Source organism: Cervus canadensis, chromosome X (genome assembly GCF_019320065.1).
Source record: "Cervus canadensis isolate Bull #8, Minnesota chromosome X, ASM1932006v1, whole genome shotgun sequence".
NCBI lineage: Eukaryota > Metazoa > Chordata > Mammalia > Artiodactyla > Cervidae > Cervus > Cervus canadensis.
Genome location: NC_057419.1, coordinates 101,148,227 through 101,220,315, shown reverse-complemented (window position 1 = coordinate 101,220,315; position 72,089 = coordinate 101,148,227). Strand labels below are relative to the sequence as shown.

Genomic DNA, 72,089 nt, shown 5'->3' with positions numbered 1-72,089 from the left:
GGGCTCCAAAGTGAAGGATCTCCGAGAGCAAAGCTAAAGTTGAAATATCGGTGCAGAGTCCTGAAGAAGAGTGAAAATCCCCCTTTGCATTAAGTAATACTCTCTCAGGCATTGAAAGTGGGGTTAAGCATGGGAAATTCAGAAAGCTCAGAAAGACACCGGCCATGTATATGCCTCTTAAGGCAACTTTTAAAAATGGGGGTGAAGGGGTAAAAAAAAAAATAAGTGCGGGCTGGCTATTGGAACTTTTATGAACCATTGAGAAACACTGCTCATGGTTCCCTTCTCTCGGTACTTTGGATTATACTGTATTGCTATATTTTGCTTTTATTCTTTTCCCATGGTGTTTTTCTCATGGCTTAGCCAGAGCAACAGGTGGTCGATTATTAACCCCTGCACCTTACCTGCCTCCTGAGAAATCTGTATGCAGGTTAAGAATCAACTTCTAAAACCAGACATCAAACAACAGACTGGTTCCATATTGGGGAAGGAGTACGTCAAGGCTGTATATTGCCACCCTGCTTATTTAACTTTTATGCAGAGTACATCATGAGAAATGCTGGGCTGGATGAAGCACAAGCTGGAATCAAGATTGCCAGGAGAAATATCCATAACCTCAGATAAACAGATGGTACCACCTTTAGGAAAGAACTTGAAGAGGAACTGAAGAGCCTCTTGATGAAAGTGAAAAAGGAGAGTGAAAAAGCTGGCTTAAAATTCAACATTCAAAAAACATGGCATCCGGCCCCATCACTTCATGGCAAATAAATGGAGAAACAATGGAAACAGTGACAGATTTTATTTTCCTGGGCTCCAAAATCACTGCAGATTGTGACTGTAGCCATGAAATTAAAAGATGCTTACTCCTTGGAAGAAAAGCTATGACCAACCTAGACAGCATATTAAAAAGAAGAAACATTACTTTGCTGACAAAGGTCTGTCTAGTCAAAGCTTTGGTTTTTCCAGTAGTCATGTATGGATATGAGAGTTGGACCATAAGAAAAGCTGGGAAATCAAGAATTGATGCTTTTGAACTGTGGTGTTGGAGAAGACTCTTGAGAGTCCCTTGGACTGCAAGGAGATCCAACCAGTCCATCCTAAAGGAAATCAGTCATGAATATTCATTGAAAGGACTGAAGCTGAAATTCCAATACTTTGGCCACCTGATGCGAAGAGCTGACTCATTGGAAAAGACTCTGATGCTGGGAGGGATTGGGGGCAGGAGGAGAAGGGGACAACAGAAGATGAGATGGTTGGATGGCATCACCAACTCAATGGACATGAGTTTGAGTCAACTCTGGCAGTTGGTGATGGATAGGGATGCCTGGTGTGCTTCAGTCCATGGGGTCACAAAGAGTTGGACATGACTGAGCAACTGAACTGAGTAATATATATATATATATATATATATATATATATATATATATATGGGATGGAGTGGGCAGGGCACTCCCTAAGTAAGTAAGACTGCCCCCCTCCCCACCGCTTATGGGTTCTGCTATCCAGTCCTTCAAGGACACTTGAAAAGGAAGAAGAAAGTCCAAAATGAGTACCACATCAAGATGTTTCTGAATGCACCAAATTGTGAAGTTGATGCTGTTGGAGCCCCAATTTGGCAGCCAGTAGTATATTTTCCTTAAAGACATTATAGGCTATGGTTGGTGTAACCTTAATTCAGAATGTGCCTTAGTAAAAGTACAATGACTGCCTTTTACTTTATTTTTCTTGGCCTCTGACCTAGGCTTAAAGCTGCTTAGTTCTGGTATCCCTCCAAGCTCAGTTTCCAAAAGGCTGTGTCCTCCTGAACTGCATAGAATAGTGTTTCACAAAATCTTCAAGTCCTAACCCTCAGTACCTTATTGTGAATGTGACCTTATTTCAGAATAGGGTGTTTGTAGATGTAGTCAAGTTAAAATGGCGTCATACTGGATTAGTGTGGGCCTTAATCCAATGACTGATGTGTTTATGAAAATTGAGAAATTTGTACAAAAACACAAAGACACAGGGAAGAAGACCATGGAATGATTGATACAGAGGTTGGAGTAATGTACCTGCAAGCTAAGGAATTCCAAGGATTGCTGAGAGCTACCATGAGCTAGGAGGCAAGGAAATATTCATCCCTGGAGTCTTCATAGAGAGCATGTTCCTACTGATACCTTGATTTCAAACTTCCAGCCACTAGAGCTGTAAGAAGAAATTCTGGTTGTTTAAGCCACTCAGTTTGTGGTGATTTGTCATGGCAGCCCTAATAAAATGTATGCTCCTCCAACTAGAGCTCTGGCCCCAGGTACATCCTGGAAAGTGATCTAATTAGGCTAATTAATATGGAGGTCTGTTTTCATCCTCACAGAGAATGGTGAACCCATACCGCAAAATGATGTTGAAATTAGTGGACTGTCAGTAATTGTGACCAGAGAAATGAAGATATTCAGATCATATAAAGAGGATTTAGGGGCAAGTATCCCCAAAATCTTATTGTAGAATTTGGCTTCATGCTCTGTAGGTATCTCCCCTTCCCTTTATCCAAAATCAAAAGAATTAAATGATCTAGTCCCTTCCATTTCTGACGCTCAGTTTTGTTTTGTTTTTTCCATCTGTTTAATGAGGGAGTTAGATTATATGCCCATAAGAGGCTTTCCAGCTCTAACAATTTATGGATCTAGGAGACAGAGTTAGTTAGGATTAAGGAGAATTATAAAAAGCAACCTTGAGACCATGTCTAAGAATTCATACAGATTTAGTACAGTAACTTGTACCTTTTACTGCTTTATTTTCAGTACTACCCAGTGGCTTTTGTTGTGCCTAAGAATGAACTGACTTTAATAACTTGTCTCAGCCCTTGGAAACTGGGTTACCAATTTGGCAGAGAACCTTACCCATGTTGACCTAAAACAAATAGACTGCCAGATATTTCTCCAGCAAAGATGGTTTCTTGGAAAGCTGCAGAGAAATGCAATTCATGGTCTGCAACTTTGGCAGACCATGTACATGTCCTTGCACAGAAAGGGAAGGAGAAAATTTTTATACAGGAGAAAAGAAAGTTAGGAAGGCTATAGTAAACAAAGAGTCCATGGCTTTTCATTGGCTGAGTCCTTGCCAGGAAAGAATATGAGTCTTTCCTCTTCTTTTTGGGTTTTGCTTTTGTTTCCAAATCAAATATGACCCACTCACCTGATGGGCCACAAAACCAATCTACTGACACTAGGCTGTGGAGAAGGAAAGTACTAGGTCAGTTTTCTCTCCCTTGGTTCTTATCTTGTCATAACAAAGAATTGAAATGACAGACCAGGATAGCTTGGGGAGGCAAGGTTTATCGAGCAAGCAGTAAGCAGTACACTCTCAAGACATGAGAGCAGGCCAAACCCTGCAGGAGTGGTCCCGTTCAAACTTTGCTTTCATTTTTATATCCTTTGTTCCCTCCCCTGGGTGGTACCTGGGGTTTAATTGCTTGTGCCCTATGAAAATGAGGCATGAGCCTGAGACCAAACAGGGAAGCGGATGTGCCAGGCATGTTTTCCCAGCGGAAGTCTTCAATCAGTTCCACAGTTCTCCTTTTTTTTGTTTTTTTCTTTGTTCACCCTCTGTGTGTGTGTGTGTGTGATCTCCTAGTCATCACTTCCTCTGACTGCAATTTTGGACCCTTTTCTTCCTACTCTAACTGCCCTTAAGAAATGGGAGGCCCAATTCTTTGGGAGTAGGGACACCGAGATCTCTCTGACTACTTCCTGTTGAGCTGGAGTGGCAAGGGGTGTTGAGCCTCCCCCTTTTGCTTTTCTTAGGCCTTGGGGCTCTCAGGGTGTGGATGACAGTGTTTATCTAAGGGCAAGTGGTAGATACCATCAGCATTTATCTGTAGTTCTGTGTATCCCCTCTGCATCATTATGGCATTTTGTAATTTGGTTACCTGGGCAGAAATAAAATGGGTTAAGCAATTGATAATGCATGGAGCAACCATGAGTAGAATTAGTATGGTGACAACAGGGATCAGCAGGGGCAGTAGCCAGCTCCAAATCCCTCCTCTCCAATAGAAGATCCCAAAGAGGGACTGGAGCCAATCTGGAGGTGCCCCTGCTCAATCATTAAGATCTTGGATGATTTATATGATCTTTTTGAGAACTGAAAAGCTTTCTTCAACTTTGACTGAAGCATTAACTCCAACACAGCAAGTCTCATTCAGGATGGCACAGGTTTCTCCTTGTTCTGCATTCAAAAGATCTGTAGCTTGCCTAGTTTGGAATACCACCCCTGCCAAGCTGTCAATAGACTTTTGTTGAGCCTCTAAAGCTGATACGGTGGCTTCCCATCCCTGTTGCATCATTATTGAAATATTAATGTGAGGAGGGTGATCCCCACAAACTGAAAGAGCCCTGTAGCTATAGAATGCCCTATCCCCAGTCTTTCCAAGATGGGATTATCACTCACATACGTGCCTCCCCAATTGGATGATATTTGGTAAAAGGGGAGGTCGCATTAGTGTTGGTATGTGACTTCTTCTATCGCCTGTTTCAGGAATTAACTCAAGTCGGAGATAGCCCCAGAGGTTGTCCTGTTTTCCAATGGTGAGAAACCAGACTCTTGGAACCATCAGGACTATTGTGCAGATCCTATACCATTTGGTCAGGAGAATAAAGTATAGAGACCTTTGACATAAGAAATGATATCCCATTTCTACAAGGGAAAGTCCCCCCTAATGGGGGCTGACCCAGGTTGTTAGATTTAGCCCTAATTGAGTGAATCTGTTCCCTGTACATTGGATGGAGGCCTGTGCTTGGTGGTGATACCCCCCATTTTGTATACTGTGTCACTATTGAGGGTGATGTTTGGAATGAAGGATGTGTTCTCATTAGTTGACAAATAGTGTTTCAGAAGGTGACTGAAATAATATTATGAGGGTGTGCATGGACTGGTTAGTGTCAGTTCAGTCACTCAGTCGTGTCCGACTCTTTGCAACCCCATGAATCGCAGCATGCCAGACCTCCCTGTCCATCACCAACTCCCGGAGTTTACTCAAACCCATGTCCATCGAGTCAGTGATGCCATCCAACCTCTCATCCTCTGTCGTCCCCTTCTCCTCCTGCCCCCAATCCCTCCAAGCATCAGGGTATTTTCCAATGAGTCAACTCTTTGCATGAGGTGGCCAAAGTACTGGTGTTTCAGCTTCAGCATCAGTCCTTCTAATGAACACCCAGGACTGATCTCCTTTAGGATGGACTGGTTGGATCTCCTTGCAGTCGGACCTTTGTTGGCAAAGTAATGTCTCTGTTTTTTAATATGCTATCTAGGTTGGTCATAACTTTCCTTCCAAGGAGTAAGCATCTTTTATTTTATTTTTTTTAATTGCTAACTTAATTTTATTAACACAATAGATACAATTTCCAACATATACCATTCAAACACATGCCCTTTTCATGTGCTTCGTCTTTTAATTTCATGGCTGCAGTCACCATCTGCAGTGATTTTGGAGCCCCCCCCAAAAATGAAGTCTGACACTGTTACCACTGTCTCCCCATCTATTTCCCATGAGGTGATGGGACCAGATGCCATGATCTTAGTTTTCTGAATGTTAAGCTTTAAGCCAACTTTTTCACTCTCCTCTTTCACTTTCATCAAGAGCTTTTAGTTCCTCTTCACTTCTCTGCCATAAGGGTGGTGTCATCTGCATATCTGAGGTTATTGATATTTCTCCTGGCAATCTTGATTCCAGCTTGTGCTTCTTCCAGCCCAGCGTTTCTCATGATGTACTCTGCATATAAGTTAAATAAGTAGGGTGACAATTATACAGACTTGACGTACTCCTTTTCCTATTTGGAACCAGTCTGTTGTTCCATGTCCAGTTCTAACTGTTGCTTCCTGACCTGCATACAGGTTTCTCAAGAGACAGTCAGGTGGTCTGGTATTCCCATCTCTTTCAGAATTTTCCACAGTTTATTGTGATCCACACAGTCTAAGGCTTTGGCTGGTTAGTGTAGCGTGGTCTTATTCCTCATCCATTTCCACAGTCTTGGTCAGGGTTTCAGAGATTTGTTCCCCATTCATTCCCCAGATCCTCCCCCAATCTCAACTCAGATAGACGTATATAATTGTATGTGGGCATCTGCAAACCAGGCTCAATTATTATTGTTATGGAAGTTATTGGTATTGTTGTAGGTCTAATAGCCATACACTGTGCCACCTGTTTTCCAATTTGGGGGAAGAAGGTTCCATTTCCAGCCCCAAGGATTGGTGGTTAGACTTTCACATGAGGTAATTCCTTCTGACGTGTGTCCTGGGAAGCTTTTAGCTTTAGCATATTTGAATCTAGCAACCCAGAGTTGAGAGGAGTTCAGTAGCTCCATAGTCTAGCTACTGTGGGAGGATGAGTTACATGCCCCAATGAAGAGATCACAAGGCATCTTTATGAATGGTTTTCCATCTCACCAAGGGGGTAACTCACAAAGCATATGGGCATGATGCCAGACATTGTTTCAACTTCCCTGAACTTTGAGATATTTTTTTTCCTTCCGAGTTAACTCATTTAGGTTTTGCAGAATTGAGAGTGGAACCTAACCAACTCCCATTGACTTGTGTTAGGTTGGCAAAGGATACAATAATGGCCAATAGGGAACACTCAAGCAAGTTACCATTGGCACAATTTTGTTTTTTATGGCCAGATCAAGGAACACCCAACAGTTAGACTTGTTCAGGCACTTGGTGACCTTGGTGATGGCTAGTCTTAAAGGATGTATCTATGAATAGTGTAAGCCAATGAGACAGACAAGAAAGAGGTGCCACATCATGGTATCTAGGGCATGAGGCTTGTGGGATCTGAGTATAACAAATATGGAAAGAGTTTCCCTGGGAAAAGCAAATCAAGAGGGCAATTGTAATAAAGTATAGTCAGAGCAGTAGGCTTAACCTGAGAAATTCAAGTCCCTGAATATTCATCTGAATGGCACTAATCTGTAGTCTTGAATAGATAACAGAGGTTTCCCAGGGGTTCGCAGGTGTACTGAGCATCCCCTTTTTCCTTCCACAGCTTGACTCGAGAGTGGTGAATCTAGGAGTTGTGTCCTGGTACCTTGACTGTTGTAGGAGTAAAAAAGTAGGGTATGGGACCTTCCATGTAGGCCGAAGTTGAGACCCTGGAGATTCATCTTTCTGAACTTTGATTAGCACCTAGGTCCCTACAGCATACAAAGGTGACTATTTGAGCTCCTTTGAGTCCTGAGTATTTGCCCATAAGCACATCTCTCACTGAAATTGCCCAATAGTTACAGCATAGGAACAAAGAGCTTGGGTTTCTAGATCTAGGAGGAGGTCATTTACATAGACAAAGCATCTCCCATATAATGTCTTACAGGGGCTGAGACTGACTTGTTCTTTAGGTGCAATAAGAGTGCTAAGGAGAGCTAAAGATAGGGCCTTTCTCCACCCCAAAGAGGTCTCTTGGATTCTTTCTTATTGCTATTTTTAAAAATTGGTTGGCTCTCTCTACTTTTCCTGAAGACTGAGGTTTCCAGGCACAGAGTAGACAATAGTTTATACCTAGAGCTTATTTTTATTTATTTATTTATTTATTTAATATTTATTTTAATTGGAGGCTAATTACTTTACAAAATTGCAGTGGTTTTTGCCATACATTGACATGAATCAGCCATGGGTGTACATGTGTTTCCCATCTTGAACCCCCCTCCCACCTCCCTCCCCATCCCATCCCTCAGGCTCATCCCAGTTCGCCAGCCCTGGGGACCCTGTCTCATGTATCAAACCTGGACTGGTGATCTATTACACATACAATAATATACATGTTTCAATGCTATTCTCTCAAATCATCCCACCCCTGCCTTCTCCCACAGAGTCCAAAAGTCTGTTCTTTACATCTGTGTCTCTTTTGCTGTCTTGCATATAGGGTCGTCATTATCATCTTTCTAAATTCCATATATATCCGTCAATATACTGTTGCAGTACCGGGCTTCTCATTGTGGTGGCTTCTCCTGCTGCAGAACATGGGCTCTAGGGTGCCTGGGCTTCAGTAGTTGTGGTTCCCAGGCTCTCGAGCATAAGCTCAATAGTTATAGTTCACAGGCTTAGTTGCACCACGGCATGTGGGATCTTCCCAGTCCAGGGATTGAACCTGTGTCTCCTGAATTGGCCGGCAGATTCTTTACCACTGTGCCACCAGGGAAGCCCCAAGGACACATTCTTAGAGATGAAAAGGAAGTTGGGAGGGCTATAGTAGACAAAAAGCCCATGGCTTTTCATTGACTTAGTCCTTGCTAAGAAGGGCTTCCCCAGTAACTCAGATGGTAAATAATCTGCCTGCAGTGCAGGAGATCCCTGGCTGGGATCCTTGGGATTTGATCCCTGGGTGGGGAAGATCCCCTAGAGAAGGGAATGGCAACCCACTCCAATATTCTTGCCTGGAGAATCTCCTGGATAGAGGAGCCTGGTGGGCTATAGTCCATAGGGTTGCAAAGAGTTAAATATGACTGAGCGACTAACAGTTTCACTTTACTTTCTAGGAAAGGACTCTTCTTCTTGTTGGGCTCTGCTATCATTACAGGTCCTAAGAGATCCCCATTCTGATCTCTGAACTTTATTTATTTTTCTTTTTTTTTTTTCTTTTTAACTTTTCATTTTGTATTGGAGTATAGTCAATGTTGCAATAATTTCTGGTGAATAGCAAAGAGACTCAGCCATACATATACATGTAGCCATTCTCCCCTAAACTCCCCTCCCATACAGGATGTCTAATGAGGTGGATGAACCTAGAGCCTATTATACAAAGTGAAGTAAGTCAGAAAGCAAAAGACAAATACTGTATATTAATGCATATATGGACTTTATTTAATTGAAGTTTTTATTAGTTTTTTATACCTGTTCCATCCAAATTGTTAACTTCTCTCCACATCCAATCCTCTTAGGGATGAATAGTACAGGTGGAAGAAACCTGTTCTATGTTTATGTGACTTAGGAATATTGAGGAGGAACTTTAAGAATGTCAGCTCAAGGAACTATTTATCTTTTCTGGTCTGTAGTTAGATAGACCTACAATTTAGTAGTTGTGAGACTGTGGGCAACCCATTTATTTTTTCGAACCTTTGGTTTCCTTATTGTAAAATGGGCTACTAGCTACCTTATGGAGTAGTTATGAAGACTGAATGAGAAAATATGCATAAATATACTCAGTAGGGTATCTAATACATAATACCGTGCTATACAGTTATTTCACAGATGTTAGTTACTTCCCTCTTTTTCCACTTGGAGGTCAGGATTTTGTAAAAGAAAGGATTGGGATCGAAAACAAATGGTTATGTTGATATCAAAGGAGAGGACTTGGTATTAGCTAAAATGTACTTCTGGCAAGAGAAAGTTTGTCTCTCTTTCAATCATTATCTCTCACTCTCTCATTTTCATTTTTGTACTTTATATGTATTATCTCATTTTTGAATCCTAATAATTCTGCAAGTTATGTGTTATCACAATCCCTTTTATGTAGATGAAGAAACTGAGACTTAGAGAGATAAATTAACTTGCCCCAGGTCTCACATTGAGTAAAGGTTAAAGTTTATAGTAGATGCAGAATCCTCACTTCCTCCATCCTAATACTAACCAAACACACACACAAAAAAAATGCCTAAGAAAGAGTAAACAAATATATGCTATTTTCTTTAAATAAGTTAGTTTATTTTCCTTTTCTACACTCCTTGATGTCTTTTAACCTCTTTGTAGTTGGATCTTTGATCACATTTATTGATAGTATATAGTAACCCTGCCTGAATTTGGAGGCTGGATCAGATGATATTTCAGATTGGAAGTTCTTCTGTTTAAGCAAAGTGTTGGCCCACACCCCAACCCCATGTGTAACTGATCCTGAACAGTTTTGTTTGCAGACTTTCTTTCCCCCAGCTGAACCATCACCAAGGACTGTACCACTCAAAATCCTTCTGGGAAAATGCCATTCTCTGTCCATCTCACAGAGCATCCCCATGGAGCTGGATCAAGTGGGTTGGAGGAGATCCAGGAAGCTTTACACAGGTATGACTTTTATGCCCTTTTTTTTCTTGAATTGGGACATGCTTGGCAGGCCTCATGCACAGACAGATTGTGTTGACATTACCCTATTTCTCTGACAATCCTTCCTCCCAGTTCCCTAGTACTCTTCCTCATTGACACTTGAAAATTCACATTAGCAATGACAAGGTATAGATTTTTCCCTCTCCATGCACTTCTTTTCTTATTTGGGACCTTTAATCTCAATACACTCAAATATCCTATCTTGCTAAAGCCTTATTTTCCCCCCCAGGCCCTCTGTACCCAGTACCTTCCAAGTCTCATAAATTCTAGTTTCCCCTCTTCACCATTTTCACAGTACTCCTATATACACCTTCCTCCTGGCCTCAAATGGACCAGTCTCATTGTTCCCACCTCCCATGGTGTCATTCTAGCCATGTCTCTCTTGCATCTTGCCTAGATTTACTCTCTGTGGGTCCCAGGTCCTCCCCTGTTTTGCTGACCACTGACCATGGAAAGCCCCTCAAGGCTCAAGGCAACTTCATTTACCTCACTCAAAACAGAAGTTTCCCCCAACCAAAACCAGTTACCTCCTAGAGCTTCAGGGTATAACCTTTCTAACTCAGGTCACTGACCCGGCCTGCTAGACTCTTGTCACTTGTAAGTAAAGCTCCATCTTTTGGTACAACTGGGAGAATTCATGCTCTCTTACCCATGGGCCTTAGACCACACCCTAACAGTCACCTAACAGACCCCACCACCAGTCATTTTTACAGCAACATAATTTGCATGAATACTAAGGATACACAAGATTTCATAACATTCCTTTCCAAAGTTTTCTATAGTGTCTACAAGCTCTGGGAACCTTGATCCTAATTCTCTATGAGCCAAAGATTCGCTCAATCCCAAGGATCTGTAGCTGTTTTGAACTGGCCACTTCTTTTTTATTATCTTCACTCCATGTGTGGAGAACATGTGGGATGCTTTGACTTGGAGTTTATTTTCAACCCTGCGATTCCTTGCCAGAATTCCGTTAAGGTAGGAGTCAAAGAAATTGCAAGCTTGGGTCTTTTGTAGCTTCATCTCCCTCAGAAATCCCCAGAAGCCCGCAAGTTGGTGAAAGGAAAGAGTGAAGAATTCTGAAGGGAGATAATCCTTCATTGTCAAAACTAGGAGGGTCCTTGGAGGTTGCTCAGTCCTCTTGATTTATGAATGGGGAAATAGGCTGATACAGGGAAAGGGACCTGTTCAAGGTCATAAGTCAGTTCATAACAGAGTTAAGACAGGACTTCAACCTCCTAACTTTCAACCATGTCAGAATGTGACTTTACTACAGTTCTAGAACAAAGCCTTAAACATTGGAATTACAAACTTTGATTACTTTCAAGCTCACCTGTACTGGAATAACCAGTCACCTCCTTCCCCTTAAAGAAGACTGCAAGTGGTGAACACAAATCAAGCCATCAAAGGGGCAGCAGATGCCTACCATAATGTCTAAGTCCTCTGCCTGAGAATAAAGCATGCTTTCATAATCCCCTGGGAGATCAGGCCAGGAGTATAAAGCAGGGGATATGGTCAGAGCTGCTTCCTTCCTCTCTCCCTCTTAGAAAATGAGCCCAACCCCTTAGCAATTCAGAAGCTTTTTAGCAGCTGCTCCACTCCACTGCCAATTGCATCAGAGTGCCCCACCCCCACCATGCTGCTGACTGTTAACAGCAAATAACAATCCCTCAGGGAGAGTCTGGCAAAGTCAGGATTCATAGTTACCTTGAGGACTGCTCTGGGCTTATTTATAAGCCATGGGTGGGAAAATGTACCCCTGAGTTTGGCACTTTCACCTCAGGGATATAAGTGGCTCCCATGTTCTCAAGGTCCCAAACAGACACTTGGGTTAAAAATATCCCTAGGAAGGAGGATGATATCAGGATCCCATTTGGGAAGCCTTTTTCAGCTCCTCTTACAACCCTGACTGTGATAGCAATGAGATCCAAGGATCCCATTCCCACTATGTTTAGTACTTGTTTTACTTCCATATTGCTCAGGGCTCTACCGCTTCCTTTCTCTTGGCATCTAATCAGGAGTTTCTTAAGACAGACTATTATAGTGGAAAGAATCAGCTTTGAAGTTGAACAGACCCAGGTTCAAATGTCTGTTTCACCACCTTGTGCAAGTTACATATCCTCTTTGCACCTCAGTTTCACCATCTGAGGAATGAGATGCTGGATAATATCTGACTCATGGGATCATTGTGAAGATTGAGTGAAACAGAATCTATGAATGTCCCTGCCACAGTTTCTGGCTTGCAGAGTGCTCAGTGATAGCAGTTTTCTTCTCCCCACTGCTCTCTACCAGTTCTGAATACTGAAGGACTTACCCCACATATACACAAACAGACATTACTATGGGGCCCAATTTGAATTTGCTACTTCCTGTGATTGTTCATTCATTTTCTCATTCACTCAACACACACTTATTGAACAAAATTAGAAAGTCAGTGGAGTTTGCTCTCCAATAGCCTGATGTGCTGGAAGGAGCAAAAATTTTGAAATCAGACTTACCTGGATTTAACTCTTGGCTCTGTCACTTATTAGCTATGTGATGTGGAATAAATCACTTTACTACTTTGAGACTTAGTTTTCTTATCTGTAATGTTAGGGTAATAATTTGAACATCACAAGTTCAAAGCAGATAGCAAACATAAAAGTGCTTTATAACCTCTGAGGTGCTATACAACTAGATGGGAATGATAGTAATAGTAATAACAATAAACAAGTTAAGAAATAAGAGCTATGTCATACCTATCCAGGGCCCTTACATATATATAATCAATTATATTATGATAATATTGTATGTGTGTGTGTGTATATATATATAGCAATATTGGAAGTTGAGATTTACTTTCTAAATGAAGTATTGAGAAAGTGGAAGTGTTAGTCGCTTAGACATGTCAGACTCTTCGTAACCCCATCAACTGTAGCCTGCTAGGCTCCTCTATCCATGGAATTCTCCAGGCAAGAATACTGGAGTGGGTTGCCATTCCTTTCTCCAAGGGATCTTCCTGACCCACGGATTGAACTCTGGTCTCCTGCATTGAAGGCAGATTCTTTACCATCTGAGCCACCAGGGAAGCCCAAATGAAGTGTGTGTGTGTGTGTGTGTGTGTGTGCGTGTGTGTGTGTGTGGCGGGGCAGGGGGTTGGGGGGAGAATGGCACTTCCTACTTGAAAGGGCCAGAATTCTAGAAGCAGACCCTAGGCAAGAATTATCCTTATGCATATCACCCCACATATTTGCTGAGCTGTGCTCAAACCCCTTGAAGCTTGGCTGACTCAGAAGCTCTTTTGGCAATGACATTCAAATAATTTCCCACTGAAGATCTATCCCTCCCAGTGGGGATGACTTTAGGTTCATATTGATCTAGAGTGTTGGAAGGTATAGCAAGAAGAACCTAATGCCACTCAGTTAAATGGCTCTGTGGCAGTTGTAAGCAATGCTAAGCAAGACACTGGCTGCATGAAGGTAACAACAAACTGATGTATCTTTATCTATTATTTTAGTATATCTGTGGTGATGGTATCCTTTAGCCATGCTTGATGACTGAGCCAGGTGTTAGAAGACCTGAGTTCTCTTACTGGTTTTCTTTTCTTTTCTTTCTTTCTTTCTTTTTTTTTAAAGTGTAGTCGATTTAGAGTATTGTTTTAGTTTCAGGGGCATGTCATAGCGATTCAGTATTTTTGCAGATTATATTCCTTTACAGGTTATGGGTAAGATAATAGGTATAACTACCTATACTATATAGTATATCCTTGTTGCTTATCTATTTTATATATAATAGTTTATGCAAATTCCAAAACAGTAGCAATATAGACTATTTCACAACATTTTAACATCTACTTAGTAGTCCATTTTTGCATTTTGTCTCCTCTAAGCAAATACACTAGATTAAAACAACAGTGCCCTTAACCCGGAGTTCAGTGCCTGAGTATTTCCAATATTTATTTTGAGCACATAATAAAGCAGAGGCAATTACTTTTCTTGAACATCTTATTTCCATTTAGAGCTTAGCAAGTACTTTAGCTTCACATTATTCTTTCATAAATGATAATCAAATGACCTAGATAAGTGGTTAAAATCATAAAACTATTGTAAGCCAAGTCAATGGTATATATATAAAGTTAAAATGAAATGACAACTATACTGGTACATATTTGTTTTGAACCCTACTAAAATATGCCAAAATAACAAGCTTTAGTAAAGAATGAGGTCCTTGGGTAGACAGGGGAATGAAGAGTTATATCATCAAAAATTATTAGGAAACTGTGGGCAAAAAAAAAAAATATTCTACAATTTTAACCAAATAAAGGAGTAAAGAAGAGTACAACAGCGGGACGATGACAATTCAGGAAAACACATTCACCATCCATCACAGACTTCCTCACCAGATCAAGAGCACAGCACCAGGCTCTTCAGGCATTGCTACTCTCCCACTAAGTTTCTTTATGTGGAACATAAACCTACATTTATGGTAACAACCGGATTTTGTACTGCTCTTTAATCTCACAGCAAAAAAACAGGAAAAATTTGTTACTCCTAATTTATCCCTCTCCCCTTAACTCTCTTCTTTGGCAATCACAAGCTTATTTTCTGTATCTGTGAGTCTGTTTCTATTTTGCATATTGACTTACTTTTTTTTTTTTTAAGATTTTACCTGTAAGTAGTAGCATATAGTACCATTCTTTCTCTGACTTATTCGACTAAGCATATTATTCTCTAGGTCCATCCACATTGTTGCAAATGGCAATATTTCATTATTTTTTTGGCTTCAGGATCTTTTGTGGTTCCATATACATTTTGGGAGGGCTTCCCTCAGATCAGTTAGTAAAGAATCTGCCTGCAATGCAGGAGACTCCGGTTCAATTCCTGGGTCGGGAAGATCCACTGGAGAAGGGATACACTACCCATTCCAGTATTCTTGGGCTTCCCTTGTGACTCAGCTGGTAAAGAATCAGCCTGCAATGTGGGAGACCTGGTTTCAATCCTTGGTTGGGAAGATCCCCGGGAGAAGGGAAAGGCTACCCACTCCAATATTCTGGCATGGAGAATTCCGTGGACTGTATAGTCCCTGGAGTCACAAAGATTAGGACATGACTGAGCAGCTTTCACTTCACATGTGTTTTGGGATAATTTGTTATAGTTCTGTGAAAAATGTCATGAGTATTTTGGTAGGGATTACTTTAAATCTGTAGATTGCTTTGGGGAGTATGGCCATTTAAACAATATTGCTTCTTCCAATTCAAGAGCACTGGGTATCTTTCCATCCCTTTTATCATCTCCAATTTCATTCATTAATACTTTATAGTTTTCAGAGTGTAGGTCTTTCAACTCCTTGGTTAAGTTTACTTCTGCGTAGCTTTATGTGATTTTTAAATGATACTTTTAAAAAAATTTATCTTTCTGATATTTCTCCCCATTACTCGAATCACTTGAGCATAACTTTACCTCCCATGCCTCATTCACCTCAGTTCTGGTGGTTCTGAGTGGTATACAAGGTTGACCAGCAGCCAGAACCTCTCTAAAAGAAGCTGCAGTCGGTATTCAATCTAAAGGGTATTCTTTTACCACAGATAACTTGGACCAGGGTTCCAAGACACTAGAAACCTGCAAGAACATCGATGGATACTTGAAACCTCAGGGAACAGGAACTGAGCATATTAATGAGGTAAGATCTCTTTTCTTAGTTCCTTTGGAACTTACTGGGCATCCAAGGCTATTTATTTTCTCTAAGCTTTCTTTTTATTAGACAGAGCATATTAATAAGGTAAGATCTCTTTCTTAGTTCCTTTGGAACTTACTGAGCATCCAAGACCATTTATTTTCTCTAAGCTTTCTTTTTATTAGACAAATTGCAAGTATTAGAGCTTCCAGTATGTGGAATGGAGACAATTTTTAAATGGTTTTAAAATGGGTTTATTTTATGAGTTCAAAAAAAAAAAAAAAAATTGGGAGCATTAACCTTTTCTCCCTGAGGTTAATTTTCCTATGAGATAAATTGAGGACTTTTTATGACTTCCACACACCCTGCTGTTGCCAATGTATTTGGCTGCCTTTCCTGTAGCAGACTGGATGGTGGACTGTGAGATTTTTAAGGCATATGTAGTTTGATTTACTTTTATTATATCCTTTGGGTTCATGATCATCTTCAGTGCTAACTGGTGGCATGTTTATATGCGTTTCCTTGGAGAAGATGTTTTATAAATGCAGAAATAATACCTGATGTTTAGGAGTTCAGAGGCTTCTCTACCTTCATGTCTTCATATCCATGTCTGTTGAGTACTTATGTGAGTGTAGTAAGTGTAGTTTTTCTTGTTATGTCTCTGTGCATGTGCATGCTTGTTCACATATACCTATTAATATATATGCATCTTTGACCATCTACATATCTGAATCAGAGTACTTCTTTTATGCATGTATGGATGTCCTTGAGCATGACTACAATGTGTTTTTTTAAGTGAAGTCTTTGTTTGTGTGTGCACCCCTTTCTGTCTTTTTCTATATATCTATATCTCTCTATGTCAATATATTTTTATCTGAGTTTATCTTTGGGTATTTTGACATTTGATACTTTTTTGTATGCATTTGTATCTATGGGCCTGTCAATTTGCATCTTTTTGCTTGAGGTGTGTGCAGATAACTTTTTCTAATATGTCTCTATGTCTACATGAGTCAGTCTATGTGAGCACAAGTATCTACAGCTCTGTGGTTAAACCCTGGTGAAAAATTACAGCTAAGAATGCAATACCCAGAGATATCTGACCTAGTGACTTAGCTTTCATTAATCATTACCCTCCAACTTGAATATTCTTGCTCAGAAATAGACATCTAGTCACAGCAGTTCAAGCCTGTTTCATGACAAAAAACTCTTGGTCAGGTAGAGGTGTCAAGAAGTTGAGAGTTTTGTTTTGTTTTGTTTTGTTGGTTTGGTAGTTGCAAAGTGTGGCCCAAAGGAAAAGTTCTATGGCACTTGGCTTGCCTTCTGTTTGCTGCCTTTGATCACTTGCTTTCTTGCCAGTCTTCCTCACTTGAGTTCCTTGGTACAGATTCAAACTGGTTCATTAATCCTAATACAAAGGGCATCAACAGACAAAGCTGAACACTTGTTTTCATTTCAGACAGATCTCCATGCTGGTCCTCTTTTCACTCAGAGAACAAATGATCAACATACTTCTAATCAATAGTTTTTGTATGCTCAAAGGTAACAACTAGTCATGTGTGATAAAGCCCTTGCTTTGGGGAAGCCAGACTTTGTAAGGCTTCAGGAAGTGAAATCCAGGGAGGTGGTTCCAGCAGGATAAAGTGTCCACACTCAATGATTAAACGGAATGATGGAAGTCGCCAAGAAAGCCTTGATGAACTCTATGGCATTCACAGTACTTGAAATACTTAAGCAATTGTTTTTGTATTCCTGGTCCATCCTTGGTCTTTTTATGAGAGTAATAATAGTAATAAAAATGGCTTACATCAAATGGTCTGGATCAGGAAGAAAGGAGCTTTAAAATCCAAGGCTAGAAATAAAATTATAAATGGTTTTGATTAAAGTAAAAAAAAAAAAAAAAAAAATCCAAGGCTAGAAAGATAAAACAGTTAGGTGTAGTATAACTAACACAGACTTGATAATCAAGACACCCAAGTCCAATACTGGTTTTGCTAATGTTAGCTAATCTTAAGGTTGTTTAAGATCAACTTGAGACTTATTCTCTGACTCTGTTAAATAGGGGCAATAATACGATGCCTTGCCCTCCCAGGATATGAGGCTCCAAAGAGATAATGGATATGGCTGCATTTTAAAAACTTTAACACATATTGTTGTGATCAGAATCTCTACTCTGTATAGAAAAATTTAACCAGATCGAGAGACTGCCTATAACCTAGAGTCAGGGGAAACACATTGGATCCTGAAACTCAAAGCTCATCCTCCCCAACTCTTCTAAACTACTTTCTCCTCATCAACTGATTAATAAGAGAGAATCTAGAGCATTTTGGTTCAGTTTTATTAATATATAATTTACTCAAATTAAAACTCACCAAGTTTAAGTGTGAAATTCAATGCAGTTTGAAAAATATGTATAGTCATATAACCACCAACACAATCATGATATAGAACATTTTTATCACCCCCAAAAGTTCCCTCATGTCCCTTTCTATTCTATGCTGTCCTTCCACTCTTCTGGAAGTTACTGATATACTTTTGATCTCTATAATTTTGCCAGTATTTTTGAACCTGTGATAATTTGTCTTCAAAAAGTTGTGAGGACAGTAATGATTCCTATTCTGAATCTTGCAGGGAACTGAAATGATTTTTTCTAAGTCACGCATTATGTTTGTTTATTTATTAATTTCTTCATTCGGAAGACAGACTATGTACCAGGAACTGAGCTGGGTGCTTGGATACAGAATTTAAAAAGACAAATATGTCCTCAAGGAATCCATGGTCTGATCAGGAGAGAACAATATACCAGTGAGGAATCAGATCAGTGGGATACATCCTAAGGAAAAAAAAAGATTGAGCCCAAGTTTGTAAAAGAAGTACTTCACTGTTTGAAAAAGTCAGGGAAACAGATTGGATCCTGAATCCCAGAAGATGTGTTCTTTGAAAAATGATCAGGAGTTCTGAAAATGGTGTGTGTGTCTGGAGTGGGTGGTGAGAGGTATGGGATTGTTGTGAAGATAGCAATCAGCACACCAGGCTTGGGAAACTGCAAGATGGATGGATGAGGAGGTGGGCATCCTGGAAAATTTCAAGAGTCTTAAAAGGCAGGAGTATTAGTGGGCTTGATAATAATCATGGTATCAAGTTGGCAACTTTTAGAGAGTGCCAGAGTGACAATTATCTTATGAAATCCTGGGGTACTGGGGCTTTCAAGACTGGAGTTGGACAAAAGTTCAGTGTTGAGGACAGAATTCCTTGCTCAGAATGCAAAGATATATTATCTCAGGACCTGGAGGATCTTGCAAATTTCCATTTGCATTTTACCAAGAGCACAAGATCAGTAGAGGCTATATTCTTCTCAGCCCACACTTGGCTACATACTCAATATTATGGGAGCTTCAGATTGTGGGAAACTCAGAGCTGGGAGTGATGTGTATGTCATGAAATTGTTATGCTGCCAGCATTGCTGTATCTCACTATGAACTTTAGAACAAGGTGAACCTCACTCTCCCAGAAGCCAAAACATTCCTTGAATGGAAAGCTTTCCTCAGAAACTGGGCCCTGGAGTCAGACAGGTAGGGATTTCCATCCCCATCCTGGCTGGGGTAAGGACCTGAGAGGGTTTTTTCCCCTCCTGATACAAACCAATTCTTTGATTCTGTGATTCTGTAACACCAAATGGTGTCTTACAATTCAATTAAATTCTGACACTAACTACACAGAATTAGCATCAGACTACACAGGTTTAAGAGCACAGTCCTACAAGATTGCCCTCACTTTAGACAACAGTCTTAAGTATCAGGTCCCTTGGTTACTCACACTTTTGTCCTACTTAGCTACAAATTTGAGAGTTCCTACTACCCCCACCCCCAATTTACTAGGACACCTCACAGGACTCAGGAAAGTACTTTACTTCCTTTTACTGGTTTATTATAAAGGATGCTGCTGAGGAATAGCCAAATGGAAGAGGTACAAAGGGCAAGGTGTGGGAGGAGGGGTGTAGAGTCTCCATGCCTTCTCTAGGCACACTGCCCTCCCAGAACCTTCACTAACCTGGAAGGCAGCTCTCCAAGCCCTGCTGTTTAGGAGGGTTTATGGAAATTTCATTTTGTTGGCACAGTTGAATAAATCATTGGCTTTTGGTGGCTGCACTCAATCTTGGGCCCCTCTCTCCTCCTGGGAGGGTGAAGTTCTAACTCTAATCACATGCTTTGGTTTCTTTGATGACAAGCCCCCATCCTGAAGCTACCTAAGGGCCCCTATTGATTAGTTATACCTTTAGCTTATAAAAGATACTCTTGTCACTCTGGAGTTTCCAAGGGTTTTGGAAGCTCATGTGCCAGGAGCTGGGGACAAGGACCAAATATTTAACTTTTATTATACCACAGTACCCAAAGATCCCTTCTGATGGCAAGCCATTGAAATAGTACTAAATGAAGAGACAGAAGTCCTGGGCTCTAGCACTGGTCTTGGGTAACTTGGGGGCCTTTCTCTTCCTTCACATCCCTAGGCCTATGTTCCTTCCTCTTGAAATTAAAAAAAAAAATCAATGCCCTCAAAGGTCCCTTTCATCTAACCAAAGGTGTATTGTGGTATCCAAAGAGGTCTCCATAGCTATACTCATAAAGCCAGGCCCCACTATTGTCTGGATTGCCCAGGAAATAGGTGCTTCAGGTACATAGAGAAAGCAGCACTGGATAGAGCGAAATGATTAAAGATGTTCTTTTTTTCCTTCTGCTCCACTTAATTCCAGGGCTGAAACTAAGATGAGGTGAGTAAGGCACAAAATTTAAGGAGGGTGCCAAAAAAAATCAACAATAAGTATAAACAATACTTTCATAAAATATTTTAAAAGACTGAAAATTGGTGTAAAAATTCACATTTGACAAAATATCAGAATTTAAAATAAATACAGGATCAGTATTACTGATTTTTCTTTTTTTCCTTGGTTTACAATATGGCTTGGCACAGCATTGCTCAACTTCCTTTCATTTCTCTCCAGCTGACAAATTATATACCTCAATAAGGGATCCAAGATAAAGCTGAATTTCTGCATTATGACAATTGGGTTTGTGACCTACTTTTTAAGAAAAGTGACTAGTATATAATAAAAGCATAATGGTTGTCTCTGGAGCTAGACAGTCTGTTATCCTGTTAGGTCTGCTATATTACCTTGTGACCTCAGACAAATTGCTCAACTATTCTGTGTCATAGTTTCTTTTATAAGCTAGGGCTAAGACTAATACCTACTTCTTAGGGCCATTCTGAGAACTAAAGTAATTAATATATGTGAATATCTAAGCAAGAAATCTGGCACGTGGTATGTGCCTGGTGAACATTTGCTCTTGTTATATTTAGAAAGATTTTAGTTTACAACAACTTAAAAACTAGTGGTAATGATGCATTAGAGGGCTAAGGCTGTCTGTTGTGTCATCCTTCCTGTTGCTCTGTAAAAACTTCTGAAAGGACTTGAGTACAGTGTTGCTTGAGGCAGAGAGATGAAGTACATTAGTTCTGAAAGTTGTTTCTGTCATTTATTGTGATGCTTGTGACAGAATAGTTTTAAATTTTGAGAGCCACTCATTGTTTTGATCTATTTAAACTATCCAGAAAGTGTTGAACTATTTTTTGATGAACTTGTTTCCTACACTGTGGCTTCATGGCCACTCTAGGCAGCCTAGCTAGTAGAACTTTCTTGAGGTGCTTAGCCATGCTCCACTGACTAAGCCTAGTGCTGACTGATGAGTTAATTTAACTCTCATCAGCTTAATAGGGATTACATGAGTGTCTACTTTGTCCTAGGTCCTGTGCTGAGCCCTCAGGATATAGGGAAGAGTCAAACCAAGTTCCTTTCCTCAAGAGACCCCCACTCCAGTGGTGAAGAAAGACACAGTCTCTTCTAACTTAAAATCAGTCTCATTTTTCTCTGTCTGTATTAGTTAAGGCTCTCCAAAGAACAGAACCAATACACATTTGTATTTAATCACATACATAGAGAGATTTATTATGAAGAATTGGTTCATATAATTGTGGAGGCTGGAAAATCCAATCTACAGACTGCCCCAATTGGGCTGAAAACTCAAGGGGAGTCAACATTCCATTTAGAAGGAGGAAGAACTGAAGTTCAAGTTAAAATCTAAAGGCAGTGCACTGGAAAATACTCTATTTCTTGGGGCCTTCTATCTAGGCCTTTAACTGATTAGAAGAGGCCCACCCATATTAGAGAGGGAAATCTACTTTACTGATTAAAAAGTTAATCTAGTGAAAACATCTGGGAAGAAACACTCACACAAACCTATGTAAAACAAAATGAGAAGTAAATAGTCATGATAATTATAGTCCTCATTTCTGTTACTTCACCTGTGTGCCTCTGCTTCTTCCTCTGTAAGCAGGTTGCACCCCTTCACAATTTCCTCCACCACTCTATAAATCACCCAGTGTAACCCATAATGGTGAAAACCTGAGGCCCGATCATTTAAATTCCTCATCTTCTCAATGTGCCTACCATGTTGAAGACTTGCAGAAGACAGCCTTGAAGGCAGTATCCTTTTTCTAACCTTTTTGGGCTTCCACTTCCAGCTGTTCCATATCATTAGATGCATGTCAATCAAGTGATCAAACTTTTTTGCCACAAATGGATCATAAGCAAAAATAAAAACTGTAACTCCAAAGGAAAAAATGAAACAAAAGTCAACAACCCTGTAATCTGCTTTGTTTTGCCTCACTGTGCTGACAACATAATATATAGACTATGATCAGTCTGTGCTCATTTTCATGTCAGCTCCACAAGGACAGAGCTTGAAGTTCGTCTACTGCTGCAGCATTTGTGTCTAGAATGGCACCTTTGTAGAATGCTGAATGGTTCTTCTTGTCTAGACTCCAGGAGGGTTAACCACATGAGAAACATTTCTGTATCTTTTGCAAAACTGCCTTGGACTGTCTACTGTTTTCCAGTGTTCCTTATAAGTAAAATAACCCGCACTAGAATGCAGTTGTAGGACACAATTTTGTTTTTGCTGAGCTCATGTGTTTTTCACTAGCTAAATCTGCCTTTGTGTCAGGAGAGCTCAGAGCACAATTCTGCGCTCAACTCCAATGTTTTCCTCAACCTCTTTTTCTGAAGTGGAAATGAGATAAGCAAGCGTAAGAACATTCTGCTGGGACTCCTTGGCCACCATTTTTAACCACAGGCGGCATTTATTTTAAGATGCTTATCAAACTTGAATGTGCCTGTGACCCGGGGATGTAGTAAAAGCAGAATCTGACTCAGTAGGTCAGGGGCGGGGCCTGGGATGCGGCATCCCTCACTGGTCCCAGGTGATGCTGCTGCGGGTCTTGGACCATGTGATGAGTCGCGAGGGTCTAAGAAACTTGCTTTCTTGATCTGGTAGACTTACTCTCTCCTTCTCCTGGACAAAACATCACCAATGGCTCAAAAACTGGAACGGGTACCAGAAGTAGCTGCAGGGGCTCGTCAGACTTCCACACCGCCGTTCCCTGTCCACCCACCCCCCATCCCCGCCAAGATCCTGACAAAGTACGAGCAAGCACCGGAGGCTCCTCGGGTGCTTCTGATGCAGGTGGCCAAGAAACACCTTTGAAGAAGCCTTGCTCAAGGGAACGAGTGCTCTCTTCGTTTTCCCAACGGCAATCTCCCGGTGACAGCTGTTGTCACTGGTGGACACCCTGTTCAAGATTTTAAGGAGGGACTCTCCCGCTCTTTGTAGCCCGGCACCAGGAGGGGTCCGGGTCTCTCCCCACCCACCACAGGGGTCACGGCAGGGTCGGCCCTCTGCTCGCACCCCTACCCCAACGTCCCGCACAGCCCCGCCTGCCCGCCTGCGGCCTCCCCAGCAGGCCCTCGGGCGGGGGCCGCGCCGCTCATGCGCACCACCGGGCCCTCGGGGCGCCTGCCCCCAGCCCCGCCGGCCTACAGGGCGGGGACCCCGCGTGCCCCCTGCCCCCCTTACCTCTCTGGACAAGAGTGGCCAAGGAGAAAGCGAGGCAGATGAGGCACGCCCAGCGCCAGGCCACCATGGCTGGGAGCCGGCGGACGGGGCCCAGAGGAGCACAGTGAGCGAGAGAGAGCCCGAGGGGGAAGGTCGGGGAGGAGTGGGGAAGGAGGAGGAGGAGCAAAAGGGGGAGGAGCCCTGCCCTCACTGCAGGGTCCCGCCCAAAAGTGGCGCGCGCGCGCGGCGCGGCCCTGGCAGGGCGGATGGGGGCGCGCACGAGCTCTGGCGCCGGGGCGTGCCGGACCGGGTGAGGTGGGGCGGGACAGCGACTGTGGCGCGAGGGGCGGGGCGAGCCTGCAGCCTCGGGGGCGGGGCGGCTGCTCGGGGGGCGGGGCCGCAGCCTGCGGGCGGTGCTGGCGCTTGAGGGGCGTGGTCCGCGGGCACCCGGCAGGTCGCGTGGTCTGGGTCATGGCCAGCGCCGGCGCGCGACCTGCTGGCCCCGTCACACCCCGCCCTCGAGAAGGAAGTCTTCGAGGTGGGCCCTGCGGCCCTGGAGCTGTGAGTCAAAAGTCCAATTAAAATAAATTAATTAATTAAAAAAAAATTTTTAAGTGACTGGGGAGCCAGAGGCGCCGGCGGTGAATGTGTGCAGTGATTTCCACCCGGCGCGCTGGACACCTCCAGGGCCAGGAGCTGGACCCGAGGCGGCGCACAAGCCTGGTGCGTTCTGCCTGGTGACCTTGGACAGGGCTCTTCCCCTTGTGGCCTTGGTGTCCTCCCGGTCAAGAGCTGTTCCCTAGGGGTCCCTCCAGCTGCGGCGCCAGGACCGGGCACCCGCGCTCCTGCCCCTGTCACCTTGGCCGAACTTGCTTGTCAGAACCGTGGCTGCAGTCCGACTTAGCTGATCCTTCAGTAGAGCCCTGCCCAGAGATGAAAAAAAAAAGAACCGTTTTGATGGCTGGCCGCGGTTGGCAAGCAGCGGCATGTCTTGAGGAAACGAGCCTGAGGCTGGGGGCCGCGGGTTCAGGCTAGAGGGAAGTTGGGGGGCGACCTGCAGCCAGCGCGCCGCGAGCCCTGGGGACGAAGGAGGGCCAGGGTCAGCTCCCCGAGGCTTTTGATGAATGCGTTGAACGCGCCAGTTCACATCTGCAGAGGCGATCTGTAAATGTGCTCAGTGATCGACACACGCGCCGCGTTCCTTTCCCATGAACCCCTCAAACAGAGTCCATCTCCAGGACCTGGCGAAATCAGATTCCTACACTGACTGTCACAGCAAAATGCCAGGTGCAGCCTTTGACGAGAGCGCTCTCAAGAAAGGCTTTGGCTGCAGCCAGCTTTCAAAGACAAAGAGAAAGCGCCGCTGCTCCCAGAGTCGTCTAGCTTGTCCCTGCTGTTATTCAGCACAAGCTGTCCCGGATCACATCCTGCTGGGGGTCGGCTACTGCCATTGCCCTCCAGTGTCCCCTTGGTAGGCTTCCTGTGTCCCCCACAAGGCCACACCTCCTTGCCCTCCCCCCAGAGTCTTCTCCCACCCTCTGAGCCATAGTGCTTGGGTGGGGGTCTCCCTGACATGGAGGCAAGATCTTTCCTTCTGTGACTTCTATCCATCGGTCTGAATTCTTGGGCCTGCAAAAACAAAACATGTAAAACTAACACATTCTGACTTTCAAGGCATTTTGTACTCTATGACACTGGCAGGAGAATTAACAGAAATAGGTAGTGCTTATTATAACACACACAGTATACATGGCATATTCCAGGCATTTTATTCTTTTTAAAAAATGAATTTAGTTGGCGTGTCGTTGCTTTACAGTGTTGTGTCAGTTTCTGCTGTATAGCAAAGTGCATCAGCTATGTGTGTACATATATCCCTCTTTTTTGGGTTTCCTTCCCATTTAGATCACAACAGAGCACTGAGGACAGTTCCCTGTGCTGTAACAGTAGGTTCTCACTAGTTACCTATGTTATACATACTATTGATGGTGTATATATGTCCATCCCAGGCTCCCAATTCCTTCCATCCCCCTTCCGCTTCTGTACCCATACATTTGTTCTCTACATCTGTGTCTCCTGCTTTGCAAATTAGATCATCTATACTGTTTTTCTAGATTCCACATATATGAATTAATATATGATTTTTGTTTTTGTCTTTCTGACTCGCTTCACTCTGTATAACAGTCTAGGTCCATCCACGTCTCTAGAAATGACTCCGTTTTGTTCCTTTTTGTGGCCGAGTAGTGTTCCATTGTGTGTATATATATATATATATATATATATATATATATATATCACATCTTCTTTATCCATTCCTCTGTTGATGAACATTTTGTTATTTTTTATTCCTACAACAACTTCATGTATCACCTCAATAATTAATGAGGGAAAAGGAGCAAAATGGAGGTTCCTTGAGGTTGGAGAGTTAAGCAGCTCCAGACCCTTAGTGTCAAAGGGATCAAGGGAATCCCCAGGGCCCCAGCAGGTGAATGGCTGAGCACATGTGCTTGAGAGCCATGTGCAATCCTGGCTGGACACAAGGACATAAGGTTGTGCTAAGGATTAAATCAGATTGGAAAGCAGGCAGCCTGGGACACACTGAGCCAATATGCTACTTGTTACTCTTGTAATAGCTAAAGAAATACTGGCTACCATGAGGTTGGGTACTTGCTCTGTATTCCAGGATGCGAATATGGCCCCAACTTTCCCACTAACTCTGGGTGCCTTGAGCCATTCCCTTGCCCTCAGTCTTCAGGGATCCTGCCTATATGGAAGACACTGGACGTCATGGTCTTTTGGAGCCCTCCAGGCTCTGATGGGTGAACCTCAGTACCTACACAGTTATCTACACTGAGGATACTTGAGGAGGTGAGGAAAATGCAGCCTCTAGGTGAGGCATATGAATCAAACGCAGCTGGGGCTCTAACTGGTCTAACTGGTCTAACTGGGCTCTAACCTCAACCCCAGCAGCAAGTCACTGGCCACAGTGAATGGGCAAGAGGACTGTCTTCTGGCTCAGAGGTGCTTGGCACACTGGCCTGTGGGTCAAATACAGACCACCATCCTGTTTGTATGACCTGCAAACTAGGAATGGTTTCAGTTCAGTTCAGTTCAGTCACTCAGTCATGTCTAACTCTTTGTGATCCCATGGACTGCACCATGCCAGGCTTCCCTGTCTATCACCAACTCCCAGAGCTTGCTCAAATTCATGTCCATCGAGTCAATGATGGTCATTCAAACATCTCATTCTCTGTCATCCTTCTCCTCCTGCCTTCAATCTTTCCTAGCATCAGGGGCTTTTCCAATGAGTCACTTCTTTGTGTCAGGTGGCCAAAGTATTGGAGCTTCAACTTCAACATCACTCCTTCCAATGAACAATGTCTGACTAGACAGACCTTTGTTGGCAAAGTAATGTCTCTGCTTTCTAATATGCTGTCTAGGTTGGTCATAGCTTTTCTTCTAAGGAACAAGTGTCTTTTAATTTCATGGCTGCAGTCATCATCTGCAGTGATTTTGGAGCCCAAGAAAATAAAGTCTGTCACTTTCCATTGTTTCCCCATCTAATTGCCAGGAAATGATGGGACTGGATGCCATGGTCTTAGTTTTTTGAATGTTGAGTTTTAAGCCAGCTTTTAAGCCAGGAATGGTTTGGGCACCTTTGAGTGGTTGAAAAAATCAAAAGAAGGTTATTCCATGACAGGGGAAATTTACACAAAATTCACATGTCAGGATCCATGAGATTGGTGGGAACACAGGTGGGAATTCACTTATGTACTGTCTACAGCGGTTTTTGTGCTACCACAGCAGAATTGAGTAGTTGTAACAGAGACCATGGAGCCCACACAGCGTAAAATACTACTTCTCCGTTTACATAAAAAGTGTGTCACCTCCATTCTAGCAGGTTGAACTATGCCAAGGATGAATAGGTGATGATGCAGAGCCTAAAGATTGTGCTCCTGTAGAGCAGGAGATGAGCACAGGAGCTGACACAGAAACAAGAACCAACAGAAAAGGATTGTGTTTATCATGTGCAAAAAGACACCCACTCAAAAACAAAACAAAACAAAATAAAGAGGTCTTTAGTCAAAATACTGCAAATGTCCAAGGTTAGTTATCCTGCCAGATAACTTTCCCTATGTAAAATGACTCATCTGAGGCCTGGTTTGTCTCTCAGTCTCTTATAAGGTAGGTTAGTGTAAGTCTGAGAGAGCCAGGGACATCAGGTCCTGATCCTGCTGCGCTGAGGTCCTCCCTGGAACTTGGAGAGCCTCTTAAGTAGCTGCTACCCTATAGAATTGCAACTGATTGTGGACTTGGTTTACATCCAGGAAATTCTAAATTTAGAAACCATGAGCTGTGGCCCCCCATACACAGGCACACACACACTCCCCACTGCCACTGCACATGGGTGCTGGGACCAGTTCCTGGCCAACTTCTTGTATCCTGCAAATTGTCACCAGTTGTAAAACCATTTGGGCTGACAAGCTCCTCTCCTAAAAAGCCCACCTTTCCTCAGCACTGACCCAGGCAGAGAAATGTGACATGAACAAATGGCCACCAGGCTCGTCTGGGAGTACAGGAGAGGCACAGAGAAAGCTGGGAGGGTGTACATTAATCTGAGATAAGTAGGGTTCTAAGGGCAGCCTGGTCCTCCATCATGGCTCACCCTTCTGTCCCCACCCTCATTACACACTATATCTTTAGGGAGATGTGTTCCAAACTCCAAAATAGCTGTTCTCTTACTATTATTAGTGCAGAGCTCCTGTTCTTACTTCCAAGTGCCACAAACTCCTCCTTGCAAAATTCCCTGAGGGGGCCTCCATCACCCATGGCCAAAATTAGACCCACCTGGTGACATCTGCCCACCAGGGCTCTGGAATGGCCTTGCCATCAGCTCCATCCCTGTTGAAGGTGCTCGTCTCGAAAGCACCACTGTCTACATCAATAATACCAATTCCTGATCCTTGGGGCACCAGACTGGACAGGGAGTCCACATGAGGGGCAGGGACAAATGCCTTGCCCCAACCCAGGGTCACCCTTTGGCCCCAGGACCCAGTGCAGCTCAGCCTGTGCTCAGGACTTCAATAGCCCTTCTGTCTGCTTCCTCTCCTCCCACAGCCTGGGTCCTAGTCCCTTTAACCAAAGTAGTTTGAGGGCCCCAACTGGGCTCCAGAGTAGGTGGGAAAGAGACAAGCACTCTCCCCACCAACCCCGCTCCCCACGCTCCCCACGTGTGGGCCAGTCCAGAGACAAAGATCCCCCATGCAAAGTTCTGGGAAGGCAGACAGCTGGCTTCTGGGATCAGGTGCACCGGGGGCTGCAACAGTTCCCCCAATGCCTGATAGCAGGGGCAAGTCTTCACCAGTCTCTGGTGAAAGAAGAAAATGACGTTGTTGTTGCAAATGTTCCCCACATAATGTGAGAGTACTGACCTTTATTCTGAAATCTGAAATCGTGGACTTCTTCGGGTATACAAAAGTCCTTTGTTTCATGAAAAGACGGTAGGTTTTAAAGTGCTTACTTTGCAAAATAATAAGTTGGCAAGCCTGCCCATCCCCAAACTTAAAATAAATCCAGTCACCAGTGAAATTCACAAGTCTGCAAAGCCATGGCTAGACCAGCAGTATTTAGCCCACCCAGGGCCCTGATATCTGGGGATTTGGGGGACACACCCCATATGTAAACAGAAGCGGTGAAAATGGATTCTTAAACAATGTTCCCTCTCATATTTTCTGAGTTGTAAGCAAATTATCCCTCCATCGCCTCCTCCTCTGCACAATATGTTTGTATTCTCTCCTCTCTTGGATTCTCTAGTAAAGCAAGGTCAGGCAGAGCCTTGAATGCCATGCTAATGAGCAGAGCTTTGATCCTGAGAACCAAGAGAAGCCACTGGAGGGTTGTAACCATTGAGCAGCAGAAAGACAGGGAAAGAGAGAGGCCGGACAAGGGGCCCACAGGAGTGGTTACTGGTATCCTCTCAGCAGAGAAGCTGGGAGCCTGGGGCTGATGAGAAGGGTTTGGATTCAGGGGGTGTATGTGGCAGAGGCCACAGTGGCCACAGGAAGGAGGGGATGGCTGTGTGGGGCTAGCCCTGTTCTCAGGGAGAAAGGATGTCTCAGGTTCCCTGTGGGGAAGAGGCAGATGACAAGCAGTCAGGTGATAGAGCAGTTAGAGAGGGGAGCACAGGACACTGTGGGAGCACCAAAGAGTGGTTGTAGGGTCAGGAGAGCTGACTTAAAGGAAAAGCAACAGTTCACGGTGCAGATGGCGGGGCAGGAGTGTATGGATCCCAAGATACCCGCTGAAGCAAAGGCCCAGAAACGAGCCTTTGAATTTGAATTGCCTGGAACCTGGTCCTGCAGGGTTCCTAGAGCAGGTGAAGCTTGGACTGTATTCAAACGCATCTGGGAACCCCAAAGAGTTTGAAGTGGGGCTGGGGTGAGGCTGCATGGTGGTGAGTTCAGATTGGTATTTCAAGGTTCCATTTGTTTCAGGAGACTCAGGACTCTGTTGTACAGAACCCAGCATCTGCCTGAGAAAATACCATGTATGGCAAAAACCACCACAATATTGTAATTAGCCTCCAATTAAGATAAATTTAAAAATAAAAAATAATTTAAATAAATAAATAAAAAGAAAATACTGCTCTGAGAGCCAGAGCCATTGAAGATTGACAAACTGGGGCAGGTGGGGAGGAGATTGGGCAGGGGTGTGGAGGCAGGGGGGAGGGTGAGAGCCGGGCTTAGGAAGGGGATTCGCTAGGATTCAGTTCTCCAGCTCCTTCACTCGGAGACAACACAGTGTGGCTGGTCAGGAGCCCCAGCGTCACAGACTGGGCAGACAGAATTGCTCACCCCCAGAAAGGACCCTTTGACCGAGCACTTTGTAATCCCATGCAACAAATTCCCAGGAGACCCAAATCATCTCATGCTTTTTGTCCCTGTTAGAATTCCCATTGGGGGTTTGAAGTGATTTCTTAACACACCAAGGACCATACAACAACATGACGATCATGGTGATGATGGCCACGGTCACAGCAATCTAGAAGGAAAAAAAGACAGGTGCAAAATGCCAGTGGGTCACCACTTAGTTTCAAGTCTCCTTATGAAAAGGAGTCCTCTGCTCTTGAAATCTAAATGCAGAACACCCACTGTCTTCTGGAAACCTGCGTGCCAAATGAAGCAGGACAAAACCTTCTACTTGCATATTTTCCCAATGTAAGAGACAAATAACTGATGTCCCTGTAATATTTGCAAGGCAGCATTTTCCATTCTGAATCCTGACCTCTGCAGAAATAGGACTTAACACTTGCCTCCCCAAATGTGGGCCTTATTTAACGTACCCAGTGAAGTCTCTCTGAAGTACTTGGGAGACTCAAACCACAAACACCAGCATTTGGCCTCTTTATTTCTTTGCATGTCATCTAAGCTGTCCAAGAAACCTCCCAGAAAAAGGTATAGAATATAAATGCGGAAACTGCATCCAATTAATAGTAATAACATTGTGTTCAAAAATATCTCTTGTCGGTTTTCAATAGGCATCACCTCCCTTTTGGGGCACCTATACATCAAACAACCCTGTGCACACACACAGAGACATACACACGCACACACACAGACACACAGGGTACTAGTGGATGTGATTTCAGATGCTATGGAGGCCCAGTCCCAGTCCACCCAGCAGATTAGTGATTCCCTTAACTCCTATGCGAGCATCAAAGCTCTGTGTGACCGCAGACTTTTATCACCTGGCCTGGGTAAACTAAGGCAACAATGAGAGCAGCCCAGATCTCCCTTGTGCAGGCTGCATGAATTTGAACAAAGAATGATGACCATGTATCCACTGAGATCTTCAAGACTTCTCAGAGCTCTGCCTCCTCTCCATTCCCACTAAGATCACCAAGGAAATGGGGCATCTTCATTGGGGTCCTTCCTTCTCCTTCTCCTGCTCTCCCAGCCAGAAAGAGTGGATCACAACCCTCCCCACAGTGCCTTCTTCCCATTGTCCTGGTGATGAGTCTAAGTTCTTGAGCTCGGCATTCAAGGCCCTGCAGGACCTGGCCCCAGATGACCTCTCCAAGTGGCCTTCCTCCCACCACTCCTGACCCCAGGTTCCAGCTTTGCCAGAGCACCCCCTGCTCCCCAAAGCTGGGCATTCCTTCCTGCCTCTGTGCTTCTGCTCACACTGTCTCTTCTACCAGGCCCCCTCTTCCTCTCACTCTGTCCTTGATTCCTGGGCCGTCTCATCTATAGGCAGGTCACACCCACCTACTCCTCCTGGGAACCCAGACACCTCCATTCAAAACCTTATCTTGCATTGTCTAATGGCTTTTAAGAAGCACTGTGATGTCCAAAACAGGACTGTCCAGCCTTGTCCCCAAACTTACCCTGCCACTCTCCCACATGGTCCCCATCTCAGGAAATGGCACTGCCAATCTCCCAGTTGCTAGGACCCCAAACCTATGAAGAAGCTTTGAACCCTGTCCTACTCTCACCCACTCCATGATCGAATCCTGGAAGCTCTGCCTTCCAAACAGTCTTGGACGTGTTAGGAATAACTGCATGGCTGCCTCCAGCCCATTCTCCACCCAGCAGCCAGAGGGAGCCTCTTAAAAGATGAATCTAATCATGTTTTTCCTTTGCTTCAGGTGTGTCAATCTCATGTTAAAGGCCCTCCATCTCAGTCAGAGCAAATCTAAGATGGTGTTTTCCTGCCCTTCTCCACCAGGCTGGCTCCCCTCTAGCCCTCGGGCCTGATTGAAATGTACTGTCCCTTCCAGGCCAGGAAGCATTAGGGGCCCATCCTTTCTACTCCTAAGGCATCTCCACTGGACTCTATATCAGTTCCCGGCCTACTGCTTTGAAATTCGCTGTCTCCTTCCACTAGTCACCTAGTTCTCAGCCCTGGTGACATGAAACAAGCATCAGGGAAACCTTTATTTCAAAAAATGGAGGTAAAATGTACCCTTTTAAGTATACAATGCAGTTGCACTGAGCACACTCACAGCATTGCCTGACAATCACCTCTATTTACTTCCAGAATCTTTCCATTGCCCCCAAAGGAAACCCCAAACCCATTAGCAGTCACTCCCTATTACCCCTTCCACAACCCCTAGCAATATGCCAGCACATTTGGAAAACTCAGCAGTGGCCACAGGACTGGAAAAAGTCAGTTTTCATTCCAATCTCTAAGAAAGGCAATGCCAAAGAATGCTCAAACTACCGCACAATTGCGCTCATCTCACACTCTAGTAAAGTGATGCTCAAAATTCTCCAAGCCAGGCTTCAACAGTACATGAACTGTGAACTTCCAGATGTTCAAGCTGGGTTTAGAAAAGGCAGCGGAACCAGAGATCACATTGCCAACATCCATTGGATCATCGAAAAAGCAAGAGAATTCCAGAAAAACGTCTACTTCTGCTTTATTGATTATACCAAAGCCTTTGACTGTGTGGGCCACAAGAAACTCTGGAAAATTCTTACAGATATGGGAATACCAGACCACCTGACCTGCCTCTTGAGAAACCTGTATGCAGGTCAGGAAGCAGCAGTCAGAACTGGACATGGAACAACAGACTGGTTCCATATAGGGACAGGAGTACGTCAAGGCTGTATATTGTCACCCTGCTTATTTAAGTTATATGCAGAGTACATCATGAGAAATGCTGGGCTGGAAGAAGCACAAGCTGGAATCAAGATTTCCAGGAGAAATATCAATAACCTCAGATATTCAGATGACACCACCCTTATGGCAGAAAGTGAAAAACTAAAGAGCCTCTTGATGAAAGTGAAAGAGGAGAGTGAAAAAGTTGGCTTAAAACTCAACATTCAGAAAACTAAGATCACGGCATCTGGTCCCATCACTTCATGGCAAATAGATGGGGAAACAGTGGAAACAGTGGCAGACTTCATTTTTTTTTGGGGGGGGGGGGCTCCAAAATCACTGCAGATGGTGATTGCAGCCATGAAATTAAAAGATGCTTGCTCCTTGGAAGAAAAGTTATGACCATCCTAGATAGCATATTTAAAAGCAGAAACATTACTTTGCCGACAAACGTCCATCTAGTCAAAGCTATGGCTTTTCCAGTAGTCATGTATGGATGTGAGAGTTGGACTAGAAAGAAAGCTGAGTGCAGAAGAATTGATGCTTTTGAACTGTGGTGTTGGAGAAGACTCTTGAGAGTCCCTTGGACTGCAAGGAGATCCAGCAAATCAATCCTAAAGGAAATCAGTCCTGATTATTCATTGGAAGGACTGATGCTGAAGCTGAAAGTCCAATACTTTGGTCACCTGATGCAAAGAACTGACTCATTTGAAAAGACCCTGATGCTAGGAAAGATTGAAGGCAGGAGGAGAAGGGGACGACAGAGGATGGGATGGTTGGATGGCATCACCAACTCAATGGGCATGAGTTTGAGTGATCTCCAGGAGTTGGTGATGGACAGGGAGGCCTGGCGTGCTGCAGTCCATGGGGTCGCAAGGAGTCAGACACAACTGAGCAACTGAACTGAACTGAACTGAACCCCTAATAACCACAAATCTCCTCTCTGTCTCAATGGATTTGCCTATTCTGGACAATGGATGCAAATAAATCGTACGATATTTGACTTTTACGTTTGGCTCCTTTCATACACCATGTTTTCTCAGTTCATCTATGTTGCAGTGTGTATTAGAACCTCATTTTTAATGGCTGAATAATATTCCATTGTGTGGCTATACCACATTTTGTTTATCCAGTCATCAGTAGATAGATATTGGGTTCTTTCCAGTTAAGGGCTATTGTAAGTGATGCTGCCATGAACATGTATGTAAAAGTTTTTGTGTGGGTGTAGGTTTTCATTTCTCTGGAGTCTGTACCTGAATTGCCAGTTATCAGGGAAGCTTTCAAAATTACCCCCTGCCAGGCTTCCCTTTGTGAGATTTTGATGTACTTGGCTGGGGTGGGGTAAGGCACTCCTGGTTTTCTAGAGCCTCCCCTGGTAATTCTAATACACAGTGAAGGCTGAGAATCACTGAGACCATGGCTGGCCATTAGGGCCTGTGGGCTAAGAGTCACCTACTGCCTATGTTCACATGGCCTGCCAGCTAAGAATTCTTGAGAAAAATAAAAAGAACATTATTTTCTGACACATGTAATGATGTGACATTCAGCATCCCATGTCTATAAATAAAGTTGTATTGGCACATTCACCTACTGTCTATAACTGTGCCACCAGGACAGAGCTGAGTAGTTGTGATAGAGACCGTATGGCCCACCAAGCTGAAAATATTTACTATCCAATCTTTTACAGAAAAGGTTTGCTTTCATCCATTCAGAGTCCTCTCATCTTTGTTCTTTCAGCAGCGTTGGCACAGTTGATCACTACCGTCTGGAATACTTTCTTCCCCTAAGAGCTGGAAATCTGTTCTTTTCTGGAGCTGCCTGTCTGGAACTAAGGGCCATCCCATGTGGGTGGACCTGGGTGCCCAGTTTTCGGGAGCTGGGCCACTTCTACCCCTCATATGGGTGCTGGGTACGTGGAAGGGGGGAGGGGAAGGTGTTCGGTGATCCCTCTGAGGCTTTGGGCAGCTCTCTCACCTTCTGGGTTGGACAAGACTCTCTGAGGTCACTTGCAGTTCTGGTTCTGGCCTGCATCACCCTGTCAGTGTCAATGGACACTGATAAGCACGGATGTAATCTGTTCTCATAATGAAACACTGCTGCTGCTACTGCTAAGTCACTTCAGTCGTGTCCGACTCTGTGCGACCCCATCCCTGGGATTCTCCAGGCAAGAACACTGGAGTGGGTTGCCATTTCCTTCTCCAATGCATAAAAGTGAAAAGTGAAAGTGAAGTCGCTCAGTCATGTCTGACTCTTCGCGACCCCATGGACTGCAGCCTTCCAGGCTCCTCTGTCCATGGGATTTTCCAGGCAAGAGTACTGGAGTGGGGTGCCATTGCCTTCTCTGAATGAAACACTACTCAACCATATAAAGGAACAAAATTTCTACATCTGAAACTAGCACAACTTTGTAAATCAACTACACTTCAATTTTAAAAAAAGGAAAATGAGTTTGATAGATGCTACAACATAGATGGACCTTGGAAATTTATGCTTAGTTTAATAAGCCAGAAACAGAAAGACAAATATTGCATGATTCCACTTACAGGAAATATCTAGCTAGAATAGGCTAATTTATAGAGACAGAACGCAGGATAGAGGTTACTGTGAGTTGGGGGTTGGGGAAAAGGTAACTGTTATTTAATGGGTAGAGTTTATGTCAGAAATGATGAAAAGTTTGGGGTGTAAATAGTGGTGGTAATTAATGTAATTAATGCCACTGAATTGTGCATTTACAGATGGCTAAAATGATAAATATTATGTACTATATTTTACCACAATTTTTTTAAAGGCTGTTTAAAGAGAAAACAAACCATGTGAGCTTCAAGGAAAGCACTTTGGAAGAGAAAACAGAAGGCTCCTGGACACAGGACAGCCAGCTGGGCACAATTCCCGCCACCTCACCTCCCGTCAATGTTCCCCAAAGCTGCTTTCTTCCCCAGGCTTTCACCCTTTATTTCCTGCTTAGGCAGAGTCCCAAGAGGACGAGGTTTTCATGTACCCATATCTCCTTTTATTATTCTCATCATTCTTTATCTCCCTCTATATCCAGCCCATTTGTAATCACAGATCCCCACTTCTGCTTCCTGTCACTCTCTTTGGCCCGTGCCCCAGTCTGCCAGGCCCTGGGAGTGACATTTGCCATGTGGCTCCTTCACACACACTGGCTGCTGGCTGAGTTGTTGCTTGTCTCTGAGAGTGTCCACCACGCCAGTCATCTTCTCGTTTGAATGTAATGTTCCACTGCCTCTCCTGCATCAGGCCATGGGTCTGGGCATTCAATTCACAGCCTGCCTGGTCTTAGTATATGAGGCTCAACAGGTGACCTCACTGTCCCCTGAACAGGTTTCATGCCTACCTGCCTCCTCGCCTTTGTTTATAAGCTTTCTGTTGTCCATCACATCTTCCCTTAGCCCCTCTACCCTGCTTGTTGTTGTTCAGTTGCTAAGTTGCATCCGACTCTTTGAGACCCCATGGACACTGGCTTCCCTATCCTTCACTATCTCCTGGAGTTTGCTCAAATTTGAAAGGGCATTAATCCTATCTTAGGGGCTCAACCCTCATGACTTTCTCTAAATCTTATTACCCCAAAAAGGTCCCAACTCTTAATACCATCACATTGGGGATTAAGATTTCAACATAAGAATTTACCAGTGATTCAAACATTCAGTCTATAACACTGTCTCATAGGATTTTAATGAGAAAATACTTGCTCAGTACTGAGTACAGGGTAACTGTTCAATATGCACACACTAAGTAGTTTATTTTTTGATAGCTTTTTTGAGACATAATGCATATACTATATAATTCCCTCCTTCAAAGTGTACAGTTCAGTGGTTCTTATTATATTCACAAAGTTATGCAACCATCACCACTATCTAGTGCCACAAGATTTTCATCACACCAAAAAGAAACCCTACCCCTCCTTACTATCACCTCCCACTTCTCCCTCCCCAGCTCCTGACAACCACTAATCTCCATTTGATCTCTGTTGATTTGCCTAGCCTGGACATTTCATATATATGGAATCATATAATACATGGTCTATTTTGTATGGCTTTTTTCACTTAGCATTCTATTTTCAAGGCTTATCCATATTATAGAATGTATCCATACTTCATTCCTCTTTATTGCATAATGGTATTCTATTGCATGACTACACTACATTTCATTTGTTTATGCGTCAATTGATGGACATTTGTCACTTTTGCTATTATGAATAATGTTGCTATGAGGACTCATGTACAAGTTTTATATGGGCACATGTTTTAATTTTTCTTGGGTATATACCTAGGAGTGGAATATACTGACTCCTATAGTAACTCTGGCCTCCCCTGGTGGCTCAGATGGTTAAGAATCTGCCTGCAATGCTATCTTTAACTTGACGGGGATCTCCCAAAGTGTTTTCCATAATGGCAGCAACCTTTTACATTTGCTGTAGACTGAATGTGTCCTCCCCACATTCATATCCTGAAATCCTAATTAATCCCCAGTGAGATGGTATTGAAGGTGGGGCCTTTGGAGGTGATTAGATCAGAAATGTGAAGCCCTTATTAATGAGATTAGTGCCCTTATAGAAGAGACCCCCCTGCCCCTTATAGAGAGAGCTCCCTTGTCCCTTCTGCCATGTGAGGTCACAGTGAGAAGACAGTGTGAACTAGACTCTCATCAGACATCAGATCTGGTGGTGCCTTGATCTTGAACTCCTGAGCCTTCAAAACTGTGAAAATTAAATGTATGTTTTTATAAGCCAGCCAGTGTATGGTATTGTTATAGCAGTTTAAACTAAGACAGTGTTCCCAGCTGCGGTGTAGCATGGTTCCAATTTCTCCATACCCTCAACGATTCTTGTCATTATCTACCTTTTCATTATAGTGTCCTAGTGGGTATGAAGTGGGATCTCATTGTGGTCTAATCGCTTTCCTCAGAGATTATTATTGGTTTCATACTGTGGCAAAACCCCAAGATGGGAGGAGAGCTGAGGAAATAGAGTTTAGAGAGGAGGTGAACCTTAGAGAATTTGTCTCAGACAGTCAGACATTCTGGGAGGCGAGATTTGCTTGAAATTAGCCTGAGAGGCATTGAATTATCCATTTCATTTTAGAAATAAACAAATTGTGCCATAAGTGAAGCATGAGAGTCATAGGAGTTATGACACGGGCTGCAACATGGGGGTCAGAGAGGTGGTCAGGGTACCTGGAACCCCAGTCTCAGGATCTTGGTATTTTCTTGAAGCTAAATTGCCATTTGTGAACTGGGGAGTAAAAGGCAGAAATCTGTTTTAGGACATCCACCTTGACTGGTGCTTGTGGAGCATGGACTTATGGGGGCAGCACTGGAGACAGAGGGACCAAGGTGCAGCTGGTCCAATAATTCTGATGCAAAATGGTGACAGCTAGGACCATGGCAGACACAGCAGCGGCAGTGAGGAGACAGCAGTCCCAGAAGACACGATGAGACCTCTGAGTGGGGTGCTCAGTTCTTTCACTTTTCCAAGATAGTCTTGGAAAAATCCAAAGATCAGAGTTTCTAAAGTAAAATTCCCACCAATGACAGAGGGAGGGTTGCTGACCTATGTGTGTTCTGAGCCCAGGTCCCAACTCCCTGCTGGAGTCTGATAGAAAGTGTGAAGGTGCACAGGAAGGAGGGACCAAAGTGCCCAGAGCACCAAATATATAGATATACCCTCCTCTTCACCAAGGCATCGTGGATGATGCTCATTTCATGTCAGTCACATGCAGGGCTTCCAGAGAGAAATATGAAATAAGATGTGTCCTTGGCTTCCACAAGCTTTCTCACTAGATAAAATTGACATCAGGGTATAGCTGAAGATAACAAAAGCTGGAAATGTTCACCCAAGGCAGTAACAAATGATTCCTTCTTAAACAGGTAATATTTGACTTCATGGAAGTAAAGTCTGATGCTATAAAGAGCAATATTGCATAGGAACCTGGAATGTTAGGTCAATGAATCAAGGCAAATTGGAAGTGGTCAAACAGGAAATGGCAAGAGTGAACATAGACATTCTAGGAATCAGTGAACTAAAATGGACTGGAATGGATGAATTTAACTCAGATTACCATTATATCTACTACTGTGGGCAAGAATCCCTTAGAAGAAATGGAGTAGCCCTCATAGTCCACAAAAGAATCCAAAATGCAGTATTTGGATGCAATTTGGATGCAATCTCAAAAATGACAGAATGATCTCTGTTCGTTTCCAAGGCAAACCATTCAATATTACAGTAATCCAAGTCTATGCCCTGACAAGTATTGCTGAAGAAGCTGAAGTTGAACGGTTCTGTGAAGACCTACAAGACCTTCTAGAACTAACACCCAAAAAAAAAGATGTCCTTTTCATTATAGTGGACTGGTGTGCAAAAGTAGGATGTCAAGAAACACCTGGAGTAACAGGCAAATTTGGCCTTGGAGTACAAAACGAACCAGGTCAAAGGCTAACAGAGTTTTGCCAAGAGAACGCACTGGTCATAGCAAACACCCTCTTCCAACAACACAAGAGAAGACTCTACACATGGACATCACCAGATGATAAATACCAAAATCAGATTGATTATATTCTTTGCAGCCAAAGATGGAGAAGCTCCATACAGTCCACAAAAATAAGACTGGGAGCTGACTGTGACTCAGATCATGAACTCTTTATTGCCAAATTCAGACTGAAATTGAAGAAAGTGGAGAAAACCACTAGACCATTCAGGTATGACCTAAATCAAATCCCTTACGATTATACAGTGAAAGTGCCAAATAGATTCAAGTGATTAGATCCGATAGAGTGCCTAAAGAACTATGGACAGAGGTTCATGACATTGTATAGGAGACAGGGATCAAGATCATTCCCAAGAAAAAGAAATGCAAAAAGGCAAAATGGTTGTCTGAGGAGGCCTTACAAATAGCTGAGAAAAGAAGAGAAGTGAAAGGCAAAGGAGAAAAGGAAAGAAATACCCATCTGAATGCAGAGTTCCAAAGAATAGCAAGGAGAGATAAGAAAACCTTCCTCAGCGATCAATGTAAAGAAATAGAGGAAAACAATAGAATGGGAAAGACCAGAGATCTCTTCAAGATAATCAGAGATACCAAGAGAATATTTCATGCAAAGATGGGCACAATAAAGGATAAAAATGGCATGGACCTAACAGAAGCAGAAGATATTAAGAAGAGATGGCAAGAATACACAAAAGAACTATACAAAGAAGATCTCCATGACCCAGACAACCATGATGGTATGATCACTCACCTAGAGCCATACATCCTGGAATGTGAAGTCAAGTGGGCCTTAGGAAGCATCACTATGAACAAAGCTAGTGGAAGTGATGGAATTCCAGTTGACCTAGTTCAAATCCTAAAAGATGATGCTGTGAAAGTGCTGCACTCAATATGCCAGCAAATTTGGAAAACTCAGCAGTGGCCACAGGACTGGAAAAGGTCAGTTTTCATTCCAGTCCCAAAGAAAGGCAATGCCAAAGAATGTTCAAACTACCGCACAATTGCACTCATCTCACACGCTAGCAAAGTCATGCTCAAAATTCTCCAAGCCAGGCTTCAACAATACATGGACCATGAACTTCCAGATGTTCAATGTGGATTTAGAAAAGGCAGGGGAACCAGAGATCACATTGCCAACATCCACTGGATCATCAATAAAGCAAGAGAGTTCCAGAAAAATATCTACTTCTGCTTTATTGATTAAGCCAAAGCCTTTAACTGTGTGGATCATAACAAACTGTGGAAAATTCTTAAAGAGATGGGAATACCAGACTATCTGACCTGCCTCCTGTGAAATCTGTATGCCGCTCAAGAAGCAAGTTATAACTGTACATGGAACAACATACTGGTTCCAAATCAGGAAAGGAGTACATCAAGGATGTATATTATCACCCTGCTTATTTAACTTATATGCAGAGTACATCATGCAAAAATGCCAGGCTGAATGAAGCACAAGCTGTAATCAAGATTGCCGGGAGAAACAGCAATAACCTCAGATATGCAGATGACACCACCCTTATGGCAGAAAGCAAAGAAGAACTAAAGAGCCTCTTGATGAACGTGAAAGAGGAGAGTGAAAAAGTTGGCTTCAAACTCAACATTCAGAAAGCTAACATCATGGCATCCAGTCCCATCACTTCATGGCAAATAGATGGGGAAACAATAGAAACAGTGAGAGACTTTATTTTGGGGGGCTCCAAAATCACTGCAGATGGTGACTGCAGCCCTGAAATTAAAGGACGCTTGCTCCTTGGAAGAAAAACTATGACCAACTTAGATAGCATATTAAAAAGCAGAGACATTACTTTGCCAGAAAAAGTCCATCTAGTCAAAGCTATGGTTTTTCCAGTAGTCATGTATGGACGTGAGAGTTGGACTATAAAGAAAGCTGAGCACTGAAGACTGATGCTTTTAAACTATGGTGTTGGAGAAGACTCTTGAGCATCCCTCGGACTGCAAAGAGATCAAACCAGTCAATCCTAAAGGAAATCAGTCCTGAATATTCATTGGAAGGACTGATGCTGAAGCTGAAGTTCCAATACTTTGGACACGTGATGTGAAGAACTGACTCATTGGAAAAGACCCTGATGCTGGAAAAAGATTGAAGGTAAAAAGAGAAGGATTTGGCAGAGGATGAGATGGTTAGGTAGCATCACTGACCCACTTACATGAATCTGAGCAAACTCTGGGAGATAGTGGAGGACAGAGGAGCCTGGCATGCTGCAGTCCATTGGGTTGCAAAGAGTTGGACACGACTTAGTAACTGAATAGCAACAACAGATTGTTTAGTCTAAGCCTGAATTTGAGACACACGTTTGAGGCTCTGCCACATGCTGCCTGTGGCCAAGCTGAACATCTGCTGGTTTTTCTGCCCCACCCCTCTTCCACTCTTGTGCTGTGAGCCCAAGCTGAGGGAGTGAGGCTGCGAGAGAGCGTCTTCCAGGAGCTTTTAGTTGTCATTTTGTCTTTAGAAACAGGACCAGTGGGTGAATGTGGAGATAATTCCTAGGATTCTGTCTCGATCAACGCCAGTGTCTAGCTGCTAGGTCAGCCTATCCCTTCCAGAGAACTCCATTCTAAAGTGCATTCCTCGATGCGTCCCTTCATATCTTGAAAATGAAATTTTGGCATTTAAATGTGATCCATTTAAATGTCTTTTACAAAATTTTTCATTCAGTTCAGCATTGAAAGCTACATGGAGCACTTTCTAAATGCAGCCTCACAGCACAAAGGGTGCCTTCTTTCCTTCAGGGTTATCTGTTTCTTGTGGACTGTTGGGAACTGCAAATGATACTACCCTCTATCAGAAGATTTTCACCTATTTTATATTTGACTTGTTCATCTGCTCAGAGAGAGACAGAACTACGGAGAGTGTGTTGAGTCTAATTCTGCTGTGCCCTGGGATGAGTCTATCAAGTGCAGTGTTCTACTTGTGCTCCATGAGTCAGGTGCTCTTCATGGTCACTGAACAGAACGAACCAACCCAAACCATTTAGCTTGCTAGACATTCTCTATATCCCATGACCAGCTTTCCATGCACAAGCCCAAGGTCTGTTTCATAGCAGCATTATTCATAATAGCCAAAGTGGAAACAAACCAAATGCCCATCAATTGATTGAATAGATAAAGGAAATGTGGTCTCTCCAGAGAATGGAGTATTATTCAGCCATAAAAAAGAATAAAGTATTGATACATGCTGCAACATGAATGAACTTGGAAAACATTATGCCAAGTGAAATAAGCCAAACACGAAAGGTCACATATTGTGTGGTACAATTTATATGAAATGTCCAAAATGGGCAAACCCATTGAGACAGAAAATAGGGTGAAGGGGAGGGATGAGGAAGGACTGCATAGTAAGGGTTGGATGTATTTTTGGAGTGATGAGAATGTTCTAAAATTGATTACAATGCTGATTTCACAACTCTGTAAATGTACTGAAAACCAGTGATATAGTACGCTCGGAATTGGTAACAGTAGTAAATTTTGTCTTAAAATTTTTTGTTTTATTATGGCAAAATACACATAACATAAAATGTAGCCATTTTAAGTGTACAATTCAATGGCATTAAGTACATTCACACTGGTATGCATCCTTCACCAGTATTCACCTCCAGAACCTATTTGTCATTGAAAACTGAAACTGTATACCCATCATATAATAATTCTCAGTGATCTCTTCCCTTTAGCCCCTGGTCATCTCCATTCTATTTTTTGTCTCTATGGGTTTCACTGTTTTAGATCCCTCATAGAAATGAAATCACAGGCTATTTTTCCTTTTGTGTCTGGCCTCTTTCACTGAGCATAAGCTTTCAAGGTTCATCCATGTTGCAGCATGTGTCAAAAGTTCTAAACTGATAAATTTTACCTTATGTGAATTCTATCTCAATAAAAAAGACCTTGCATCCTGATGGGAAACAAAAGTAGCCCAAGGAGGCAAGTGTAAAGGCTGCAGGTAATAAAGAGAGGTGTTGGTAGACATGGGGCTGACCCATCTACAGGGCTTGATCATGGAATGCCCTGATGCCAAGTGAGGACCATTGAATTTGGTCTTGTTTTCAACAGTGGGGTGCCACTGAAGGACTTATCAATTCACCCTGGGGCAGTGAGGGGGCAGAGTGTTCATCAGAGAGACCAGTTGGCAGTCTGGCATGCCATCATGCCCTTGCAAGAAGTTTAGGTGTTAAAGAGTGGGGCTTTCCTCGTGGGGATAGATGTGCTCAGCTCTGCTGTGTCTGTAACAGGCTCAGGTATGTATATAAAGCCTGGAAAGCACAATGATACATCAACAGGAAAAGCAGGTGGCCTTCTGATGAGAAGCATCAGCCTACAAACAAGGCCCAGGGGAAGTGGGCTGACTCACTGATCAGGAATCCACAGCGGGGACTGGTGCCCGCTGTTGGCCCCAGCACTGGAGCAGATTCATAGTCAACTCGTCACCCCAGCTGGCTACTCCCTCTGCACCCAGGAGCATGGGAACTTGTGTCATTGTAACTCAGACCAGAAGAAGGGAACCTCTTGAGTGATCCTGGAGTCTCTCCCATTACCATTTAGCAGGGAAGATTTGGGTTGGTCAATGTAGATTCTAAACCCATAGGCAGACATTTTCACCTCCATTCCCGTGGGAGGCTGAATATAGGCCCACAAAAATATCTGAATCTTAATTCTGAGAACCCGTGAATGTTATCTTATATAGCAAGAGAAAGTTGGCAGATGTGATTTAGTTAAGGACCCTGAGATGGGGAGATTATTCTGGATTCTCCAGCTTGGCTCTAAACAGGATCACAAGTGGGCTCATAAGAGAGGCAGAGAGACATTACCCACAGAGGCATCATCACTGCTGAAGCAAGATGCTCTGTTGCTGGCTTTGAAGATGGAGGCTGGGCCCATGCACCAAGGAATACAAGGAGGTGCCGGAGAAGGCAAGCAAACAGATTCTCCCCGAAAGCCTGCAGAAGGGGTGGCCCAGCTGACATGTTGGTTTTGGCCCAGTGAAACTGATTCTGGTCTTCTGACTTACAGAAATGTAAGAAAATCAATGTATGTTGTTTGAAGCCACTGAGGTGGTGGTTACAGCAACCAAAGGAAATGAAAACAATGCCCATGACATGATATGCTTTGAGAATGAAGTACTAATACAGGCTACAACATTAATGAACCTTGATAACGTTTTGCTAAGTGAGAGAAGTCAGACACCAAAGGCCAGAGCAAGAATACTGCTGTGGTCAGAAAAGTTTAGGTTCAGGAGTAGGATGTTCGGTGTCTGTTTGCCGCTTGCCAAGAACAGTTTACACTGGCCTGACTTTGTTCCTTTGTGTACAGTGCCCCAGCTACTGTGGGACTTCCTGAAATAACCCATGGAATAATGGGAGGCATGGTAAAGAACCATACCCTTCGGTCCTAGCAGATCAGCTTCCTAATGTACAGAATCCTGCTCCCTTAGACTGCGGTTGTAAGTGGAGCCTGTCCTGCCCTGCTGACGGACTCTTGCTTTGTTCTCCAAGCCTCTTGATCAGCTTCTAGCAGAACTGAGCACTGATTGAACATCACCTTCAGAAATTCAGAATGAAACAACAGCCATAGCGAGTAAGACTTTGAGCCAGACAGAACGTAAATTAAGCCAGCCATCCTTGTCATCAACTCAAAAATGGGTCAAAGGCTTAAACATGAGAACTACAGATATTAAACTATAAAATTCTTAAAACATAGAGGCAAATTGTCACAACCTTGGCAATGGTTTCCTAGATACAACACTGAAAGCACAAGCTACTGAAAAAAAAAAAAAAAGATTCAGACTTTTTCCAAAGTAAAACCTTTTTTGTTTCAAGGATACATCCTGGCAAGGATACACCTTGATGAGGGTACTTCCTTGCCATTATATTGTCTTGATAGCCCTGAGTTAAAAATTGCATAAGTGTGATACTGGCATAAGAATGAACATGGAGGGACTTCCCTGGTGGTCCAATGGCTAAGATTCCATTCTCCCAATGCAGGGGACCTGGGTTCAATCTCTGCTGAGGGAACTAGACCCCATATACCACAACTAAGAGTTCACATTCCACAACTAAATATCCTGCATGCTGTAACTAAGACCTGGCACAGCAAAGCAAGTATATATATATGCGTGCATGTGTGCTAAGTTGCTTCAGTAGTGTCAGACTCTTTGCAACCCCATGGACTGTAGCCCAACAGGCTCCTCTGTCCGTGGGATTCTCCAGGCAAGAATACTGGAGTGGTTGCCATTCCCTCCACCAGGGGATCTTCCCATTTTCCCAACCCAGGGATTGAACCTTCGACTCTTATGTCTCTTGCATTGGCAGGCGAGTTCTTTACCAATAGTGCCACCTGGGAAGCTATATATATCAATGGAATAGAATTGAGATTCCAGAAATAAACTCACATTTATGACAAATTTATTTTCTACAATTGTGCCACAATAATTCAATGGGAAAGGAATCGTCTTTTCAACACACGGTGCAGGGAAAGCAGGATATTCACATGCAAAATAGTGAATTTGGATCCTGTGCTTGTCCCCATGTATGAAATTAACTCAAAGTGGATCAAAGACTCAAATATAAGAGCTAAAACTATAAAACTCTTAGAGGAAAACACAAGTGTCAATCTGTATGACCTTGGATTAGGCAGTGCTTTCTTAAGGTATGATACCCAAAGCAGAAGTGACCAAAGAAAAAGTAGATAGATTGGACTTCATCAAAACTTAAAACTTTTGTACTTCAAAGGACACAATCTAGAAAGTGAAAGATTGGAACCCTCCTTGATTGCTGGTAGGAACATAAAATAATGCAATCGTGGTGGAAAACAAATTGGCAGTTTCTCAAAAAATTAGAGGTAGAATATATGGCCCAGAAGTTCTACTTCTAAGTATATATCTAAGAGGATTGCAAAAAGGTGTTCAAACAAATATTTTGTACACAAAATGTTCATTGCAGCACTATTCACAAGAGTCAAAAGGTGGAAACAGCATAAATATCCATCAATAGATGACTGGATAAACCAACCATAGTATATTTATTCAATGGAATATTATTCAGTCATGAAAAGGAAGGAAGTTCTAATACATGCTACAACATGAATGAACCTTGAGAACATTTTGCTAATTGAAAGAAGCCAGACACAAAAGGCCACATACTGTGTGATTCTATTCATACACAGTGTCCAAAATAGGCAAATCCGTTAGAGACAATAATTGTGATGGCCAGCACCTGGGGTAGGGGGAGATGGGGAATGACTGCTTAAAGTGTATGAGGGTTCATTTGGGTGTGGTAAAAATGTCCTGGAATTATACAGCGGTAAAGGCTGCTCAACCCCATGAACACACTAAAAACCATTGAATTGTCCACTTTAAAAGGTGAATGTCATGGTATGTGAGTTCTAGCTTGATCAAAAACAAAAGCTGCAAGGTTCATACTGAGGGCATACGTTGGATGCAGGGGTCAAGAACATGGGCTTCAGTCAGAGGGACCCGGATGCAAACCTCAACTCCCTCTCTTTCTAGTCTGTGCCCTTGAACTGCTTGTCAAACATCTCTGTGCCTCCATTTCCTTATTGGTAAAATGCTTCTGATAATACTCCAGGGCTGTTATGAGGATGGTGTGGCAGTGCTGTTTTAATTACAGTTGTGGTGGTGGTTGTTTTTCTCATCCTGGACAAGAGAAGACTCAAGGGGAAATGATATCTGTCTTCAGATCTCTTGAGGGCTATCCAGGAGAGGAGGAGTTAGGTTAGGAGACCCCTGAGGCCTGACTCGGAGAGGGCAATGGCACCCCACTCCAGTACTCTTGCCCGGAAAATCCCATGGACGGAGGAGCCTGGTGGGCTACAGTCCACGGGGTCGCGAAGAGTCGGACACGACTGAGCGACTTCACTTTCACTTTTCACTGTCATACATTGGAGAAGGAAATGGCAACCCACTCCAGTGTTCTTGCCTGGAGAATCCCAGGGACGGTGGAGCCTGGTGGGCTGCCGTCTATGGGGTCACACAGAGTCAGACACAACTGAAGCGACTTAGCAGCAGCAGCAGCAGCAGCAGAGCCCTGACTGGGAAAACGGGGAAACTTCATTGAAGATGCTGGGGAGAGTTTTCCCAGGAGGCAATGGGCTGCCCTGAGAGGCAGTGACAATTGGGTCCCTGGAGGTGTGCAAGCAGAACCTGCACGGGCCCTAGGCTGGTCTGAGCCTGACAACCTCTAAGCCTCCAATCTCAGGCAGCTCAGTGTTAGCGATTCTGCAGTGAGTCAGGGGATGGTGCTCTGGTGAACTGGAAAGAAAGAAAGTGAAGTCGCTCAGTTGTGTCTGACTCTTTGTGACCCCATGGACTGTAGCCTACCAGGCTCCTCTGTCTATGGAATTTTCCAGGCAAAAGTACTGGAGTGGGTTGCCATTTCCTTCTCCAGGGATCAAACCTGGGTCTCCCACATTGCAGGCAGACACTTTACCATCTGAGCCACCAGGGAAGCCTGGTGAACTAGAGGAAGGCCAATTCTCTCTGGCCAGGAGGCGAAGGGAGGAACCCCCGTCAGGAAACAGACTCCATAAGGAGGTGGCTGCCTGCATGTGCGCCTCTCTTCCTGGGGTGCAAATAAAACCGGGCTCCCTCCTGCCTCCTCCGGAGAATTAAAAAGGTATCCCCCCTACTCTTCCTCTCCTCTTGGGATGGCAGCCCCAGGGAAGGCCAGGTGGGGGGTGAGGGATGGAAACACAAGGAAGGGTGGGTCTCTATGGGGACAGGGCCAGGGTGGGGAGAGGCTGGGGCTGAGTAGGGCTGGTCCACCAGTCACTGGAGTAAAGAAGGGTGACTTTCACACCCCACCTTTGAGATCTCCTCCTGATGGGGTTTTGTTCTCCCGTCCGTATGGAGGAACCCTGTCCCCTAGACCCCAAATCCTGCTCCTCAGTCCTTGGGCGAATTTTCCCTCTGAAAACTTGACTATTAAAGTTCACATAGCAGATTCATGTGAAAGTGAACTAGGAGTGTAGTAGAGACTAGTAGAGGCAGAAAGTAGGCGAGTGGCTGCCAGGGGCTGGCAGGTGCAGAGGTAGAGGGGACAATACCTCGAGGGTATGAGGTGTCTTTTGGGGGTTTCAGAAATGTTCCAAAATTGACTCTGGTTGATGGTTACATGTATCTGTGAATTTACTAAAAATCATTGAGTTGTATACCTTGAATGTGTAAATTGTATGGTCTGTGTGCATGCTCAGTTCAGTAGTGTCCAACTCTTTGGGTCCTATGGACTCTAGCCTGCCTGGCTCCTCTGTCAATGGGATTTTCCAGGCAAGAATACTGGAGTGGGTTGCCACTTCCCTCTCCAGGGGATCTTGCTGACCCAGGGATCAAACCCGGGTCTCCTGCATTGGCAGGCGGGTTCTTTACCACTGACCCACCTGGGAAGCCCATGGTATGTGGTATATAAACAAACAGCTCTCTGGACATACCATGGTATATGTCCATAAAGCTTTTTTTTTTTTTAAGGAAGACTTTTTCACAGTCAGTCCTTCCTTAGCTAACCTACCTCTCTTGAAATTTCCAAGAACTCTCAGAGGAATGCATGCTGTGGGTCTGTTTGCGCCTGGCCTGCACAGGCATCATTCTCAGACCCATTGTCAATGGCGCTGGGCTGCATCGCGGGGCTGGGCGCCTCACTGTGGTTGCAGATGGCTGGCCAAGCACGCCGTGTGGATGCAGCAATGAGAACTTGCTGGAAGGCATTTAATATAGTGACTCACAGGGTCATGCTTGGAAAATGAATTCAAATTGGCTTGGCATCAGGCCAAGAAAAACTGTCTGAAGAGGCTGTAAACAGAAGGTAATGGATTGAGTTAAAGGAGGGCTAGAGGGAAGGCCTTGGTGGTGGGGCAGGGCGGTGGGGGTTGGGGGGAGACCAAGTTGCACAGCCCCCAAGGCAGCTACCGTTGGGGGGGGCTGATGTGATGGCTGGCTCACTCTGTGCAGACATATCTCCCTGCCCACTGTGTGCTCCTGGAGGGCAGACAAATGCTCGTTGTGTCTGTTCTGGGAAGGCTCTGGGGGGCTGCCGGGGGCCCCATTTTTTAAACCCCCCCCACCCACACACTAGACAAAAATATTAATGCAAGCCTGTACTTTCAGGCATCTGTGCTGGGAAAAATAATATAGGTTTCTTGATGGGTTTTCCAAAAAGATGTTCTAATGCCTTTGTTTCTCTCCCAGATGCATTGAGGTTTAATGTCAGTGCCGTAAATCTAGGTGTACAATTCAGTGATTTTTAGGAAATTAGTATACTGTGCAGCCCCTGCTGCAATCCCTTTTGAGAACATGTCCATCACTGAAAATGCCGCCAGATTCTGATACACCCAGAGGTGCCACGTGTCCCATTTCCTCCCCTTCCCAGCGCTCACAAGTGAACACGCAGTGACCCCTGGGGAGTGGGGGCAGCCACCGGGGGCCTCCCCCCCAGCTCCGCCACTGAGCGGCTGTGGGCCCATGCGTAAGCAAGCTGTTCCCCTCTCCATGGGTGGTTTTCCCTCCTGGCAAGTGGCAAAGATGGCACTGAAGAGGGGACACAGCTGTCCCTTGGAGGGCCTCCCAGCTCGGGCCCAGTGTGAGGATGTGTGCCCTGGCATAAGGGTGCTCCCGGGCTCTGCAGGTCTAGAGCCTGTCACCTGGGCCAGGTGACACCTGCACAGGTCAGAGCCAGGCATGGCAGGTTCCAGAGGCTTCCTGAGCAGAGTGCTTAGGTGTGGGACTCCTCCTCAAACAGGAAAATGACGCCCCCACCCTCCGCACAGGTACACTTTCCACTCCTGCAGCCGGACGTGTGAGCAAGCATCCCATCCTGGTTCCTTCCGAGGGGCCCCTGGGAGGCCTCACACGTTTGCCGTGCCCCTGTGGCCCACACTGCCTCCCTGGCTGAGTGAATTCCAATAAATGTTTCTGAACACCTGCTCGGGGCCAGGGCTCAGGTAGGGAAGCCCCAGAAGGGATGTAAATGTCAGCAAGACAGTCAGACCCTGGAGAGCCCCAGGTTCCACGCAACAGAGGCTGTAACCAATTGTCACAATCTGGTGGCTTAAGACAGCTCATATTTATGACCTTGCAGCTCTGGAGGGCAGAAGTCTGAAATGGGTCTCCCTGGAGTAACGAACGGCAAGGTGCTGGCAGGGCCGTGTTCCTTCTCTCGGGAAGAGAGAGTCCTCCTCTCTAAGGAGAGTCGAATTCCCTGCCTTTTTCAGCTTTGAGAGGCTGCCCACATTTTTTGGCTTGGGACCACGTTGCTCCATCTCTGCCTCTGTCGCCATATCTTCTTCTCTGACTCTGACCTTCCTGCCTCCCTCTTATAAGGACATTGTGCTGTGCCAAGTCGCTCTGTTGTTCTGACTCTTCGCAACCGCATGGACTGTAGCCCACCAGGCCCTTCTGTCCATGGAGTTCTCCAGGCAAGAATACTGGAGTGGTTTGCCATTTACTTCTCTAGGGAATGTTCCTGACCCAGGCATTGAACCCACATCTTGTCTCTTGCGTCTCTTCCATTGTCTCTTGCGTCTCTTCCATTGGCATGTGGGTTCTTTACCACTAGCACCACCTGGGAAGCCATTGGGCTTATGGAAACAATCCCAGGAGAATTAGCCTATTGGGAGGTACTTAAGTTAATCATTGCTGCTAGGTTTCTTTTGTCATGTAAGGTATGGTATCCAAGCATTCCAGAATTAGTACAGGGACACCCTTGAGAGGCATTCCTCTGTCCACCCTACAAGGCCTCAGTTAAGAAGTCCCTCTGGGTGCCACCCAAGGAGGCCAGCTGAGAACACTCCAGACAGGGAGACTGGACCTTGTATGTGTGGGCATGTGTTCTCATACACACTCACACTCATTTTTTTTTTCCCAAACCATTGGAAAGTAAGTGACTGACCTGGTGCTCCATTACTCCTAAACACTTCAATGTGTCTTTTCTAAAATCCACGATACTCTCCTATGTAATAACAGTACACACATCTGAAGCAGGAAATTAACATTTAATGCTACTACCATCTGTAGACCCCCATTCAGATTTCTCTGATTATCTAGTAAGTATTATTTTTGTAGCAAAAGAAAAGGGGAACAAATAAAACCACTTTTGCCACCACTAATACAATCCCAGACCAAAAATAAATAAATAACCTTTCTTTTTTCAGCTTTCCTTTAGGTTCAAGATCAAGTCCTCCCCCTATGTTGCATTTAGTTGTCATGTCTCTTTAGTCTTCTTCAGGATGAAATACTTCCTCAGTCTTTCTTTGTTTTTTATGACACTTTTGAAGAGCGCAACCCAGTTATTTTGTAGATTGTCTCTCCTTTCGGGTTTGGTGCTGTCTCCTTAGGAATGTCTGAGGACTAATGTGTCCTTAGGATATCATCTTAGCAGGTGTAGGGTCCTGGCTCATCCCAGTACTGAAAACATGAACTCTGATCACTTGATAAAAGTGTTATTTGTCAGGTTTTTCTAGTGTAAGCTGAATTAGCCACGATTTTCTATTTATTCATTTTAAAGTAATTAGTAAGTATTGGGGATGAGATACTTTGAGATTATATAAATATCTGTTCCTCATTAAACTTTCACCCACTGGTTTTAGCATCACTTCATAATTCTTGCCTCAATCAATTCTTATTCTCATGGTTACCAAGTGATGATTTCCTAATTCCATCATTCTTTCTACATTTATTACTTGGCATGCTAGTATAGCAAAGGCTTTCCCTCTTCTCTCACTTATTTGTTTATATCAGTATGGGCTTGTGAATTCCTATTTTATTCAATGGATAATATATCATTCATTGCTATCATTTTTCTTTTGATACTCATATTGTCCCAGATTTGATCTGTGGGAGCCCCTTCAAATTGGTTTCTGCATGCTTTTTACGTGCCCTGTCATTGTTTGAGTCCATCCTTACACTCGTGGCAAAATACAAGATGTTCTAGGGTCATTTGGAAACCATACTGCCCCAAGGGAGTCAAAAACTTCTCTAACTCTGGTTCATTTAAAAGCCAAGATCTGGGGACTAGGTGTGGTCATTGTTATTGGGATTTCATGGTTGTGTAGACCTCAACAGGCAGAGCAAGGAAATATGTGTCTATAATCACATACATGTACGGACACACACACACACCTACAACCATATGTCTATATCTCAAACCAGGAGTACACACGAATTCCAGAGCTTATTCTCGCCCTCCACTATTCCATGTTTGCACATCTCTTTTCCAATAATGAGAAACCTGGTCCTTATTATCCTCAGCGTATTAATGTATTTACTCAATTCCTCCATATGACACTAATCTCCTGGTCACAATGGCTGTCTCAGCTGTGGCTCCACTGGGCCTGCCCGCTGGATCTGCTGAGGTACTGGGCAGGGCAAGGTACTGCTTGTCCTGAAACCAACCTGCTGTGAAACCTCAGCCTCCTCTCTGCTCCCTTCGTCTCACCCAGGCAAAGGGAGTGGCAGGTAGAAATCTGCACCTCTTCCAAGCTAGAGCTTAAAGGAAGGCTGAGGCATGAGAGATGTGAGTCAGTGCATCTCAAATTGGGGCTCACAGAATCCCACAGGGGAGTGAGTGGCTCTGTGGCCTAAGGTGGAGCATGAAAAAGTGTGAGCAGCCGGAGGGAGCAACTCAAACGTGCATTTCCTTCAGAGGCTCTGGTAGTCCTGTGAGAGCCTGAGGGGATGGGGGAGGGAGGAATAAGACAGGAGGCAGATGCCAGATAAAAGTTTGCTGCAGGCAGAGGGAACCAGAAGTATCCTGTCAGTGCGCTATGGAAAACCCAAATGAACTTTTTGGCCAACGCGGTAGCAACTAAGGCTTCCGTGATAGCTCAGCTGGTAAAGAATCTGCCTGCAATGCAGGAGACCTGGGTTCGATCCCTGGGTTGGGAAGATCCCCTGAAGAAGGGAAAGGCTACCCACTCCAGCATTCTGGCCTGGAGAATTCCATGGATTGTATAGCCCATGGGGTCACAAAGAGTCGGACTCAACTGAGCGACATCCAAAATGGGCTTCCCTGGCTCAGCTGGTAAAGAATCCGCCTACAATGCGGGAGACCTGGGTTGGGAAGATCCCCTGGAGGAGGGCATGGCAACCCACTCCAGTATTCTTGCCTGGAGAATCCCCATGGACAGAAGAACCTGGCGGGCTACAGTCCATACCATCGCAAAGAGTCGGACATGACTGAGTGACTAAGCACAACAGAAACTCAGGCAGAGGAGCAAACAACAGGGATGGCCAACTTCAGGGAAAGCCTTGCCTTTCTGTGGCACTTAGAGGCCAACCTGAACACTGAGGCCTCAGTCAGAGACTGGAAGGTTGGCAGGGAGAGCTGCAGGGGAAGGGAAGGGCAGAAGAAGGTGAAAGGAAGGACTCTTTTGGTTTGGAGGTGACAGTGGGACTTCAAAGTAAAGCCTCTGCACCAAGCAGATGACGCCAGAAGAGGTGCTCTTCTGGGGATGGGCACGGCTCATCAAGGCCCTGAGAAGGGGTGTGCTCATGGGATGGGGAGGGCCAGAGACTATGGGGCCCAAAGTCAAGGCCTGCATTTGGGGCAGGTGGGCCGACAAAGAAGAGCCAGGGGTGGGAAGGAGCAGGACAGGAGAGAGTGTGATACTTCCTGAACAGCGAGAGACTCACCCAGGCTGAGCCAGGCCCCCAGAGAGACTCACCCAGGCTGAGCTAGGCCCCTAGTCGGAGCCCTGACCCAGCATCCCTGAGGTCGAAGCCTGTTTGAGCCCTCCTGGGCCTCTGGAGTGCCTCTTGTCCTTTAACTCTAGAGAACATTCCAATCCCCTGATGTGATCATCCAGCACAAAGGTCCGCACTCTTTCCCATCTAAAGAGAGACTCATCCATATGGGCCTCATTCAGCCCTGTGGATTCTGCAGGCTAAGTGCCCTCTCCTCCATGCACATGGCCACAATTTGCAGGAGGCTCTGAGGATTCACATGCTCCCAGAATGTGTGTGGGCATGCTCAGTTGCTTCACTTGTGTCCAACTCTTCGCAAACCCATGGACTGTATAGCCCACCAGGCCCCTCTGTCCATGGGATTTTCCAGGCAAGAATACTGGAGTGGGTTACCATTTCCTTCTCCAGGGGATCTTCCCAACCCAGGGATCAAACCCGGGTCTCCTGCATTGCAGGGAGACTCTACCACTGTACCACCAGGGAAGCCGCATGTTCTTGGAGAGTCACGTGTCAGACCGTCTTTCCCCCATGCTGTTTCAGAGGGGTTGTCCTGCTTCAGCATCACTCGCTTGGCCCCAGTGGGGCTCAATGCCTTCGCTGTCCATCTCTCTATCTCTGGTCTCTTTGTTGGGGACTAAGTGGTACCAGGACTACTCTTCCCACCCACTCCTTGCCCTGTGTAAAGCCAAGAGCCCACCTCTAGTTCCTCCGCTGCCTCCACCCTCCTGGGAAGGTCCAGAACTCTCTTAGAGGTCACATTTCCTGGGGTGCACGACAGCAGGGCCCGGGTCTCCTGCTGCTGTGTGTGCAGAGCTGCCCCCACGGCTGTCAGGGGCTGAGTATGTGATGCTGCAAGCTGGTGCTGGGCCTTCCCTGTTGGCAAGGGAGCCCCTCCACATTGCTCACAAGCCGGCTTGCCGGTGGCTTCCCATAAACCCCGAGCTGCTACTTAGGCTGTGTTGGATGCAGCCAGTTTCTCCACAAGTGTGTGCTTTATAGACTGTCAGCAGCCAGTGATTATTTGTTGCTGACTTCCAAAGCCGTGTCATATCCCACTTAGCGACTTGGGGCGGTCGATTCATTGATCAGCAGCAGGCTCTCGGAATCAGGGGGATTGCAGACCTGGGGAGGGGAGCAGGGAAGGGCCTGGCAGGTGGCCAAGCCAGCTCACTGCAACTGCCCCAGAGCTGGTGGTAATTAACATGCCTTCAATTCCAGCCAGGTTTCTTCAGCCCCCATGACAGGCCCGGGGTAGGTGCTGCAGGAATCCAAGGTGAGGCACCAGCTCCAGTGCCGACCTGCTCTGCATTGCTCAGCTTGGGGCCAGGGGGCATGCCACCTGGGGGCCCAAAGCCCACAGGCCCGCTGGGCCCGGGGAGCACTGCCTGGGGCAAGGGGCTCTCTCCCTCCCTCCCTCCCACCCCTTCCTCCCTCCTCCCACACTCCCACCCAGACACTCACACTACACATGGCCAACACAAGCGGTCCCACAACGATGCTCACACAGGGATCATTCACGGGGCTTCCCCTGGTGGCTCAGTGGTAAAGAACCCACCTGCAATGCAGAAGCCACAGGAGACCCTGCGTCCAGAAAATTCCCTGGAGGAAGAAATGGCAACCCGCCCCAGTATTCTTGCCTGGAGAATCTCATGGACAGAGGAGCCTGGCGGGCTACAGTCCATGGGGTTGCAAAGTCTGACACGACTGAGTGATTCAGCACACATGCACGCACACACACACACACACTCACACACTCATACACATCTGCCCTGTCACCCCCTCCCCACATCCACACAGGTTGCCAGTCACATATTCACACAGGCTCACACAAGCTCTCACTAACATACATGTCTGTACTTACACACAAACCCACACACCTGCACACATACACACCCATATCCCCTCACACAGTCACCCTCTCAGGCTCACACACTTGCACACAACCACACATGCTCACACATACTCTCTCATTCCCATACATGTGTCTTCACACATGCACACAACTCACAGGCACTCATATGCACGCAGTCACACCCCCCCATCAGCCCTCACACACTCTCACACCTTCTACACACACTTCCACCCTCCCACTCCTTTCCAGCTCTCTTTCAATCTCTGCACCGTCGTTTGTGGCTGTGTACAATGTAGTACATGGCAGACAATACAGTACACGCAGCAGAAACAGACACTGCTTTTCCCAAGCCTCGAGACCTCCCTGCCAGGTGACAGGAAACACAGGGTCTAGACACGTGTCTCCAGCACATCGCTACATGCATTCAATCTGTCCATCAGATACTCCTGAACATTGAGCACCTACTGAGTACCCAGATGTCAAGAATACATACAGCCGGGAAGAAGCCACATCAGTTGGCTGGCAGAACTCACAATCTAGTGGAAAGACATGCAAGCCAGAGGATGGCAGTGGGGCCCAAGGGCTGCTGGGACAGCTGCTTTGTAGGCACATGGAGTAGAGGTCCCTGTCCGACCAGGGGGACTATGTCACAGGAGTCCTTGCTTGCTCTATGGGGGGGCAGGGGGATGAGACATGAAAATCAATAAGCTCTGCGGTTGGCAAACTAGAGGGCATATCAGCATCCTCTGGGGGCCTTGTTACAACAGATTCCTGGGCTGCAGCCTAGAGTTTCTGTGTCGGTAAGTCTGGAGTGGGGCCCAAGCACATGCATTTCTTCCACGTTCTCCAGCAATGCTGATGCCGCTGGTCTAGGGATCACACTGGAGAACCACTGTACCAGCTCAGGCCCTGGCATGGATGTCTGTGTGGGGAGGGGGAGGGGAGCAATGGGCTCTGCATGAAAGGCTCATACTTGTACAAAGACAACTGTCTTCATCTCCTAGTGCTCCTGGAACAAATTTCTACAGACTGAGTGGCTTTGAATAAAACAGATATATCATTTTATCATTCTGGATGTTGGATGGCTGACAAGGGTCTCCTGGGCTGACATTAAGAAGTCAGTAGAGCTATGTTCCTTCTGGAGCCTCTAGGGGAGAATCCATTCCTCCCTCTTTCCAACTTGTAGATGCCACTGACTTCCTTTGGCCATGACCTCATCTCCTCAATGTTGGCTTGGATCATCGCCTCTTCTCTCTTCCTTATGTAGGACCCTTGTGATTAGATTGGACCCACTTGGATAATCCAGGACCATCTCCCCATTTCAAGATCCTTGACATATTGACGGGACCAGGACAAGAGGGATGTTATTTAGCTGGTTACAGCAATGGAGGTTAGAACCGAAGAGTAATGGCAGCTAATTCTAAGAGAGTATCTACTACACGGCAGGTACTGTCCTAATGGTTTCACATCTGCCATCTTGATTTTCACTGCAGTGCATAAAGTAGATCCATTGGAACCCCAGTTTTGTGGCTAAGAGAGGTGAGGTGATCTTGAAATCCAAGTGGGCAATGTGGGGGGATGGCCAGGAAGCTGTTACAGGAAATCCAGATGTCAACCTGGGGCTGAGCAAGGAGAAATGCTCAACTCTAAGTTTATTATCTGTTAAAAATGGATGGTAATCCCCCAGAATCCCTCTGGTCCTAGGACAACATCCTAAAATGGTGGGAGAGATGTCTGCATCTGGGCACTTATCCCTCTGTTGCAGAATTCATCAGTTTAACCCTCCAGGTGTGCCTCTAGGGCAGAGGTTAGGCCTCGTCCTTACAGCTGTCATAACAAATTATCACAAAGTTAGTGGCTTAAGATTACAGAAACTGAGTCTGTCTCAATTTTGGAGGCCAGAAGTCCAAAATGGGTCTCACTGAACTGAAATTAAGCTGTTGCAGAGTCAGACTCCCTCTGGAGGTTCTATGGAAAAATCTGTTTCTCACCTTCCTCCAGCTTCTGGTAGCTGCCAGAATTCCTTGGCTTGTGGCCACATCACTCCAGCCTGCCTTTGTCTTCAAACAGACTCTTCTTCTTCTGCACGTATGTCGTAAAAATCTCCCTCTTACAAAGCTGCATATGATGGCATTTAGAGACCACCTGAATAACAGGAACAGACCAAGTTCCCCATGTCTAGATACTCAACCTAATCACATATGCAAAATCCCATCTGCCATATAAAGTAGCAAGAAGCAGGTTCCACAGATTAGGACCTGGGTGTCTTTGGACGATCTCCCACAAAGCTCAAGTCCCTAGCCTAGAACGCAGCTTATAGGAGGTATTCAGAAAAATGTCTGTGGGCTGGCTGAATGATTTGTAGTTTGAACTCTAAACTCTAAACCCAGTGGCTTTGATGTGGATTCTGGTCCCCCAAGCAAGGGTTTATTTTGGAATTGTTTACTTGTCCTTGTACTACAGGAAGAAGCTATTACAGTTAGTCATGGGCTATAGGTAAGAGACAGATGAATCCAAGGTGACGAGTACTAGGCTAGCTGGGCTCCTTAGAGTAAGTTGATCACCCTCTCTGGGCCTTGGTTTCTGCAGTGATAAATTCAGATTCACAGTTCTTGTCCTGCCCTGCCTGCTTTCAGGCATCAGTGCAATGACTATGTGAGGTAGGAATGTCATGTGTTATATGAATTTCAAGCTTGTTAGAAATATTGTTGTAGACTTTAAAGTGGGGAAGAGGGCAACATTTCACTCAAAGGATTGCATCTCTAATGATGGAATTTAGGTCTGTAGGGGGCCTGTAGAAGACTTCCACACCCTGTGGCCTCCTCTAGCTACCATTAAAATGACCCCAGTGCTTCAACCACAGCCTCTTGGCCCCATTCTGCTGCCCTGCGTACAGGGGCTGACGTGGAAGGCTGCCCTGAGCTCTGGTCAGTTGCTGGCCTTCTCTCTGCTTCCCCCAATATGTGAGCCGAAGCCCAGAAAGTCATGCCACCCCTCATGGCCCAGAAATAGAGAAGGGCTGCCCCCTGAGCCCAGGAAATGCACTCCCAGACCAGGGTGCCTTCCTCGGGGGCTGAGGACACCTGAGTGGACCAGGCCCTGGAGAAGAACAAATTCAGCAGTGAAGTTAAGTCAGTTTCCCTCTTGGGGCCTCTCCGTGAGCCCCAATATCCGGCCTACCTTTCTATCCTTCTGCAAACCAGGATAGAAGCACACAGGAGAAGCAATTGAGTCTGTAAGAGCCACCCTCAGGCTTCCTCTCCCACCTGGGCACAGTGGGTTTTCCTGGCCAGGAAGCTCTGATTCAGGCATGGCTTGTCTATCATGCTGCCAGAGGCCACTCATCAGCAGCTTTGGGGTCTTGCAGGGGTTGTGAGGGGGCACACCAATTCTAGAGTCTCAGGGCTACAAAGGTTCCAGAGGCCCCCTGATTCAAGTCCCTAGGAGCAGCCAGGGATGAGAAATAGGGACCAGTGAGGGCAGAAGGGCCAGAAAAGATGCTGAGAAGGCAGGGTGTAGGACAGAAGAGGCACCCACCGAAGGGGCTGGAGCCAAGGTCTGTAACCTCCTCTCTGGCACTGATGGGCCTGGGACCCTGGACAAATCACCCTGGGACCCCGGACAAACTACCCTGGGACCCTGGACAAATCACTTCTGCTTGCTGGCCATCACTTTCCCATCAGTAAACAAGAGAATGGGGCTGGATTCAGTGGTGCATTTATTGGTTGGCCAAGTATGCCTTGAGCCCCTACTGTATTCCAGGTACTGGGAGAAGAGGATGTTGGGCAAGCAGAGGAAAGATTACTGTCATAGTGGGGGCAGAGGCAAGGTTTCACTAGGTCCCTGAGCTGCATGCTGCAGGCAGAGTAAGGGTGTGGAGTGAGGAAAAAGGGCCAAGGACAGAAAAAAACGGATGCCAACATGTTTTGTTTTTTTTTTAAGAGGCAAAATAAACATAATGTACAAAGCATCATTTTAACATGTGCAATTCAGGGACATTTCATTCATTCGGTGTTGTGCAACCACCATCTCTGTCAAATTTCAGATCTTTTTTATCATGCCAAAAAGAAACCCTCCTCCCCGTTAAGGAGTCCTTCTCATGCCGCCCTCCCCTCTAGCCCCTGGGAAACACTCATCTGCTTTCTGTCTCTATGGATTCGCCTACTCTGGACACTTTCTATAAATGGAATCATACAATATGCAGTCTTTTGTGTTTGCCTCCTTTCACTCAGTGTAATGTTTTCAGGGTTCATCCGTGTTGTAGCCATGTCAGTACTTCATTCCGTGTGGCTGAAAATTTTCCATTGTATGGAGAGACCACAGCTTGTTTAGCATTCATTGTTGATGGACATTTGAGTTATTCCCACTTTGGAGATGTGATGAACAATGCTGCCCCGAATTCACGTCTAATCCCTGTTTGGGTGGACAATCCTTGTCTCTGCTTTAGTTCTTTGGAGTCTATAACTAGGAATGGAATTTCTGGGTCATATAAGAGCTCTCTGTTTCACTGGTTGCAGAACCAATAGCCTGATTCTAAAGTGGCTGCAGCATCTTTTACGATCGCACCAGCAGGGGCAAGTGGTCGGATTTCTCCACATCTTCACCAACACTTGTTACGGGGATGCTGACTTGTAAGGGAGAGGTTAAGGAGGAGGGATCTGGAAGAGGCCAGTGGGGAGCAGCTGGGAAGGGAGGAAGATAAAGCTGGGGAAGGCACTTGAGGTGTGGTAGATGAGGCGGGGGAGTGTGCAGTACCCACGGGGGTGGGGGGTGCTGGGCTGGGCATGCAGTGAGTGGGGTGGATGCAGGACAGAGTAAGTGAGGTTCAAGGGAGCCCCTTTGTCAGGGCTGCGGGACTTGCCAGCTGTCATTAGATCTAGCTCCTGCTCTGGTAGTGGCCCCCATCATTGCATGTGCTGAAGCCCAGAGGCCCGACTGGCTTGACAGCTTGTTGGAAGAGATGCTGCCCTGACGCAGCAGCCAGGAAATCTGGCCGAAGCAGGGCTGCAGGCTGGCGGTGGGGGGCAGGTGTCCGAAAAGACAGGACTGGGGGCACCTCTGGAAAGCAGGAGCAGTGCTGGAGTCATCCCCACCACTGAAATGACAAGCCCCTCTCTCCACGGGGAGAAGGCAAGCTCAGTGCCCAGGAAATGGTGGAACTCAACACATGTGTTTGGATGAATGAGGCGAGAGAGGTGGGCTTCCAGGAGTCCATTGGCATGAGATCCTGTAAAGTTCCTGGGGTGGCCCGTAGGGCTGGGGCAGGTGATGGTGGCAGCTGCTGGGGCTGTGGGAGCCCTGGGGACTCAGGAGACAAGAGGCTGGCAGGCCGGTTGGTCCAAGGGTCACCCCAGGCCATGTCCTCCTGTCCTCTTTTCCTTGGCCTGCTCCCCATCAGTCGATGGAAGGGCACCCAGCCCTAAAGCCAGTTGGCAGGGCCCACACCTGACCTCACTGAGTGGGGCCTGCTGCAGGTGGGCACCCAGTGTGCCGAGTGAGTGGTGGCGGATTGGACTGGCACAGTGGGAGAATTCAGGGCACTGGGCTCTCTGAATAGCCTGCCCATCTCCCAGCCTGGTCCACTTTTAATGGAACCTGGGAAGGCTGGACTTCCAGAACTGAAACTAAGACCTGGAATGCAAAACGGGGAGGGATGCAAGGATTGGTGGGGGAGGGGGATGGCAAGGGTGCAAGGACCATCCAGTTGTGCTGCTTCTTTTTCAGAAAGCAGGTCACCCTTTCCCAAGCCTTTCCCCTACTCCACAGGCTGAGGCAGCCTCCTAGTGGCCATCATCTTGATGAGGACGCCAGAGGCCCTTGCCCCATCCTGCAGTCTCCCTACAGGCATCCTGGGGGCGTCCCACTGGTATTACCAACCTCTGGGCTGGTCCCTCCCTTGACAAGGCTACTCCTTTTTCCCCTCCCCTTCACCCTCCCCCCTCCCATTTCCTCCTCCCTCCTTTGCCCTCCCGTTTCCTTCCCCACCTCTGTTCTCCTCCCTCCCCTTGTTTCTCTCCCTAACCTCCCTTCTCTTTTGTTCTCCTTTCCCACAGTCTCTCTCTCTCCTCTAGCCCCCTTTCCTTCCCTCCCCCGCTTTTTCTCCCACCCTCCCCACCTCCTCTGGGAATGGGGCCGGGTTGCTTCACCTGTCTTCAACCTTTCCTGCTCTCCTTCCAGTCTTTGCCACCAGCCCAGGGAACATGCCAAGTGGAGCAGGAGGCTGGGCCCAGTTTCTATGCCTCCCTTGGAGGGGGCAGGGGAGGCAGGAGAGGGGGAATGGGGATGGGTGGGGCAGGGAGGAACCTAGTGAGGTGGCCCCAGTGCTGCTCCAGAGTGCCTGGGAAAGGAAGGGACGGCTGAAGGCAGGGTCTCGGTGTCCACTGGGTGCACGTGTGCTTCCTAAGAGAGTCCTTTGGAGGTTTGTATGTAGAAAGAAAGAGAGCACTGAGCTGGCCGTCTGGACTTGGCTGCCAGCGTGACTGTGGGCCAGTCAATGACCCTTTGGGTCTCATTTTCCTCCCATGTGAACTCCTTGGCTGGGTAGCCCCTGGGGTCCTTTGAGCACCGGCCTTCAGCTGATAAGCTGCTGTCACATCCCCTCCAGGCTGTGTAGTTGTGAGCTGGTATGGCCTCTAACCCCACAGGCTGGCCTTCCCTGCCTACTTTGGAGCGGCTCTCCAAGTGTGCTCCCTGGGCCAGCAGCAGCATCCCCCAAAACCAAGAGAGAACCTGCGCCTTTCTGCAGACTCACTGATTCAGCAACTCTGAGGCTGGGCCCAGGAATCTGGGTTTCAGCAAGCCCTTGGGATCATTCTAACGTACACCCAAGTCTGAGAACCACAGTGCCGAACTGTTTATCTTCGCAGAAGGAGCAGGGGAGTAGTTCATTCCAAATGGTGGGGGATGCACTGAGCTCTGGGTGTTGACATTCAGAGATGCTTACTCATGCATGGCCCGTGCTATATCTGTCTCTGTGTGTGCATGCACACACACACACACACATGCACTTACTCTGTTTGCACAAAAGTCCCTGACCAGTCCCCCTGGTCTGTTGACAGCCTTGCTTTAGATAGATTTCATTACAGCAAAATTCAGGATTTCTTTCCATGAAGGACACCACAGATAGTTAACAGACAGACAACAGATGGGGAGAAGATATTTGCTGTTTAAAGCTGACAAGGGATTAATGGATAAAATATACAAGAAAATTCTGCAAACCAACAAGAAAAAGACCCAACAGGAAAATGAGCAAAGCATATGAATAGGCAATTCCCAGAAGGAGAAACCCAAAAGGCTAGCAAGTGAATATGTGAAGAGATGTTCAAATTCATTAGTAATGAGAGAAATGCAAATTAAAACAATGAGATAAGATACACACATGTCAGATTGGCAAAAAGCAGAGTTAGGATGCCAAGCATTGGCTAGGGTAAGGAGAAAGGGCAACCATTGTGCACTGTTGGTGCGGGTCCAGCTACTTGGAACAGCTGCTTTGGAAAGCCACCTGGCAATATCTCCTCAGGTCAAGGGTACATGTCCACACTGACCCATAAACTGAGTGGCTTGAAACAATAGAAATGTGTAGTTCTGAAGGCCAGAAATCCAAAATCATCATCACTGGGCAGAAATCAAGCTGTCAACAGATCACACTCCCTCCAAATGCTCTATGAGAGGAGGCTTCCTGGCCTCTTCCAGTTTCTGGTGGCTTCAGGCGTTCCTTGGCTTGTGGCCACATCACTTCTATCTTCAAGGCCAGCATCTTCACATCTCTGTCTCTTCAGTCTTCACATGGCTTCCTCGTGTGTGTGTGTGTATGTGTGTGTGTGACATCTACCTGGCCCCTCTTTTAAAAGAATGCACATGTACCACTAAAATAGTGTCTCCCAAAAGTTCATGTTCCCCCAGGACCTCAGAAAGGGACCCTTTAGGAAAATGGGTTTTGTAGCTGGAATTAAGCTGAGGTCATACTGGATTAGAAGGGACCCTTATCCAATGGCTGTTATCCTTATAAGAGGAGGAAATGACACATGAAGACATAAGGAAGGCCATGTGAAGATGGAGACAGAAATGTAAGGGATGCAGCTGCAAGCTCAGGAATGAGCACCTGGGGCGAGTGAAAGCTGGACAAGGTGGGAGGAATCCTGCCCTAGAGCCTTTGGAGGCAGTTTGTCCTGCATGATTTTGGATTTCTGACCTCTGGAACCATAGAAGAGTAAATGTCTGTTGTTTTTAAGCCCCCTGGTTTCTGTGATTGCACTTCAGGCCCACCCTGATTCGTAGATCACCTCTCCAGCCCCTGTGTCTTGATTTAATCACATCTCTTTTTCTATCTAAGGTCACATAACACATTCCAGGGATTAGGACCTGATATCTTTGGAGGCTTCTATGCAGCCTGCAGCCCACGGAGACCCTCATACAGAAGGAATTCATTGTGCATTGTTTGTGGTAACAGAGGATCAGTGGCAACCTAGGTATTTATTACTGGGGAGAGGAATAAGGGAGTATGTACAAGCAATCGACCAAAACACACAGCGGCATGGAACGGTAACACACAGGGTTGAGTGGAAAAGGAACCCAGGAAGAAACAAGACAGTATCACTTGTGTTTACTGAAAACACATGGACACACTACCCCACACACTTGCCAGAGCACACACTTAAGTGTTTGCTCTGAGGGAAGGGAATTGGAGTGGCAAACAGGAATTACAGGGTCTGGATGTGTGGATGGATTGATCCAGGCAGAGAGGGGCCTCAAACACCAATGATGGTGATGCCACGAACTGCGGACTGTACTTAAATGAAGGCCAAAATAAACCAGGAAAAAAGAAGTTCCAGATGAGTCATTTTGTGAAGGCTGCCCCACTCTGGAAGTGCCTTGGCTTGTTTTGCATAAAGATATCTTTATGCCAGTTGAGCTTCATCCTTCTTTTCCTTTAGGGAAGGGAGGAACCATGTGGCCTCCAGAGCGGAGGGAGCACACCCTCTTTAGCGATTCCAATGAACAAAGGAAGCCAGACGAATGCCACTTGCCATCGTCTGACAGTTGTTTTCCATCTGCTGTGCTAAGCGTTCCCTCCCAGCGGCCTTGAGCGGGCGACTGACGTCGTCACTGGCTCACCCATTGCTCTTGGTTCAGACCTCCCAGGGTTTTGTTCATTCTCAGAATACGCAGAATACACCCTGCCTCCCTTTTTCCAGATACAATACTTTTCCCAATGCCATTTGATCAAGTAGCAGGAGTGCAAAATAGAACAAGGCCAGTAGTCCTGGAAACAGTCATAATAATCATCAGGGATTCCGAATCAGTTTGGTAAATGATCAGCTATTTTAACCTGTGGGGAGAGGGTGGTGGATGTTGTCTGCTTCTTTCACATTGGGTTCCTGTTAATTCCCTGTAAAGTTCCCTTTGAAAATGCCGTCCTTCTTGGCTATGCTTGGGGAGAAAAGAGAACCCGACTTTTAATGTTTTGTCTGTTAGTCCCAAGGCCAGAGGGAAAAGGGGGAGTCATATTTTACTGTAACCTTTACTTTATCCCCCACAAAGGCCTTTTAGCAGAACTGACCTTCAGTATTTTTGAATCTAGCAACAAGAAAAAATTCTCATTGTGACATTCAGCAGCGTTCTTGTCTGGGCTCTCTTTGATTCACTTAAGAATTCATATTTTCGGGTGTACTAACAGCTGCTTAATTTTGCTATTCATTCCCATCCACCCCCTCTCTCCTGTTATAGGCATACCTGGGAGACTAAATTTCCAAACACAGGTGAGGAATCAAGGGGTGGTTTTTCATCTCTGAAGATGCTTTAACAGCCTCTCAAGGTCTGTGCTCTTTGTGAACAAATATTTCATTTGAGCCTTGCCATATTTGACACAATTGGCAGTCCTTGTTCAGAACAGAAACTCATCTAGAGATGCCAATGTATTCTTAGTTATTTGCCTGGGAGACAGGGGTTTAGTCCAACAGCAAAAGGAAGATGAAAGAGCAGGTAAAGGTAGCTTATCTTGCTTACTCCTCATAAGTATGCCTTGCTTGCCTACCAAGAGAGGCCTTCAGCCAATCACTTAGCCCCCCAGAGTCTCAGCCACCCATCTGTACAATGAGGTGCTTGGAACTAGTATGTGTTTTTTATACTCTGTTGGTGGAAGGTTCTGGAAGGTGCCACCATGAAGAAAGGAGAAGACCAAGCAGGTCGGGACCTTGCCCGCCCCCACCCCTTTGAACCATTGCCCCTCTACTTTCATCTCAAAATGCTGTGGCATATGATTTCATCCCCAAAGTCTTTGATTTTACTGCTTAAAAAGGTATGGAAACCACTGGACTAGATGAACTCTAGGGGCCCTGTACTAGTTTCCTGTGACCGCCGAAACAAATTATCATAAATTCAGTGACTTGATAAAACAGAAATTTACTCTGTTCTGGTTCTGAAGTTCAAAATCAGTATTGTAGGACTGAAGTTAAGGTGCTCCAGGGAAAATTCATTCCTTATCTCTTCCAACCTCAGCTGGCTGCTGGCATTCCTTGGCTTGTGGCTGAATCTATCCAACCTGTGTCTTCAAATGCTTATCTTCACTGTCTTTACATGTTCTCCTCTGTGTGTCTATTTTCCCTCAGCCTCTTCTTATAAGGCTGCATGTGATGGCATTAGGGTCCATCCAGGTAATCCAGGATAATCTCCCCATCTCAGTAGCCTCAAATTCATCACATCCACATCTGCATAAGCTTTTTTTCCATATAAGTTAATATTTTAGAGATCCTGATGATTATTTAGTTCAGTTGCTCAGCCGTGTCCAACTCTTTGCGACCCCATGAACGACAGCATGTCAGGCCTCCCTGTCCATCACCAAGTCCCAGAGTCTATTCAAACCCGTGTCCATTGAGTCAGTGATGCTATCCAACTATCTCATCCTCTGTCGTTCCCTTCTCCTCCTGCCCTCAATCTTTCCCAGCATCAGGGTCTTCTCCAATGAGTCAACTCTTCACATCAGGTGGCCAAAGTATTGGAGTTTCAGCTTCAACATCAGCCCTTCCAATGAACACCCAGGCCTGATCTCCTTTAGGATGGACTTGTTGGATCTCCTGGCAGTCCAAGGGACTCTCAAGAGTCTTTTCCAACACCACAGTTCAAAAGCATCAATTCTTTGGCGCTCAGCTTTCTGTGAGAGTCCAACTCTCACATCCATACATGACTACTGGAGAAACCATAGCCTTGACTAGATGGACCTTTGTTGGCAAAGTAATGTCTCTGCTTTTCAATATGCTGTCTAAGTTGGTCATAACTTTCCTTCCAAGGAGTAAGCGTCTTTTAATTTCATGGCTGCAGTCACCATCTGCAGTGATTTTGGAGCCCCCAAAAATAAAGTCTGCCACTGTTTCCACTGTTTCCCCCATCTATTTGCCATGAAGTGATGGGACCAGATGCCATGATCTTAGTTTTCTGAATGTTGAACTTTAAGCCAACTTTTTCACTCTCCTCTTTCACTTTCCTCAAGAGGCTCTTTAGTTCTTCACTTTCTGCCATAAGGGTAGTGTCATCTGCATATCTGAGGTTATCGATATTTCTTTCTCCCGGCAATCTTGATCCAGCTTGTGCTTCTTCCAGCCCAGCATTTCTCATGATGTACTCTGCATATAAGTTAAACAGGGTGACAATTTGCAGCCTTGATGTACTTCTCTTCCTATTTGGAACCAGTCTGTTTTTCCATGTCCAGTTCTAACTGTTGCTTCCTGACCTGCATACAAGTTTCTCAAGAGGCAGGTCTGCGATGGCACAGGAGCGGTGGCTGCGATGGCACAGGAGCAGCCGAGAAGAGCTACCCCAAGTCCAAGGTAAGAGAAACCCAAGTAAGACGGTAGGTGCTGAGAGAGGGCATCAGAGGGCAGACAGACTGAAACCACAATCACAGACAACTAGCCAATCTGATCACACAGACCACAGCCTTGTCAAACTCAATGAAACTAAGCCATGTGGTGTGGGGCCACCCAAGACAGACGGGTCATGGTGGAGAGGTCTGACAGAATGTGGTCCACTGGAGAAGGGAATGGCAAACCACTTCAGTATTCCTGCCTTGAGAACTCCATGAACCGTATGAAAAGGCAAAAAGATAGGACGCTGAAAGATGAACTCCCCAGGTCTGTAGGTTCCCAGTATGCTACTAGAGATCAGTGGAGAAATAACTCCAGAAAGAATGAAGGGATTGAGCCAAAGCAAAAACAACACCCAGTTGCGGATGGGAATGGTGATAGAAGCGAGGTCTGATGCTGTAAAGAGCAATATTGCATAGGAACCTGGAATGTTAGGTCCATGAATTAAGGCAAATTGGAAGTGGTCAAACAGGAGATGGCAAGAGTGAACATCGAAATTCTAGGAATCAGCGAACTAAAATGGACTGGAATGGGTGAATTTAACTCAGTTGACCATTATATCTACTACTGTGGGCAGGAATCCCTTAGAAGAAATGGAGTAGCCCTTATAGTCAACAAAGCAGTCCGAAATGCAGTACTTGGATGCAATCTCAAAAACGATAGAATGATCTCTGTTCGTTTCCAAGGCAAACCATTCAATATCACAGTAATCCAAGTCTATGCCCCGACCAGTAACGCTGAAGAAGCTGAAGTTGAACTGTTCTATGAAGACCTACAGGACCTTCTAGAACTAACATCCCAAAAAGATGTTCTTTTCATTATATGGGACTGGAATGCGAAAGTAGGAAGTCAAGAAACACCTGGAGTAACAGGGAAATTTGGCCTTGGAGTACAGAATGAAGCAGGGCAAAGGCTAATAGAGTTCTGCCAAGAGAACGCACTGGTCATAGCAAACACCTTCTTCCAACAACACAAGAGAAGACTCTACACATGGACATCACCAGATGATAAATACCAAAATCAGATTGATTATATTCTTTGCAGCCAAAGATGGAGAAGCTCTATATTGTCAGCAAAAACAAGACTGGGAGCTGCCTGTGGCTCTGATCATGAACTCATTATCAAATTCAGACATAAATTGAAGAAAGTGGGAGGAAACCACTAGACCATTCAGGCATGACCTAAATCAAATTCCTTATGACTATACAGTGGAAATGAGAAATAGATTTAAGGGACCAGATCTGATAGCCAAAGTGCCTGATGAACTATGGACAGAGGTTCATGACATTGTACAGGAGACAGGAATCAACACCATCCCCAAGAAAAAGAAATGCAAAAAAGCAAAATGGCTGTTTGAGGAGGCCTTACAAATAGCTGTGAAAAGAAGAGAAGTGAAAAGCAAAGGAGAAAAGGAAAGAAATACCCATTTGAATGCAGAGTTCCAAAGAATAGCAAGGAGAGATAAGAAAGCCTTCCTCAGCCATCAATGCAAAGAAATAGAGGAAAACAATAGAATGGGAAAGACTAGAGATCTCTTCAAGATAATTAGAGATACCAAGGGAACATTTCATGCAAAGATGGGCTCAATAAAGGACAGAAATGGCATGGACCTAACAGAAGCAGAAGATATTAAGAAGAGGTGGCACAAATACACAGAACTGTACAAAAAAGATATTCACGACCCAGATAAGCTTGATGATGTGATCACTCATACTCACCTAGAGCCAGACATCCTGGAATGTGAAGTCAAGTGGGCCTCAGGAAGCATCACTATGAACAAAGCTAGTGGAGGTGATGGAATTCCAGTTGAGCTATTTCAGATCCTAAAAGATGATGGTGTGAAAGTGCTGCACTCAATATGTCAGCAAATTTGGAAAACTCATCAGTGGCCACAGGACTGGAAAAGGTCAGTTTTCATTCCAATCCCTAAGAAAGGCAATGCCAAAGAATGCTCAAACTACCATACAATTGCACTCATCTCACACGCTAGTAAAGTAATGCTCAAAATTCTCCAAGCCAGGCTTCAGTAATACGTGAACTGTGAACTTCCAGATGTTCAAGCTGGTATTAGAAAAGGCAGAGGAACCAGAGATCAAATTGTCAACATCTACTGGATCATCACAAAAAAGCAAGAGAGTTCCAGAAAAACATCTATTTCTGCCTTACTGACTATGCCAAAACCTTTGACTGTGTGGGTCACAATAAACTGGAAAATTCTTAAAACAGATGGGAATACCAGACCACCTGACCTGCCTCTGGAGACCTGCCTGATGACTGTGGCATAGATATTTCTTGGAGGACCACATTGCAACTGATCACAGGCCTTTTCACCCATAAGATTTTAGAATTCACTCTTTCCCCAAAATTCCCATGTTAGTGGTTGTGTTGTTATTTAGTTGCCCAGTCATGTCTGAGTTTTTATGACCCCATGGACTGTAGCCCACCAGGCTCCTGTGTCCATGGAATTCTCCAGGCAAGAATACTAGATTGGGTTGTCATTCCCTTCTCCAGGGGATCTTCCCCACCCAGAGATTGAACCTGTGTCTGCTGCATTGGCAGACAGATTCTTTACCACTGAGCCAGCAGGGAAGTCCACCTTCTCTCTGTTCCCATGCCTTAAAGAACCTAAGAATACAGCATTATGTTTTCACTCAACTCAGAAATAAGAAATGCAAACTTCATTCCTTCATCATGAATGCATGTAGATTTGAATGCCCCATCTGATCTGGGTGCTTTTATTTCTGTAAAAAGTCTAGGAATTATGAGTTGGTTTTACCCTGGTCAGCCACCAGGCAGCATGAAGGGAAGCACCAGTGCTGGTCCCAGAGCATGGAACCACAGTCCCGGCACCTGTCCCCCAGCTTGCCTCTCTCCTCTGCCCTGTGACATGGCAGCATCTGTCTGCCCTCTGGCAGTAGAGAGAATACCTATAAGACCTTGTGGCAGTACCTTCTAGAATCTGTTTGAAAAAAAAATTATTGCAAGGATAGTGTTCTTCCCCTTATCTTCTATTGTTTTTTCTGGTCATAAAATTATTCTTGCTTAGAGTCAAAAAGTATAAAGAAATAGGATAAAAGATGATTCATAATCTCATGTTTACCAAGCAAACACACATACTGAATGGTCCCTATGTGCCCAGACACAGGCTAAGTGTACTCCATCCTTTATCCTCTGTCATCCTCACAGCTACCCTGTGAGGTGGATCTTACTAGACCCCTTTTACCTATGAAACTGAGGCACAGGGAAATTTAGCAACCAGCCCATGAGCATCAGGAAAGGATGGAGTTGAGAATTGAACCCAGACGCTCCTGATTCCAAAGCTTGTGCTCTCCATGCACATTGAGTACAACTTTGCATTTAGAGCTTCCCAAACAACCTGACAGTAAGAATGCATGCTTGCCAGGGCATAAGCCCACCAGGATACGTCCTCACTAGGGCGCATTCTTGCAAGACCGTATCCTCACTGGAGTTGACTTTTACTCTGTCCTGCTCAAAGCTTTGTTTTGTGAAGTGGTTGTACCACTCTGGGTTTCTGGAGGGGAAGTTCAGATGGGGTACTCATCTGGCTGAAAGTTGATCCAGAGGCTGGAAGTGCATGTGACCTCCTCTGTGCACCCGCCCCACACAGTTCCCCATCTCAGAAAGGAAAAGTTCCCACTAGATGCAAATGGCCCTTGCACCTGTAAAGTTCTAGGATTTATCGAGTGTCAACACTTTGGACTGATGCTGAAGCTGAAACTCCAATATTTTGGCCACCTGATGCAAAGAACTGACTCATTTGGAAAGACCCTGATACTGGTAAAGATTGAAGTCAGGAGGAGAAGGGGATGACAGAGGATGAGATGGTTGGATGGCATCACCAACTCAATGGACATGAGTTTGAGTAAACTCCGGGAGTTGGTGATGGACAGGGAGGCCTGGCGTGCTGTAGTC

The 72,089-nt window shown here is 45.3% G+C and overlaps 1 protein-coding gene and 1 long non-coding RNA gene across 3 annotated transcripts; one reads left to right on the top strand and one right to left on the bottom strand.

The window, feature by feature from the left end:
- Window positions 1-20,868: 20,868 nt before the first annotated feature.
- Window positions 20,869-38,617, top strand: LOC122435305. Its single transcript, XR_006267631.1, has 3 exons — window positions 20,869-22,049; window positions 28,267-28,270; window positions 38,607-38,617. It is a non-coding gene; the product is annotated as an uncharacterized LOC122435305 (long non-coding RNA).
- LOC122435304 (basic proline-rich protein-like) lies at window positions 22,873-24,141 on the bottom strand. Of its 2 annotated transcripts, none has more exons than XM_043459385.1 (3): window positions 23,670-24,141; window positions 23,251-23,385; window positions 22,873-23,138 (listed from the first exon to the last, which is right to left on the bottom strand). In XM_043459385.1, the coding sequence occupies exons 1-3, from the start codon at window positions 24,119-24,121 to the stop codon at window positions 23,132-23,134; spliced, it is 594 nt and encodes a 197-aa protein (XP_043315320.1). In that variant the 5' UTR covers window positions 24,122-24,141; the 3' UTR covers window positions 22,873-23,131. The 2 variants fall into 2 exon arrangements, with proteins under 2 accessions (XP_043315320.1, XP_043315319.1); XM_043459384.1 differs by having other exon boundaries at window positions 22,873-23,108.
- Window positions 38,618-72,089: the final 33,472 nt, after the last annotated feature.

What these genes read in the sequence shown, in the direction of transcription:
- LOC122435304 (XM_043459384.1), bottom strand. Translation starts at nt 24,121, where the DNA reads ATGACCCAGACCACGCGACCTGCCGGGTGCCCGCGGACCACGCCCCTC. An exon ending in GGCCACTCTTGTCCAGAGAG is followed by an intron (nt 23,386 to 23,669) that starts GTAAGGGGGGCA and finishes AATCTTGAACAG; the next exon opens with GGTGTCCACCAGTGACAACA.